The sequence below is a fragment of the Diceros bicornis genome, chromosome 18 (assembly GCF_020826845.1).
Source record: "Diceros bicornis minor isolate mBicDic1 chromosome 18, mDicBic1.mat.cur, whole genome shotgun sequence".
Lineage (NCBI taxonomy): Eukaryota > Metazoa > Chordata > Mammalia > Perissodactyla > Rhinocerotidae > Diceros > Diceros bicornis.
Window position 1 is genome coordinate 13,296,996 of NC_080757.1, and position 67,519 is coordinate 13,364,514.

The 67,519-nt window shown below is 57.8% G+C and overlaps 3 protein-coding genes across 4 annotated transcripts; 2 read left to right on the forward strand and 1 right to left on the reverse strand.

Moving 5' to 3' along the window:
- The first annotated feature begins 4,816 nt into the window (after nt 1–4,816).
- On the forward strand, nt 4,817–7,833 carry GGT6 (gamma-glutamyltransferase 6). Its single transcript, XM_058560023.1, is given in 5 exon segments — nt 4,817–4,979; nt 4,982–5,138; nt 5,690–5,892; nt 5,981–6,094; nt 6,392–7,833. Coding segments are annotated over 5 exon segments (1,659 nt in total). The 3' UTR covers nt 7,414–7,833.
- A 911-nt stretch (nt 7,834–8,744) lies between these two features.
- Nucleotides 8,745–24,446, forward strand: MYBBP1A (MYB binding protein 1a). Of its 2 annotated transcripts, none has more exons than XM_058560021.1 (26): nt 8,745–8,975; nt 9,170–9,265; nt 9,994–10,077; nt 10,176–10,250; nt 10,343–10,450; nt 11,424–11,599; nt 11,753–11,920; nt 12,033–12,150; nt 13,473–13,768; nt 14,058–14,168; nt 14,985–15,110; nt 15,300–15,467; nt 15,559–15,664; nt 17,610–17,706; nt 17,816–17,967; nt 18,343–18,429; nt 18,509–18,658; nt 18,766–18,942; nt 19,046–19,203; nt 20,446–20,698; nt 20,858–20,983; nt 21,066–21,134; nt 21,842–21,955; nt 22,156–22,257; nt 23,206–23,366; nt 23,535–24,446. In XM_058560021.1, exons 1-26 carry the CDS (start codon nt 8,769–8,771, stop codon nt 24,355–24,357), a joined length of 4,308 nt encoding a protein of 1,435 aa, XP_058416004.1. In that variant the 5' UTR covers nt 8,745–8,768; the 3' UTR covers nt 24,358–24,446. The 2 variants fall into 2 exon arrangements, with proteins under 2 accessions (XP_058416004.1, XP_058416005.1); XM_058560022.1 differs by having other exon boundaries at nt 23,230–23,366.
- Nucleotides 24,447–24,961: 515 nt separating this feature from the next.
- On the reverse strand, nt 24,962–60,257 carry SPNS2 (SPNS lysolipid transporter 2, sphingosine-1-phosphate). The gene is made up of 13 exons (XM_058560024.1): nt 59,837–60,257; nt 46,650–46,715; nt 37,087–37,223; nt 32,835–32,986; nt 32,549–32,615; nt 31,032–31,174; nt 30,585–30,737; nt 30,280–30,469; nt 29,849–29,914; nt 27,821–27,919; nt 27,569–27,732; nt 27,020–27,066; nt 24,962–26,428 (listed from the first exon to the last, which is right to left on the reverse strand). The coding sequence occupies exons 1-12, from the start codon at nt 60,204–60,206 to the stop codon at nt 27,024–27,026; spliced, it is 1,650 nt and encodes a 549-aa protein (XP_058416007.1). The 5' UTR covers nt 60,207–60,257; the 3' UTR covers nt 24,962–26,428; nt 27,020–27,023.
- Nucleotides 60,258–67,519: the final 7,262 nt, after the last annotated feature.

Genomic DNA, 67,519 nt, shown 5'->3' on the forward strand with positions numbered 1-67,519 from the left:
TGGATGAGTGGGCGCTGTTTGAGAACTGGCTGAGGGCTATGCAGCCAGGACCAATGCTCAAAATCACGCCACAGGAATGTCTGGGAAGGCGCCACTGTTTCCACCTCATGTGGGCAGCAGATGCCACCGCTTGTGTCCCTGACACTGGACATTAGGTGCTGTGTCGCCATAACTGAGGCAGGATTGTGCAGGTGGACTGTTATCCCTACCAGGTAAAAACAAATGACTTCTCGATTCTCTGCTTATCGGGATAAAGAAGAAAGCCTTTGCCAGGGGCTGTGTTTCCTCAATAAAGAAACACCTGCAACAGCAGCTGCAGTTTGACTCACCTCTTATCACTGAATCCACTGTAATTTTCCAAGACCCATCCGTCTTCTGCCTTACACAATCCACTACATTAAGTTGAAGTCTGACAGGAGTCAGTACCCCTTCGCCTTTCAGGTCTTCAATGGTGGCATTCATCCTTGCAATTCCTCCAAGAATGCAGCGCCGGCTTTGGTTTGCTATTCTGCTAGTAGCGGGGGGCACTCCAGAGGCTTCCACTTGGCGCTTACCACGATAAAGCCTCTTATTCTAAGAACTGAGAAACAATGTGAAGATGACGATAGTTGCAGAGTGTATTTATTCCAACTGCATACTCAGAAGGTGTGGAAATAGCCACAGGAGGAGTTAAGAATTCCACTAGACCAACCATGAAGTATATGTAGGTCAAATTTCCCTTTATCACCTAATCATCATAAGCCCCCATTCTAACTAGCAGACCACAGTGGCATTCAGAAATCATTAGCTTAGAGCCAGCACCCAATAATCCCTGAAATATATGGGTATTTCTCTTCCCTGAATGCAAATTACTCCAGCAAATGGCACGTACTCATTCTAATATTGCCTCCTTTTTCTGTTCAGGCTGTTTCTGATTTGCTCAAAACCCCTTTTCAGGGGCCAGCCTGGTGGCGTAGCAGTTAAGTTAGCGAGCTCTGCTTCGGCGGCCTGGGGTTTGCAGGTTCAGATCCCAGGCATGCACCAACGCACCGCTTGTCAAGCCATGCTGTGATGGCGTGCCATATAAAGTAGGAGAAGATGGGCACGGATGTTAGCCCAGGGCCAGTCTTCCTCACACACACACAAAAAAAAACCCTTTTCAGCGGTTTCTGCAACTGGAATCACTGGGAGTGATTCTTTTTTTAAAAAATACCAATATTCTGGTCACATCACACAGAGAGAGTCACCTTGTGAGGAAAGGCCCATTTTTCTACCCCCACCACACTTCATTGTCTCCAAATCTATAATCAGAGTCAAATCTCAGCGTGTCTCAGGGGGCCAATTAGAAAGTCAGCCTGGAGAAAGGCCTGCGTGTGTGCATGCACACACACACACACACACACACACACACAACAGGTCTGAGCCAGAGAGATGATGAGCGGGGACTAGAGAAAAGCTGACTGTTGGGTCCGTGTCCTCCCTTGCCTCTGGGATCCCTTCTGATTGAAAGGAGAAGCCGGGGCTGGAGGTGGGAGGTTGTACTCTGCGCCCTGGGGGACAGCTGACTTTTAGCTGTTTCCAGGGTCCTCAAGGCCCTCTGCCAGCACACAGGCCTCAGAAGAGGGACTCAGTGAATGTTTGATCAATGCACCTGCAAGGGTCTTATTATAAGCAGCAATTCTCAAACCTGGATACACACTAGAATCCCCTGGGGAGCTTTAAAAACTGTCATGATGCCTGAGGCTCGCTTCCAAAGACACTGACTCCACTGAGGTGGGCCTGAGGGAGGGGGAGGGACCAGCACATTGGTATTTTTTAAAAATCACTCAAAGTGATTCCAGTTGTAGAAATCTCTGGACTAGTGGGCTGGATAAGGCAGTGGTTCTCAACCTTGGCTGCACATTGAAAACAGCTGGGACGTTTTAAAAAAAAATACTGATGAATGTCCAACCTAAAGATTCTGATTTAATTATTTAATTGATCTGCTTGGGTATGAGGATTTTGCACAGCTTACCAGGTGATTCTAATGTGCAGAACTAAATTAGGATAAGGTTGAGAACCACTAAGAGAATGAATGAATGAATGAGGAAATGAATGAAGGCATGAATGAATCTATAGTCCTACACTTCAGACTTGCAGCGACCCTGTGAGTGGTGGGTGTGGGGGTGTGGGGGTGTGTGTCTGTGGTTGCAAGGATGGAGATTATCCATATCATTTAGCACTGTGAGATTGAGGCCCATAGAACTGAGAGGAAGGAACTCAAGCTTTTGGAGGGTCCACTCTGTACTGGGCACCGGCCTAAATGCTTTAAATGAATTTCCTTGTTGAATCCTCACAACAACCCTGGGAGGATAGAGATTATTAGACCCCATTTTACAGAAGTGGAGCCAGGACTCCCAGAGGTTAAATGACTTGCCTGCAGTCACACAGTGACTTCGTGGCAGAGACTGGACCAGATGCAGGTCTCCTGAAGCCATGCCATTCCAACTCCCACCGAAATGACTGGCTCCATCTGCCCCGGAGCCACCGTGGCCTGACCCCCATTCGCCCCCAGAGCCTGTCTGGCCTCTAACTGGAGCTTAGCTAACAGGCATCTCTGGGGGCGTAGGGGCAGCGCTGTCCAGGCCCAGAGCTGCGGGAGTGAGAAGGACCACATGCGGAAAAGTCCCTGGAACCCAGTCAGGAGAGGTCTTGGTCCAAAACAGCTTGTCGGGACACAGCTCTAAGAGCAGAGGAATGTTGTCTGGACAGGGGCCAAAGAATCAAGTCTGCTGGACAAAGGGAGCACTCGCTAGGAGCCCAGAGGCCAGGCTGAGGAGGCGGCAGGAGATGGGGGCAACACAGACACATAAGCTTCCCAACTGCCTTTTCTTAAGAAGGAACGACTGACCTTCATTCTGAGATGATAACCTTCCCACATTGTGTTAAGAGGAAGTTAAATCAAATTATTTTATGAAATGAGAGCAGATGCTAATTGTGATCCCCCCACACACATCTTTGGCAAAATAAAAAGGTGGCAACCCTATGCTGGTATCTCCATTTGGTGTGTTTGTTTATTTTTTATTGGTCCAAGAAATCGGAAAACCTGGAAACCAAAGGTTTCTCTAGGTGTTTGGGGATGGAGGAGACTGAGAGGCCAGGAAGTGGAGACAGCAGGTGCACACGATTTTTTGCAGATCAGGGCTACTCACAGTGTGGTTCCAGGACTGGAGGCAGCAGCACGACCTGGGAGTTGAGAGAGCAGACACCTGGTCCCCACCCCAAACCTACGAAGTCAGAATCTCTGGGAATGGAGCCCTGCAATCTGATTTAACAAGTGATTCCGATGCACATCAAAGTTAGAGAACCACTCCACCGCTTGTGGAAAGGGAAGGGGCTGGAGAGCAGAGTAGGATTAAGGGATGATATTTGTGGTTCTTGTTTTAGTGCAGAAAATACTTGAGCTTTTTCTTTTTTAACTTTTTATTGAAATACAATATACGTCCAGAAAAGCACGTGTCGTAAACGTGGATGCGTTTTCACAATCAGGAACCCATGTCACGGACACCAGATTAAGAAACCAGCTTTACCTGCATCCCAGAAGCCCTCCTGTGCCTCTCTCAGTCACTGTCTGACTTATAATGGCAGAGACTAGTTGTACCTGTTCTTGTGATTTACATAAATGGAAGCAAATCGTATGTGTCTTTCGGGTCTGGCTTCTTTCACTTATCGTTGTGTTCGTAAGATCCACCTATATCACGGCATACGATTGCAGATCCCTCATTCTCCGCTGCAGAGTATTCCACTGTGTGCCTGCCCCACTCATTCTGCTGATGATGGGTGTGTGGGGACTTTCCAATTCCGGACTGCTCCGATAGTGCTGCTATGAACATTCTGGTATGTCTGTTGGGTATATACCTAGGAGAAGAATTTCTGGGGACTCAACCCTGTTTAAATGTTGTTGAGAAGTAACCAATAGAGACAATGTGAAGCTACAGGAGAGGGGGTCAGTGAGAGAGTGAGGTCCCTGGGGAAGCAGGAGGCAAGAGCCGGGAGGGTTGGGGCCAGAAGCAGAGGTGGGGAATGGCTTTTCCATTGCAATGGGTGGGGAGGAGAGAGCAGTGTGGACAGTGGGTCTGTAGCTGGGGGTGGATGTGGGGGGCTCCCTGTGTTGGCCTTGATCTGTCTGTGTGAAGTAGGAGGCAAGGTGTCTGCTGGGAGTGCAAGTCGGAGGGTTTGGGGTTTGAGGCAGGGGAGATGGAGAAGGTTTGAAGTGGTCATAGCAGAGAGTGGTCAGCAGAGAGATGACTAGAGAGCGGATGAGACTGGAGTCCATTAACTTGTCCTGCGGCACTCTCTGGGGTGGTAGAATTTTCCCACAGACCACGTCCTTGATATGAATCCCAGAGGGAAGGAACTTGGAAACTCCTGGTTTCCAGGCTGCCACTCCCTGAGAGGTCTGTGGTGCCACCTGCTGGACAAGAGCCACATGACATGCCCAGGTGGTTAACCTTCATCACCCAAGAAGTTGCTCCCCAGATGGAGAAATCCAGATCCCTGAAGTGACCTCAGATTGAGCCTTGACCTCAGCCAGAGACCAGATGCTCCCACACCAGAACTAGTCACATGCTGAGCCCTGATCCAAGCCACAATGTGACTGTAGTTTTAATCCAAGCTCCACTGTCCCAGATTAGAGTCCCGAACAGGCCAAGGGATCCAGGGCTACATCCCCTAAAGGGAGGGGACCAGTGGGCACCAGGTCTCAGGCCTGTGGCCATGGCCCTAGGACTGGGCTCCTCCTACCTCACTGAGCTTCGGCTCCCGACAGGGTCCCTGCAGTAAGCGGCCCTGTGCCCTAATGGGGCAGGCTCACTCGCAGCCTCCCTGGCCCCGTGCCCTGCCCAGACCTGTTCTAGATTCCACACCACCCTTCCCCCAGGCAGCCTCCACCTCCCACCCACCCGGCTCCGGCCGGGCCTCCGGAGACTCAGCTGAGAAGGCTGACAGGCAGGAGGGCTGGGGCGGCACCGCGGGGCCATGGAACCCACTGCAGGGCCTGTGCACTACCAGAAGCTGCTGCTCTGGGAGCCGCGCTCGGAGTCTGAGGAGGAAGAGGAGGAAGAGGAGGAGACAGCAGAGCCACTCGTTCCCAACCCCTGGCGGCCCCAGGACTCCTCTGGGTGAGTCAGGCAGGGGTCTGGGCACCCGGCAACTCAGGCCTGAGCCCATAAGGGGGGCCAGACAACTTCGTGCTTGGCTCAGCTCCAGGAACTTTCTAGTTGAATGCGGGGAACCTAGGCTGCAGCCCCCGACCTGGCCAGCACCAGTCAATCCAAGGTCTGTGCTTCTGAAGGGACATTTGTACCAAGCCAGCCCTGCCAGCTGCTCTGTCAAAGTTCCCAGCCTCCACCCCCTGGTGCAAAAGGCACCTGCTGGGCAGGCTACACCTGGCTAGGCCCTGCTCCTCAGGCCTCCCTCCTGATTGGCTCAACCCTGCCTCTCCAACCTCCTCTCCAGAGATTCCTTCCCAGCTGTCCCCAGTTTCCCTATGATCTTTCCCATCCCCAGGTCTCCATCCACGATGTGCCCTCTGCCAGGAAGCCCTTCTCCTCAGTGAACTTGTATTCCTCTTGCAAGCAAGACCAAACCTTCTGGGAAATATTCTCTGGGTTCTCTGGGGCTCTTGGGTGTCCCCTGCCCCAGCCCCGGTTCAGGACACCCCCCTCTGCAGGAATAATGTTGGTGGTCTGCCCGGAGCCTGGGCCCGACTGGTTGCCGCCCTGCTGCTGCTGGCTGTTGGCTTCTCCCTGGCTGTGTGGCAACTCCACACCAGGGGTGGCTCTTCAGAACCCCTGGGCTCTGTGGCCCCTCTGCCCAGCGGGCACTCCCACCGCCCCGGCGTATACCACCATGGAGCCATCATCAGCCCTGCAGGTCAGTGCTGGGGGCAGCTCAGGGGAGTGGAGGAGCCGGGGTGACTGGTCCCAGGCCCCTCCCCATGACAGGCCCTTCTTTGCTACAGCCACGTGCTCCCACCTGGGCCGAGAGCTGCTTGTTGCTGGGGGCAATGTCGTGGACGCTGGAGTTGGAGCAGCTTTGTGTCTGGCAGTGGTGCATCCTCATGCCACAGGGCTAGGTCAGTGACCCACGACCCCAGACAGAGACCCCAACCCCAGGCCTGATGGGTGACCTGGAACTCAGACAGTCAGCGGCCCTCACCTCAGGGCTGGTTAGTGAGTAGGACCTAGGACTTGGGCAGTAGCCCCGACCTTGGCTGTGACCCTTGATCCCAAGTTTGTGTGATCTTGACCCCAGGCCTGGTTATTGACCCATCTTCAGGCCTAGTCAGGAACTCCTGACCCCAGGCTAAGTCAGTGACCCTGATCCCAGTCAGTGCCGCTTACCCCGGTGTGACCCCTTTCTCTCCCCTCAGGTGCCATGTTCTGGGGCCTCTTCCACAATAGCTCCTCAGGCAATTCAATTGCCCTGACGTCAGGTCCAGCCCAGATCCTGGCCCCCGGCCTGGGGCTGCCCTCGGCTCTGCCTACCCTGCGCTTGCTGCACACACGCTTCGGCCGCCTGCCCTGGCCACGCCTGCTGGTGGGCCCCTCCACGCTGGCTCAAGAGGGCTTCCTGGTAGACACAACCCTGGCCAGGGCTCTGGCAGCCCAGGGCACGAAGGGCCTCTGTCCACTCCTTTGCCACACTGACGGGACCCCCTTGGGCCCTGGGGCCCGAGCCACCAACCCAAAACTGGCGGCCGTGCTACACAAGGCAGCCCTCGCCCCCACCCCAGACCTTGCTGGGGAGGCCCTACTGAATCTGCTGGCCAGAGACCTGGGGATGGAGGGACCCTCAGCAGGGCCCAGGCCCACCCTGGAGCCAGCACTGCAGCTCCCTGTGCCCCAGGGCATCCTGTTCACCACCCCCAGCCCCTCAGCTGGCCCAGAGCTGCTGGCACTGCTGAAGGCAGCCCTACACTCCGGAGGGCCCAGCCCTGACCCCTGCCCACCACTCCTACAAGCTACTGTGACCCCCGGGAGCAGTGCCCTGGCTACCGTGGACAGCAGCGGCTCTGTGCTCCTTCTCACCTCCTCGCTCAACAGCTCCTTCGGCTCTGGACACCTGTCCCCAAGCACCGGGGTTCTACTCAGCAACCTTGTGGCCAAGTCTGCAACTAGTGCCTGGGCCTGCCCCCTCATCCTTCGTGGCAGCCTGGATGACACAGAGGCCGACGTGTTGGGGCTGGTGGCTTCAGGGACCCCCGCAGTGGCCAGAGTCACGACTCGCACCCTGCTCAGCCACCTGGCCGGGCCCCAAACCCAGGCCCAGCAAGGACAAACAGAGAGCCCCAGCATTTGTGGCCAAGGGACCCTGCTCCAGGTGGCAGCACATGCAGAGCATGCCCACGTCTCCAGTGTCCCCAATGGCTGCTGCCCCTTCCAGGGGTTCTAAGCGGGGAGAGTGTCTGACAGGGAATGGGGGGGTGGGGTCTCAAGCCTGGACGCAGGGGCAGAGCAGGCCCAGCAGCCATGGAGTGCATAAAAGTGTGCATCGATGATGTGTTCATTGCTGGCTCAAGCCCTCAACCTCTGGCCTGGTCAGTTACCTGGACTAGAGTTCTGGCTCTTTTTTCATCTAAGGAACCTGAAGATAATAAGGAAGGGGCAGCAGGGCCTGGGGCCAGCCCCGAGTTCAGATCCAGCTCTGGGAAGGACAGGGGGAAGAAAGCCAAGCCCCGGCTGGGTTCTGGGCCCCACGGACAGGGCAGGCAGAGCCTGGAGTACTGCTGGCATCTCCGTCCTCCCCTTCAGGCCACCCTCTGCTGATCTCCCTCAATGGGCTGGAAAGGAAATAAAGATCACGTCTCCTGGATGCCATGTGCCATTCCTGCTTCTTGTAAAATTTCCCTTCAGCCTTTGAGGTGCCTGGTGTCAGGGCTTCCCCCATGGGCAGCACAGCAGACCCACAGCCAGAGAGGCAGAGCCCGGGCTGGTGTCCTTCAGCTCCCCCCGCTCTGCGCACCTCCTGCCTCCTGGGGCACCATACATACAAGATAAACCTCTTACTCTCACTTTCTAAAACAGACAGCAGAGCAAGGGAGGGGTTGAGAGGGTGTCCCTGGGTACAAAACCGGCTGGAGCTGGGTGTGTGGAATTTACAGGCCGAGTTTAGCCCTGACCTCCCCCCTCTCCCAGAGAGTGGGGGCCTCTCTGGACCACAGCCCTCCAGAGACAGCTTCTCAAGTCAAGAAGCGGGGGTGCACTCCTCCCCCCACTGTAAAAGGCATCTCTCATTTAATGGAACTCTTGATCCCACCACCTCCACCTCCCCCCCACCAAAGAAAGTTCTTCCCCAGCTCAGTAAATGGTACCACGATCTGCGCGGTTATTTTAGCCCCAAACCTGCCATCCCTCTCTTTTCCTCTCCCCCCAACATCCATCACCCCCTACCGGCTCCAAGTTAGCTGGAACCTGGCCTGTTCCTGTGTTACCTTGGCCAATCCACCACTGTCTCTGTCCTTCCTGCTTCTGCCTTTGCACTCCTACAGTCCATCCCCCACACAGCGACAGAATAATCTTTTAAAAATGTAAATGGAATCAAGGCTTGCGCTTGCACAAAACCCTCCAATGACTTCCCATCACGCTCAGAATAAACCCCAAACTCCTGGTCTCCCGGAGTGAGAGCATAAGAACCGCGGCCGGCCCAGCCCCCTCCGGGCCCCGCCTCCCAGCCGACCCAATCCAGTGCGCATGCGCCGCGACCTGACCTGGAAGAGGCTGTCTTCGGAGCCCACGTGTTCGAGGAGCATGGCGGAGATGGAGAGTGAGGACGTCGCAGAGACTATGTCCCCGGGGGGAGCGACGAAGAGCGGCGCCCGGCCTGCCGACCGCCATGGTCTGCTGAAGCACAGCCGCGAGTTCTTGGACTTCTTCTGGGACATTGCGAAGCCGCAGCAGGAGACGCGGCTTGAGGCCACGGAGAAGCTGCTGGAGTATCTGCGCACAAGGCCAGAGGTATGGTGGCGGGGCCTGGGGCAGGGGACTGCGTAGATCCCGGCACAGTTGTGGCGGCGGGCCCCAGGGGTTGGGACGTGGGGCACGTGGTCGCGAACCTGGATGCCCAGCTGAGCGCGATCGGGGTGCGGGGGTGGGCGGGTGCGGGACGATTCTTCTCACTGGTCGACCGGAGGATGCCCTTGGTTCCGCAGGGATCCGAGATGAAGTACGCCCTGAAGCGCCTCATCACTGGCCTCGGGGTCGGGCGAGAAACCGCCCGGCCTTGCTACAGTCTGGCCCTGGCACAGGTGAGGTGGTGGCTCCGGGAAGGAGCCTAGCCGTGCTGGTCAAAACGGTGTGGGGTGAGGAGAGCAGATGTCTCAGCTGCAGAGGAAGAGGCACTGGTCTGAGGGAGAAGTTGGGGGTGGCATCTGAGCTGATGGGAGGCGTCCCCACGTGGAGGTAGAGAACGTGTGTGAGCAGGCCTGTCAGCAGAGAAGCCCAGGCAGATGGAGTGGGAGCTGGAGCAGGTTCTTTCTTGTACACGATTGATCGGCCTCTTAGATACATTTACTGGGAGTGGTAAGCTTTGTGGGGGGTGGGGGGTTCCCTTATCTCTGCAAGGTTCAGGGCCCTCTCCCCCCACAAGGAGCACGAGGCTGAGGAACGTGGACAACTGGAAGGGCGATAAAGATCCAGTGCTTTAGGATCAGCCTGGGAGGACCTCAGAGCAGGCTGTGGGGACAGTGTCTGGGAATCTCAGTGGAGGGATCTAGGGACCAAAGGAGGTACTTTCTGAGCCCAGGGGGGCATGGGGCAAGGAGGCAAGATTCAGCTGCATTCAAGCAGCAGAGTTCATCATCAGCGGTGCTCAGAGGGGAGTGAGCAGCTTCAGAGGCATCCTTGGAGTGGGAGCAGGGGCCCCAGGCCTCTGGGCAGAAGTTGAAGGGAGAAGTGGGAGGGGGTTGAGTCCACTGGAATGTGGCTGGACCACTCCTCTGAATCCCTCTCTCCCTCCTGCCACAACTCCTGGCAGCTGTTGCAGTCTTTCGAAGACATACCCTTGTGCAGCATCCTGCAGCAGATACAAGAGAAGCATGACCTGCAGAAGGTTAAGAAGGTGAGAGTTAGTGGCCCCAGGGGGGTCAGCAGCCCTGCCCTGGCTGGAGTGGGGAATACTCAGGCCCTTCTCACCGGTGTGTGGAATCCTTTTTCTAGGCAATGATGAGACCTGCTCTCTTTGCAAACCTGTTTGGAGTGCTAGCTCTCTTTCAGTCAGGCAGGCTGGTGAAGGTAAGAGCTTTGGGAGTACAGCGGGTAGGGGGACAGGCTTGGGGGGCAGTGGCATGCCCTGCTCATACCCTCTCCCCCTCTGTGAGTACCAGGACTCGGAGGCACTGATGAAGTCGGTGAAGCTGCTCCAGACCCTGGCCCACTACTACAACCACTTGCAGGAGCAGCCCCAGAAGGCCCTGGTGGACATCCTCTCTGAGGTACGTACGGGCTGACCAGCTGTGGGACCTCGGGTAGCGCTACGTGTTATAGAAACATGGAGAAGGCTCAGTTCATGCTCTAGAGCAGCGCTAGCCCATAGAAACATAAAAGTATGTAACTTGACATTTTTAGTAACTACGTTAAAAGGTAAAAATAAACAAGTGTAGTTAGTAACAAATTTCAGTTAACCTAATATCTCTAAGGTATTATTTCAGTATGCAATCAGTATAAAAAAATTGTAGAGATGCGTTACGTTTTTTGTTGTATTAAGTCTCCAAAACCCACTGTGTATTTTATGCATACGGCACATTTCCATTCAGACTTGCACATTCCGAGTGCTCAGTAGGCACATGTGGCCAGTGGCTGCCATATTGGGCAGTGCAGTTCTAGAACAGTGCCTGGCATGTGGCAAGTATATTAAACACGTTTGCTGTTGTCTGGGGCAAAGCTGACCCCTCAGGGGCCCCCACTGCCCTACTTGAGAAATGGAGGTAGGCTGGTACCCAGAATCCTTTGCTACTGAGGAAAAGACGGGGACTGGCACATCCTGGGCCAGGGCTCTCTGCGCAGCCCGGGCTGCAGAAGCCAGAAGAACCTAGATTCAAATCCTAGCTCTCCATTTGGGGTTCCTTGTGTAAGAAATGGGCTAGTCCTGAAAACCCAAAAGAGGAATAATTAAAAGGGTAGCCCTGGGCCAGTTGGCATCAGCGGGGTGTTTGTTGAAAGCCTAGCTTCCTGGGATGGAAACCCAGCTTCCTGGGACTTGGGAATTTGAGCTTTTTAACAAATGCCCTCTGGTGATTCTGATGTCCAGCAAGGTGGATTGTGGCTGTGCCACCTCAGGCTGGCACTGTGCCAGGGGCCTCACAGGAGCCTGGCAGGTAGACCAGGGCCCATAGGGCTCACTCCACAGGGAAAGACAAAAGGTGCCGTGAGGAAGCCACCCTTCATCAATCCGTCTCCCCACCCCAGGTCCCAGAGGCCACGTTGCAGGAGGTCCTGCCGAAGGTCCTCAAGGCCGACTTGAATTCCGTACTTGGCTCCCCTGAGCACCTGCAGCTCTTCCTCCTGGCCCAGCAGAAGGTGCCCGCAGAGCTCGAGAAGCTGATGGGATCGGTCAACCTGTTCTCAGACGAGAATATCCCCAGGTGTGAGGGAGTTGGGCGGATGGGCTCTCCCTGGGGCCGCAGCTGGCCATCAGCAGGTTCGCAGTGTGGCCTGGGGGTGTCCCTGCTGCCCCAGGCGCCCTGGCCGTTCCTCTTTGGTGGCTGCCCCCTGAGTCCCCTCTGCCCCCTCCGCAGACTGGTGAGCGTCCTGAAGACAGCTGCTGCCTCTGTGAAGAGGGAGCGCAGGCTGCCCACCGTGGCTCTGGACCTGCTCCGCCTGGCGCTTCAGGAGGACAAGTTCCCGCGGTTCTGGAAGGAAGTTGTGGAGCAAGGGCTACTGAAGAAGCACTTCTGGCCAGCCAGGTGCGTGTGGCACTGGTCACTCTCCACCCCTCTGGTTGTTTAGCGGGGCTGGGCCGGCAGCACCCCCGGGGGAACCGAGGCCTCTGACCAGGCTCTGTCCTATGCCGCTTAGCTACCTATGTTTCCGCCTGCTGGGCGCGGCCCTGCCTCTGCTGTCCAAGGAGCAGCTGCAGCTGGTGATGCAGGGAGACGTGATCCGACATTATGGGGAGCACCTGGTCACTGCTAAGGTGGGTGCCGCCCCTACAGCCCAACACAGCCAGAAAGGGCCAGGCAACTGGGATTCTTCCTGCCAAGAAGGGGGGCGGGCCGCCTCAGGGGTCTGCCAGCTTCTGGAAAAGAGGATTGCTTTTTACTCCAGCATCAGGGATGGTCCTGCCCCAGTGGTCCTGCCTGGGACGGGCAAGCGCAGCTGCTGTTGGCAGGGGCCTGGGACCTGGGTGTCCCTTCCCTTTGAGGAAAGTGAGCTGCCCCTCATCCCCTCTGAACAGAGTTTTGGCAAGGTCAGCCCCTCTGCCCTCGGGCCCCTCGGCAGAGGCCTGTACAGCCAGCGGTCTGTCAGACCTCCCGCCACCCCCGGGTGGTGTTACCATAAGGATTGTTGTCACCACCGATGTTGTTTTGGGCATTGTCCACACACCCCACACTAAGCTAAGTGCTCGGCGGGAGGATGGGTCGCTGGTTGAGAGCATGGAGTCAGGGGAGCGGGCTGCTGGTCCAGCCCTGACTCCACCGCTCAGTCACCGTGTGGCCTTGCACAGCTTGCTTCCCTTCCCTGGGCCGCCTCTCCTTCTCTGTGAGACAAGGGAAACAGTACTCTCCTCAGAGTTGTGAAGATAAGCAGGTTAATATCCACGGGGCACTGGAGGCAGCGCCCGGTACACGGGACATGCTGCTGGGTTTGCTCATTTCATCTTTACAGCCAGCTCCAGAGAGCTGCCATTCCTGTTTCCCGGGTGAGGGTAAGAGCACGGGCTGGGAGGCCAGACTGACTGGGTCCAAATCCCAGTGGTACCACTTGGAGCCCGTGACCCTGAGAAGTTACTTCCAAGCATGTTTGTGCCTCGTTTTCTTCGTCTGCAAAATGACAAAGGGGCACAGTGTAAAGGGTTGTTTCAGAGATTAAACAAACAAGCCGCCACACGGGAACACGTGGCACGGAGTGAGCACAAGAGAGGTGGAAGGTTTGAGCCCCACGATGACACAGCTAGGAGCTGGCAGAAGTGGGGCTTGAACCCACGTCGGTTTGATGGCCCAGTCTGGACACTGAACCATTGCTCCACCCTGCCTCGAGCCCAGAAAACAGCCTGTCTTGATCCAGTGAGAGGCAAGAAGGAGGGGCCTTCTGGGGCCAGAGGTGTGGAGGCTGGAGCCGTCAGGTGGAGGCAGGCCTTGATGCTAGACAGGAGCGTTAAGGTGACAAGGTGACACAGCCTGGCTGTGTACAAGGGAGGGGTGCTTCTGGGCCCTGGTTTAACCTGTCGCAGAAGAGGCTGGTGGGACTGTTGGACCCCTCCAGGCTGGTGACCCGTGCTATGTCCAACTCTTGCAGTTCCAAAGCCAGTTCAAGTTCGCCCCAGAGATGAACGAGTACGTGGGTGCCTTCCTGGAGGGCTGCCAGGATGACCCCGAGCGGCAGTTGGCTGTGGTGGTGGCCTTCACGTCCATCACCAACCAGGGCCTCCCCGTCGTGCCTACCTTCTGGCGGGTCGTGCGGTTCCTGAGTGCCCCTGCCCTCAAGGGCTACATGGCCTGGCTGCGGGACATGTTTCTCCAGCCCGACCTGGACTCCTTGGTGGACTTCAGCACCAGCAACCAGAAGAAAACCCAGGACGCTTCGCTGCATGTGTGAGTGGGCCTGGTGGGGAGGGGCCCTGGGGACGGCAGTTGGCTTTCTGAGCCTGCTAAGCCCAAAAACCTGGTGTCTCCCTCCGGCGGTGTCCTGTCCAAACCACAAGAGGGAAGGGAAGGAGAGGAGCCTAAGTTCTCAAGGAAGGCCTCAGTTTCCTTGTTTGTGGTCCCATGCTCGTGATTAGGGGTGGGGAGACCTTGATTTTCCTGTCTCCAAGATGAGGCAAAGGAGTACCCTTTTTGCCATCATTAGATAGCTTCTGTGACCTTGCCTCCTGTCCCCTAGGCCTGAGCGAGCTGTGTTCCGGCTACGGAAGTGGATCATCCTTCGCCTGGTCAGCATCGTGGACAACGTGCACGTGGAGAAGGATGAGGCCTTCATTGAGGAGGTGGCCAGGTATGAGACATGCTTGAGCCCCAACTCCTTATGGCTGGGGGGCCAAGAATCGGGCTTCTTGCCTAGTCCTAGTTTGGGTCCCCCTGGAGCCAGAAGCCTTGGGGTCAAGTTGTCCGTGGGAGCAGACAAGCTGGTCTTGTCCCTCAGGCAGAAGAGGGTTTAAAGAAATGCCATGGGGGCTGGCTCCGTGGCTTAGGGGTTAAGTGCATGCACTCCGCTGCTGGCGGCCCGGGTTCGGATCCCGAGTGCACACTGACACACCGCTTCTCCGGCCATGCTGAGGCTGCGTCCCACATACAGCAACTAGAAGGATGTGCAGCTATGACATAGAACTATCTACTGGGGCTTTGGGGGGAAAAATAAATAAAGTTTAAAAAAAAAAAAAAGAAATGCCATGGGAGCCAGCAAGCGTGGGGCTGGGTGGACCTTGAAGGCTAGGGCTGGCTCCGCGTGTGTCACGGGCAGCTTCTGCACATGGACGGTGTCAGGGAAGCCACAGCACCAGCTTCATCAGCCCTGGCCATAGTCCCAAGACGGGGCAGCCCCATGAGTGCAGAAGCGATGGTGTGACTTGGCCAAGACCACACAGCCTCGCGTCTGTGTTGGTTCCAAGGGAGGGACACTGGTTCTCTCCCCACTTCGGGCCGAGCTATGTTCAGCTGGGATCCAGACCTCAGAAATGTCCCCTCCCTCTCATCGCCACAGTGGCTTCTCCTCCTCTGGCACCAGGCCCTCAGTGATGCCATCCAAGGAGGGGCTGCTAAAAACAGATGGCTCTGACTGAGGCAGCACTGGTTGCTCTCCCACCCTCCCCAGGTTTTGTTTTTTCCATGCCTTCTTTGAGACCAAGAAGCCCACGTCTCAGATCCCAGAGACTGAGCAGCGGTTCTCCTTCCCTCTGGAGAGCCGGGCCCGAGAGGTCGTCAGCAGTGCCTTCTTCAGGTGGGCCATGGGCAACTGGGGAGAGGTCTGAGGGTGGGTGAGCAGGGTGGGAAAGTGGCCTTGAGGACACATGCTCTCTCCACTTCTAAGCTGGGAAAAACTGCAGAGTCCCAGTGAGTTCAGTGGGGGTGGACGGAGGTGGCCATGTTCACCAACCCAGCCCCTGACCCTGATCCCGCCCTCACCCAGCCTGCTGCAGACCCTCAGCACACAGTTCAGACAGGCACCGGAGCAGACCCGGGATGGGCAGCCCTGGACCTACCACCTGGTACAGTTCGCAGACATGCTGTTGAGCCACAGCCGCAACGTGGCCGCCCTGACATCGTTCACTCCGCAGCAGCGCCAGGCCTGGGACCGGTGAGGGGGCGGGGTTTCCAAGGGATGGGCGAGACACTCTGGGGTCTGACACCGGCAGCAGTGGCCTGAGGGCATACCCATCTTGCCCCAGGATGCTGCAGACTCTGAAGGAACTGGAGGCCCGCTCCTCAGAGGCCAAGGCCAAGGCCACTGCCTTCCAGCACCTGCTACTCCTGGTGGGCATCCACCTCTTCAAGGTACAGTGGCCTGGAAGGGTGGGGGTTATGGGCCTGGGGTCTGGGACGTGACAGGCTTCCTCCTGAAAGGCTTGAGGGCTATGTGAGCGGCCGGGGAAGGCTCTCAGGAGTTGAAATTGGCAGGTTTCCTAAGAATTCCTGGTAGAATTATAGCCCAAGGAAGAATCTCTCCATCCCCTTACTGGGCACCAGCTATCGTCTCTTATTTGTAATCCCCACCACTGTGAGGTAGGCACTTCTTCCTATTTGACAGATGGGATGACAGACTTGGAGAGGCAAAGTAACTGGCCCCAGGCCACACAGCTGTTGGCTGGTATTCAAACATGGGACCTGACTCCATGATCCCACAGGACCTCCCAAAATGAGCTTTACTGAACAGAGGGGATGGATGTAAAGCAGAAAGTGCTGCCTTTCTGGGAGGGGGCGCTCCTCCGGCAGACCTGTCACCCCCAGGAGTGCTGCTTCTGTGTTAGCAGTCAATTAGAAGTGGGGCCCCAATTTTTCTGTGTAACTCACCCCCCCGGAATCGACAGTGGTGGGTTGAGGTTAGTCATTTTTCCTCTGTCACTCCCCAGCATGGGGTTCTGTGCCCCTCACTATACTGCTCACGTCGTTGTTCATGCTTGCTTTCTTGTTGTTTTTGTTTTTGAGGAAGATCAGCCCTGAGCCAACATCTGTTGCCAATCCTCCTCTTTTTGCTGAGGAAGACTGGCCCTGGGCTAACATCCGTGCCCAGTCTTCCTCTACTTTATATGGGACGCCGCCACAGCTTGGCTTAATAAGCAGTGCGTCAGTCCGCTCCCGGGATCCGAACCTGCGAACCCCGGGCTGGCCCCCTCATGCTTTCTAATGACGGTTCTCTGGAACCAGCTGGGTCTCTCTTTCCGTTCTCCCTTCTAAGAGGCTCTGACCACATTCGGAGCTTAGTGCCAGCAGGTCTTTGGACTCTCGTGGTTCTTGTTGACTCTGAACCCTGGTTTCTTCAGAGGTTTTCCTCTTGCGTTGCACGAGGCTCTTACGGGGCTGCTTTGGGTCTTAAGTAGCCCAAGTAGACGGGGCTCTCAGTCGCTCCCTTCTGGCCTCTTGGCCGTGGCTTTGGCCTCCAGGCCTCGGGCACCCCGAGCCCAGCCCGTGGACGAGCTGTGTGGGTAATGTTGGCCATGATGCCACTTCCCATCCTGGGCATTGAGCCTCTGATAGCAGCAAGTCCTGGTGATTGTGGGACATGTTTGGGCCCTACCCCAGATCTTGGGATCTCTGAGCTTGCCTGGGACCCAGGGTGTGTCAGACACCTGGATAGAAGGTGCCAGGCCCCAGCCAGGGAGCTGGAGACAAAGATGGCCAGGGCTTTGGGCTCCTATTCTGCCCTTCACTCTGCCACCTTTAGCCCAAACATTGAAGCTGTCTACTGCATTATGAGGGAGAAGTCTGCCTTTTTGGTGCCACAGATCACACCGGATGTTTTCAAGAGGCCCCCTAACTCACTGCTTGGTGCTGGAGTCTGGGCTTATCCCCAAATTGGGTTTAAATTGGTTTAAATTTAATTAATGTAGTTAAATTAGTTAAAACTAATGATTTTCAGTTCTTTCTCTGTAATGCCAAGTCAGGTGTGGAGGGAATAATCTAGAATTGCAAATCAGGAGGCTGAGACCTGCTGGCTTCCCACGACTCGGACCCAGCCATCCCTGGCAGGCTCTCCACCTCTCTGGGCCTCGATGGGGATGTTGGGCTCTGTTCCCTGAGGGCTCTCAGATCCTGTGGCTGCATGTTAGGTGTAAAAGGTCATTGGCTCTCGGTTGCCCCTGGGGTCTGGCTGGGTCCTCCATTCTGGATTGTGAGTGTGATTGGCCAGGGCAGGCCAGTGGCTGGAGTGTTCTAGGCCTCTGATGCCAGCTGCTCCCGCTTGGTTCGCCCCCCCACACCCTGATTTCTGTCCTACCCACAGTCCCCCGCAGAGAGCTGCGACCTCCTAGGCGACATTCAGACCTGCATCAAGAAGAGCCTGGGGGAGAAGAGCCGCCGGACCCGCTCCAAGGCCGTCAGTGGGTCGTCACCCCTGGGGCAGGAGGGGTGGGCACGTCCTGGGCACAAGAGGGACCCAGAATGGGGTGGTGGGGCCCTGCTCGGGCTCAGCCCTCTTCCTGCTTGCAGACCCCCAGGAGCCGCCGTGGGTGGAGGTGCTGGTGGAGATCCTGCTGGCCCTCCTGGCCCAGCCCAGTCACCTCATGCGCCAGGTGGCCCGGAGTGTGTTTAGCCACATCTGCTCCCACCTCACTCCCCGTGCCCTGCAGCTAATCCTGGATGTAAGTTGAGGCCTTTGGGGAAATGGGTGCCAAGACGGGGCTCTCCAAGCACCGGGCTGCACCGGGGCTGCCACGTCACCCCTTTTTCCTCGCCATAGTCTGCACAGTGGGTCGGGGCCTCGCTTATACTCTGCTGCTGTGCAGGCCTGATCCGGGTGTGCCTATGGGTCGTCGGGTCTATTGAGAAGGTGCCGGCACTGGCCACTGAAGGGTGTAGCCTTCTCTCCTGGGCTCCATTTTCCTCCCTGAAATGGGGCCTTTTGGGGAAGACTGGACGGGGCATGATCAGGGAAGGCGGTCAGGGGGCCCCAGTGGTCTGAGGAGGGTTAAGGGGCCAGGGCAACAGGTATGTCAGGTGTCTGGGAATCCCCACAGGTTCTGAACCCCGAGAAGAGCCAGGACGAGGATGACAATGTGGTAGTCATGGATGATTCTGAGGAGAAGCAGCTGGAGAGCGTGGAGGTACTTGCCAGCAAGGGGCAGGCAGGGTGGGCAGACGCATGGTGGGAGATGGGAGGTGTGACGCACCTGCCATCCACAGGACAAGAGCGAAGACAGCGAGGACAACAAAAACTCGGAGGATGAGGAGGACAGTGACGAGGAGGAGAGCGACGAGGAAGATCGGGACGGGGACGTGGACCAGGGCTTCCGGGAGCAGCTGATGGCAGTGCTGCAGGCAGGGAAGGCGCTGGTGAGCAGCAGGAGCCAGGGAGGGGCTCCTGTACCTGTCTGTGTCTGTCTGTGTGTCTGCGTCTGCCCGCAGGAGGCCAGGCTGCTCACTGGGCCTCTGTCCCTCAGGGTGGAGCAGACAGCGAGGAGGACGATGAGGAGGAGCTGGGGGACGAGGCCATGATGGCCCTGGACCAGAACCTCGCCAGCCTCTTTGCCGAGCAGAAACTGCGCATCCAGGCGCGGAGAGACGAGAAGAACAAGCTGCAGAAGGAGAAGATGCTCCGGCGGGACTTCCAGATCAGGGTGAGCCTGAGAGCTGGCGGGGCCGCCACTGGTGTCTTCCACTGCCCGCCCCCTCCTCTGCACGTGCCCCCACACTTGGCTGAACGCCCCCTCCCGGCCGCAGGTCCTGGACCTGATCGAGGTGCTGGTGACCAAGCAGCCCGAGAACCCCCTGGTCCTGGAGCTGCTCGAGCCGTTGCTGAACATCATCCGGCGCAGCATGCGCACCAGCAGCACCAAGCAGGAGCAGGACCTGCTACACAAGACGGCCCGCATCTTCACGTGAGCACGGGGTGGGGCGGGGCTGTCAGACAGGCCCAGACCAACGCTCAGAGCAGAGCCAGGCCTTTAGGGATCCCAGATAGAAAGGATAGGAGTCAAGACTCTAAAGTGGGCCTGCCTGACTCTCAAGGCTCGCAGCTCCACCACGGCGGCACGTGGCACTCAGTAATCCACGCTGTCCTTGATCCATCCATCCATTCTCTTGACACTGAGCGCTGGCTCTGCGCCAGACCCATGGTCCTCGGGGCCTCCAGTCCCATCCCTGCCCTCGGGACCGCTGCAGTTGGGAAACCAGACCAGTCGTCCGACAGTGACATCCTGGGGCTGTGGCGGGGGTGGATGGGAGACAGTGGGAGCACGAAGTGGTGGGGACACCTAACGCAGTCTCCTGGGAGGTGACAGCAGTGCTGGAAACTGAGGAGTTCAGGCCTGGAGCCCACAGGTGGGGCAGAAAGGAGGGTCCAAATGGAAGCCAGTCAGATGCAGCTGGAGTGTAACCGGCCTCATGGACCCCACCCTAGCAGTATTGGGGAGCTGTGGGTATGTTTATCAGCAAGAGCATGGGTGAGTGGGGCGGCAGGATGGGCTGTACTAGAGCAGGGAGCCCAGGACGGAGGCGATGGCAGTGAGACCGCAAGGAGACAGTGCAGGTGACAGGCACAGACCTGCCTTCTGGAGCACAGAGGCCGCGGGAGACGGAGGCCAGAGGGCTTGGGGTGCCGAGTGTACAGCGCGGAGGGGGTAGGGGGCGTGATGGATAGTGCACCCCCAGCTCATCTCCTGGGCCAGCCCCAGGCCGCACTTTCTCTTCTCGCTGGCACCTGCTTGGGCAGCACTGGCTGTGTTAGAGTGTCCTGCCTCTCGTCCCCATCCTGTTCCCAGCCCTGTGGGGCCACGCCGGGTTCTGAGCACAGAACCTGGTCTTGCTTTGCAAAGGGCCTGGAAGCCACTGTCCCATAAGAGACAGGTGCAGACGGGAGATATGGACCAGGTCGGGGGTGTTTGGCCTATTGTGCAGCCTCAACCCAGAAGCCAGTCTCCCCCCAATGTGTCCTCAGAGCAGATCTGCAGGCAGCCCTGTGCCTCCCTCTGTGGCCCTGCTCAGGTCCTTTCTCTCCATGTCTGTTTCCCTGCCTGCAAAATGGGACTCTGGGTCCCTCCTCTTGGGGTGAGCTCTGCTTGCCGGGGGGCAGGGGTGGAAAGAGAATGTTGGGACCAGCTCTGCCCCTTCTCACCCCACAGACACCACCTGTGCCGCTCCCGGCACTACTGCCACGATGTAGGCAGCTACGTGGAGACGCTGTATACCCAGGTGGAGCGGCTGGTGCAGCAGGCCAGCCACCAGGCCGACTCCTCCCTCTCCCTCTACTACTTCAATGCCTCTCTCTACCTGCTGCGGGTCTTGAAGGGCAACACTGCTGACAGGTCCATCCCCAAGAGCCAGAAGAAGGAGAGAGCTGGCCCTGACACCAGCACCAAGCCCAAGGGACCAGAGGTGAGCAGACCGGGCCACCCACCCATTTCACGGATGGGGAGCTGAGGCCATGACTTCCCTAGGACCCGCCTTGCAGCCTTCTGAAGGCAGCCAGGCTCTGCCCCCATACCAGGGACCCCTCTCTGTGGCGTCACACCAGCTCTCTCTCACACGGCCCAGGCTCCCAGCTCTTTGGATTTGAGCCTCGTGACCCCAATCTACTCCTCGGCGCTGAGCTCCTTCCTGACCAAGCGCAACAGCCCGCTCACCGTTCCCATGTTCCTCAGCCTCTTCTCCCGGCACCCGGTGAGTGGGGGGACCAGTCCATCCCCTTGGGGTGCCTGCTCAGCCCAGCCCCCACCTCCCAGCCCTGTCATTCCCTCCCTAGGTGCTCTGCAAGAGCCTGCTCCCCGTCGTGGTCCAGCACGTGACAGGCCAAACGCGGCCCCGCCATCAGGTGAGGGGCTTCCCAGATCCCAGCCCAGGACCTGTTGGAATTACCCACTTGACTCCTTGCTGGCTGGGTATTTGTCAGGCCCAGGAGTGCTTCCCTGGGGTAGGAGAAGAGGAGAGAGGCAAGGGAGTGGGGGGGATCCGACCCACCCCACCACACCCCACCTGTGCCCCTTTGACCTGCCAGCCCCTCCCCCTTAGGCACAGAGTAGCTGTGGGGATGGGGGAGGGGCACCTATGCTCCCACAGCTGCCACTGCCCATGTGGCCTGAGCCCTCGGCTCCTTAGAGCTCACACTCTGACCTGCACAGAGGAAGCCCCTAGCTGTTTGCTCAGGTGCCCGGCTGAAAGGGGCAGGCCTGGGGCTAGAGGGACAAGGGGGCTGGGGACGCTGGAGGAAGATGGCACTGAGCTGGTCAGAGGGCCTGGTACTGTCTCAGCCTGAGGTGCTGCCACCTCTGTCCAGCTGGGAGCCCTTGCTGCCCCCCGGTTCCCCCACCAGCCTGAGAAGAGGGGACAGGACCAGATGATTGCTGGGCCAGAGCTTCTGTGGTGACACCCCAGGCAGCAGGCAGCCCCTCACATGTAGCCTGGAGTTGTGGACTTATCAGGGGCCCAGTGGGCTCCCAGAGCTCCTGGGGTCCCCCTGCAGTTCCCTAAGCCTTGGCCGGGCATGCCGAGGCTCCGGTGACCACTTTTCCCCTACCCCAGGCCCAGGCCTGCCTGCTGCTCCAGAAGACCCTGCCCACGCGGGAGCTGCGACTGTGCTTTGAGGACCCCGAGTGGGAGCAGCTGGTCGGCCAGATCCTGGCGAAGGTCACTGAGGTAACGGTCTCGAGAATCCCTTCCCACACCCCTCAGGAACCGCGGAGCGAGGGTTACTGGGACCCTGAGCCTCGGGTGGGTTTGGGGTTGCCCCAGGGAGGGAGACGTTTCCTCCCTCAGGGCTCGAGTCTCTCTTATGGAAAAGGGAAAGGCTTCGGGCAGCTCTCCAGAGGGGTTCAGCCTGGCCTCCTGCTTCCTAGAACCTGCGGACGCTGGGTGAGGCCCAGACCAAGTTGGAGCACCAGAAGGAGCTGTCCTCCTTGGAGCTGCTCAACGTTCTTTTCAAGACTATTAATCATGAGGTGAGCCTAGAGCTCAGGAGGGAGGTCACCAGCAGGCAGAGGAACCAGTCTGGGCAAAGGCTTGGGGGCGAGTGGGCAGCTGTGTGGGGAAAGTGCTAGATGGCAGGGTGAGGTTATCTGGCTCGTTAGAGAGCCATGGCTGAAGGTGACCACCTTGAGAGGGCAGAGTGCCACGGCTGTGCCTGGTGGGCGGGGGCGAGAGAGTGTGCTCCAGTCAGAAAGCTGGGGAGCGCCTGGGGGGGCAGCGGACCGTGAGCGGAGAAGATTCTTGGTGGGTAGCTATTAGGAGGGAGCCCAGGTTTCTAGGCAGGGGGGGAGGGGTGGGTGGAGCATGAGATGCTCGTGGCCGTGAGGTTGGGGGCCAGGAGGCAGCTCTGAGTGTCTGGTTCCCCCAGTCTGACTGAGAGGGAAAGGTCTGGGAGTCCTCAGCGAGACACTGGTCAGGGCGCACATGCAGGGTGAGCTTGCCGAGAGGGGCTGGAGGGAAGAGACGGGGCTGGGCCAGGGCCTTGCAGAACAGCCAGTGGGCCTAAGAAGCAGTACTCAGTGTGGTGGTAAAAAGCCAGGAGAAAGGGGTGTTCTGGAAGCCAGTGGGTTTCAGAAATAACCTATTGTCAGGGAGGGTGAGATGGGAAGAAGGGCTTTGGCAATGCTGAGGTCACTGCATGGTGCCCTCAGAGGTGGGCAAGCCGGAGCCACTGAGGGAGGACAGGTGGGAGGTAAGGAAGCGGAGAGCGGGCCTTCTGACTGTGGGAAGGGGGAACGAAGATGGCATCTGAGGCTCCATTTGCCTCCCGAGACAAGAGAGACTGGTGATTTCCACGCAGAAGGAGTGGCTGAGGGTCCAGAAAAAGGCGTCGGGTCACTAGAGGGGCAGTAACTGGGCAAGGGTGGGAGGACTGGGAACCAAGAGCCGGGGAAAGGCCCCGCCTCCCCTCCCCACTGCAGCAGCAGCCTTCCGCCTCTCTGCAGAAGCTGACTACGGACTTGACCGTCGTCCGGGGTGTGCTGCAGAGCCGACAGCCGGGGCTGCAGCAGGGGGAGCGCTCGACCGGGTCCGGCCGCCTCTACGACCTCTACTGGCAGGCCATGAAGATCCTTGGAGTCCCGTACGTTCCGGGAGTAGGGCCCACACCTTGGGAGAGGCTGGAAAGACCCTCATGCTGCACACGTTCGGATGTGTGAGCTTTGGGCAGCTTGGGTCCCATGGGACCTTGGAGGTGGAGCTCACTCCTGCCCTCACTGGGCGCTTCCTTACTTTGCTCATTTCCTCCCAGGCGCCCCAAGTCAGAGAAGAAGGATGCCAAGGAAGTCCCCAATGCCACGCAGAGCCCCATTAGCATGAAGCGGAAGAAAAAGGGATTCTTGCCAGAGACCAAGAAACGTAAGAAACGGAAGTCGGAGGGCACCACACAAGAGGAGGATGCCAAGCCTGCAGTCACCAGTGGGAGCCAGCCCCCCAGCACCGGCAAGAAGAAGAGGAACAGGATGAAGGCCAAGGTCCCAGCTCAGTCCCACGTGAACGGGACGCCTGCTGCCAAGAGTCCAGCCCCAGACCTCCCTGCCACGAGCCCCAGCACCCCTGCCAAGACCCCAAAGCTGCAGAAAAAAAAGCGGAAGCTGTCCCAGGTGTATGGAGCCACTCCCGTGTCCCCCATGGAGCCTGCCAAGACTCCAGCCCCAGACCCCCCTGCCACGAGCCCCAGCACCCCTGCCAAGACCCCAAAGCTGCAGAAAAAAAAGCGGAAGCTGTCCCAGGTGAATGGAGCCACTCCCGTGCCCGCCACGGAGCCTGCCAGGAATCTGGCCCCAGACGCTCCTGCCACGAGCCCCAGCACCCCTGCCAAGACCCCAAAGCTGCAGAAAAAAAAGCAGAAGCTGTCCCAGGTGAATGGAGCCACTCCCGTGCCCCCCACGGAGCCTGCTGGCATAAAGCAGCATCAGAAAAGTCTGCCCAAAAAGAGCATTTCAGGCAAATCGCCACAGTCTGCGCTGCCCCGGAAAAAGGCGAGATTGTCTTTGGCCAACAGGAGCCCCAGCCTCCTCCAGAGTGGGGCCAAGAAAAAGAAAGTGCAGCTGAGGAAGGGGAGAAAGCCCTGAATGCAGGCCCTGCCCCTCGGCCCCTCCCCCATCAGCCCTGAAGACTCCTATTTTTTCACCATGATTTTAATAAACAAGCCACTGTGTGAGCTACTATCTTCTGGCACTGGGGGGAGTGGGTGCTGCCAGCCTGCCGGGAGGTCCTGCTGCAGGAAGCACAGCCTGAGTCCTTTTCCACTGGTCCCAGGGGGAGCAGAGACCCCTGGCCCTGGGCTGGGCCTTGCCTCTACTCTCTGGCCGGCCTGTTTCTCAGCCCAGAACACACTTGACCTATATGGGGCTGGGACTTGGGCTCCCCGGCAGTGTGGGCCAGGGCCAGGGCTCTGGTGTTCAGACAGGTCGCCCATGCTGGCTGGGCACAGGTGTGACTGCTCCTCCTGTCCCCCCACCCCTGGGCTGCTTTGCTGCAGGAGCCACCAGGGCATGATTTAAATAGGTTTATTTCTTCATTTACAAGAGGAATATATTTGGCTTCTCTCTTAAGACTCTGAGATTCACAATCAGCAGCTCTAAAAAATAAAGGAGCAGTTTGGCTTCCGGAAGGAAGAGGAGGCAACACTTGGACCTGGTTCTTGTACAACAAGAAAACATTGCTGGGGCCCCAGTTGAGGCTGGGGTGGGAGTGGAGGCGAGGCTGGTCTTTGGGGGACACCTCCCCCAGCCCACCCCCTTGTCAGGCCCCCAGGGTGCCCCAGAGCTTGGTGGGGAGTGGGTATTCCACTAGCTTACACACCACTGAAGCCACACCAGCCAGTAACTATGGGGCAAAGCATTGTCTAAGCTGGCTCTTAGGGTTTCCTGCTGCCCACAAGGGGCCCCCAGACCAGAACCACCTTGATTCCAGCAAATGTGCAGGGCAGGAGTGGAGCACGGAGGCTATGACAAGTCCACCAGGGGACAGGTGTAGTGTGAAGTTGGCAGCTGTACTCTGGTGTGTGGCGATGAGGATGGGGTGGACAGAGGTTGGGGGCAATAGTGGGCTTTGTGGAAATGTGCGTGAGAGCAGCAGCAGCCGGCATTTGGGTGGAGGTGGCTCTAGGGTGTTGGCCTCTCCCAGTGGGTTTCAACCTCCACTGGGCTACTCCCTGGGACAGGAACCTTGGTGGATGGCTGCTTCCTCTGGCAGCCAGAGCCCTGGCTACTGCCCCGTGGATTCTGGGAATAGTCCCCTGGGCTCCACTCCTGGAAAGGGCCCAGCCTGGGGGCCAGAGTTGGTTCTGGCTTCTGTTGGGGGTCAGAGAGGAGATGGACAGGAGATGCTGCAGAGGCTGCAAGGAGCCCTGTAGGAGTGGACAACCCCCAAAGATCTCGAGCCTGGGGGCACAGGTGGTATAGAGCTGCCACCAGGGCCTTCACCCCTGGTGATGCCAGCTCCCTGTCTGTGGATGGTCCCCACCTGGAAGACGTCCAGGCTGAGAGCCAGCCCAAGGCAGTGGAGACAAGTGTCCTCCAGAGTGACCAGCCAGGCTGGGATGTGCCCAGCGACTTGGGTGCCTGGCTCTGCCAGGTTGAGTCCAACGTCCTCAAGGTCAGAGGCCCAGTCAGAAAGCCGTGGTCACCACACACCAGGCCTTTCAGGGAGCCTCAGAGCCTGAAGTGCCACTCTGAGGCCTGGGCCACCTCTTCTCCGTGTGGTCCAGGAGCTGGTGGGTCTCCTAAGCTGTAGATAGTGCCGTGCCCGGCAAGCTGCATGGTAAAGTCCAGCCCCCTGGCCCCACGGTCCGGGGAGGGCAGGGACTTGCCCAGGATCACATAAGCCGGTGTCAGGCCAGGCTCTCCCCACACACCCACTAGGGGCTGTCTTCTCCCTGGGCCCCTGGGGCCCTGCAGCCCAAACACAGGACTGGGAGTCTGTCCAACCACGTGGCGCCAGCACACACAGCCTTCCAGGTTAGTTGAGGACATGGCCTCTTCATGGAGCCACAGCCACTCAGCAGTCCCAGACCAGGGAGGGTCGGTGGCCAGCCGTGGGTCACACAGAAAGCTTTGGAACAGCCCAGCAGAGCCAGGATGCCGGAGGACCCCTCCCAGACTAGGTGGGAGCAAGGGTTCGTCATTGTCCCAGTGGCACCTGGAGGGAGGGGGGTTAGAGGTCAGAGGCGGGCCTTTGGGAGGGGCCGTTCCAGCTTCCCTCCTCTCTATTTTCCTTGCTGTTTGGAGAAATAGGCCTCTCTCTGGACTCTGGGGGCATGAAAGGGGTGTGGGTCTGCTGGAGCCAGGCGTGGGGGCAGTGACCTTGGGTCTTGCACTGCTGGGAAGCTGCAGCCCCCAGAGGCCAGGCCTAGAGGAAGGGCAAAGGAGTTGGGCCCCGGCCCCTCTAGGAGGATTTGGGAGGACAGAATCAGGACAGCAGGGAGTTCCTGGCCAGCCCCAGCCCTGACCTATGCCCCCAGCCCTTCTGAGGAAGGAAGGGGGAGCTGATTTACTGGAAGAGGGAGCCTGCCCCCTCCCATGGATCCACCAGTCAACTGGGCAACATTTCAGGAGGAAGAGGACCAAATCCAGGGTTGGTGGGATGTGCTCAGGCAGGAGGTGACTCATGAGATGCCGCTCCTGCTTCCAGAACATTCCCCAAGTGCTGTGCCCAGTGTTCCCTCTCCCCCACCCCCACCCCTTCCCTCCCACAAGGAGTCCCCCCCCCAGCCCTGTGGGCTGCACTCACTGCCTCAGACTTTCACTGATGCGGGCGGCATCACCAGCTGGTTCACCCTGGGGGAGAGACGGGCGGAGGTCAAGGTGGTGGATCAGCGAGGGCCGGGCCCGGGCACTGCTCTGGCACATCGCATCACGGGGGCTGGCTGACCGGACGTGCTGGGCAGGGACCTCGTCAGCCCCAGGGGGAAGTGGGAGAGCCCAGGGGTGGGGAGAGGAGAGAGAGAGAGAGGAGTAAAGAGGAGAGGAGAAAGAAGTCAGAAAATGAGAAGACAAGGAAGGGGAGGGGGTCCCCGCTCTGAAAACCATTAACTGCCGAGAAAAACCCGGGTCTAGAACCACCATGAACAGCCCAGGCCACCGAGGGCTCCCGCAGCACCCAGGCCAATGCTGGGTGTGTGACGGAGACTTGTGAGCTGGAGGCAGCGTCACAAAGATGGGAAGGTTTGGGGGCCGGGCAGGGACCCCTTGGGCCAAGTGACCCACCCACTTCACTCTCCAACCACCCCAGGCGGAGGCTGTCACAGCCGCGGGGCAGGCCCACCCCACCCCCACTCACTGCTGCTCAGCCTTGGCCTGGTCGCTGAGGAAGAAGAGAGCAGTGGCGAGGAAGAACATCCCACCCAGGACCACAACGAAGGGGCAGAGCATGAGGGCGTAGCCCAGACTCAGGAACTCCCAGAGCGGGGAGTCCTTGGTACTCTGGCGGATCAGGTCGGAGATCTGCGAGGATTGGGGGCGGACATCAGGGCAGGGCCAGCTCCTGAAGCCCATCACCCACCTCAGCCCCTCCTGCCCCCAGGCTACTCACAAAGCCGATGAGGTAGGGGCTTCCGGCGTCCCCCAGCAGGTGGGAGGTGAAGCTCTGCAGGGCCACCGCGGTGGCCCGTCTCGTGGGAATGACCACATACTGCCGAAGAGGCGGCAGGTCAGAGGCCACAGAAGCCAGGCGCACCTACCTGGCCTCATCCCTGGGGACATGACCCTCCTGAAGCCCCCACACCCTCGGACTCTCTCCACCCTGGTGTCTTGATCCCTCACCCTCCTGGGTCCTCCCCTCCTCCCACCCCCTCCTCCAGCCAGGCCCTCTGCCCTCCAGCTCATGAGACCAGATGCCATACGTGCTGCACTTGGCTCTTGGTGGGGAGCCAAGCGCAGTGGTCGTGGGAAACTGAGGCCCAGAGGCACACATTCCCCAGGAATCACACAGGGAGTCAGGCAGCGCTGGGACCAGAACCCCGAGGGTCTCTCGCCCTCATCTCACTGCTAAAGACCCATCTCGGTTCCCCCTCCACAAGGACCTGCCTAGGTTGGCCTGGCATGGGGGGCAGGGAGGGTGAAGCAGGACCCTGCCTGGGAGAGCCTCCACTTTACCCAGGGGCACCCCCAGCACCGAATGCCAGGAGCCGCTGGGCCCCCCATCAGACCCAGACGGCCTGACTCACAGGGGCTGCAGCTCCAAAGCGGGGGGGCTAAGGTCAGCAGAGGAGCAGCGGGGCAGGCAGCAGCCAGCTCCATGGGGCCCTGGGCAGCCCATGCCCCCGAGCTCCAGCTGCCTTGTCTAGTCATAGCTCCAGCCTCTGTGGACAGTCTGCGAGAGCAGCCAGTGCCCACTGGGCACCCCATTGTGGGTCGGGGCGGGGAGACCTGGATCCGCTGGGACGGTGTGGCCCCATTTCCAGCAATAATTAGTCACTTGGCTGTGACACTTAATAAAATGGGACATGATTTCCCTGGGACCTAAACCATGTCAGCAGCTGGGGCTGCCCCTGGGGGGAGGCGGAGGAGGGTGTCCTGCCCAGCACCAAGGGCACTCGATTCAGACAGACTCACCCCTCCCTTCAGTCTGGGCCTGTGAAGGGCCCCCCACCCTGCCTCGCTCCATGCTGAAGCACAGAGCTGAGTCAGACCTCCCCCCACCTGCCCCAGCCCGGGGACTGGTGGGGGAGACAGATATGCAGGGAAGCTTGGGTGGGGCAAGGCAGGCTTCCCGAAGGAGAGGAGCCAGCAGAGGCCCCAACACCAGGCAGACTCTGATCTCCTTGGCTGTCCCGTATTGTGGCAGCAAAACCCTCTCGCCCTGAGGACCGACCCATGAGGAGTCCTTCCTCCCCGGCCCCTGGGCCTGCCCTGGCAGCTCCCAGACACTCTCCCCACCGCGGGTCCCCTGCACTCCCTTCTCCCAATCCTCTCCTGCCCCTGACTTTGGAGCATCTCCAAGGACAGGACCTGGTGTTAGCCCCCTACCACCACACCCCTCCTCCGAGACTGCTGAAGTTACCAGGGCCACAGCCCCCTCCCAGTTCCTCCCAGGCTGCACCCATCCCTGCCCAGGGACACAAGCCCCTGCCGCACTCAGATGGCCCTTTGTCCCTGGCAGGCTGGTCTGCAGCCCATTGTTGACCCTGTGAAGACAGCCTCTGTCCGCCCAGCTCCAGCCGCAGGCGCTCAGGCAGGCGCCCTGGGACCCAGGCTGAGCTGAGAGGGCAGAGTCCATGGCAGCTCAGACCCTGGGGGAGGAGCCCTGGCAGGCAGCACCACCTCCGTGCCAGCCTGGCACTGCCAGCCTCCCGGCCACAAACTTGAGCCTCCAGACAGCCCCCTCCCCACCCAGTCCCCACATCCATCCCTTTCCGCCTGCTCAACCCTCTGATTCCAGGCCCTGCCGGATGCAGACCCCAACACCTCAAATCCCATCCCTGCCTCCAGGCTCACCTTCCCGGCATGGCTTCCTTCCCATCCAGCCCCACAAGCCCTGCCAGCTTTTCCACCTCTTCACCCACCCTCCTCAACTGCCCCAAGAGGTCAAGAGGCCTGGGTCAGCCTGGGCCTGACTCACCATGAGGATGTCCGCAGTGATGGCCCAGTTAGAAAATAGCAGCGTCTCCCCGACGAAGATACAGACCTGTCCAGGAGAGACCAGAGCAACCATCAGGGGCCCTCCACCCACCATTGGCTCCAGGCTGCTCCCTGAACCCTGGCTGCTGGCAGGGAGCCCCCACACCCTCCTACTCCTGCCTGGGGCCTGCACCTCCAGGCAGTCAGGCCCATGAGGAATTTGTGGATTATCTACAGACTTCAAGCCAGACCCACAGCCTTGAAGGACACCCAGAGCCCTGGACAGGCCCTGGACAAAGCAGAGCAGGCAGAGGAATGGAGCCTTCCCGCGCGGAAGGAGGGCCCCACAAGTCAGACTGCATTTCCTGTTCCAGAGCCGCCTGGGCCCGGCCCGGCTCCCCCCACCACCCTCGCACCCTCCACTGCACTCACATAGGCCCCCACGATGCTGCTCTTGGCGGCCACGAAGATAAGGCAGATGAAGATGGCAGAGCCCAGCATGCCCACAGCACACACCAGTGGGTCGGCCCGCTGGGTCCGCAGGCGGCACCAGCGCGTGGCTCCTGCCCCCGTGACCACACCCAGAAAGCCCGTAAAGCAGGTGATGGCCCCAAAGATGAGGCTGTGGGGACAGAGGCCGGCAGAGCACGGGTTGGGGGTGCTGAGGCTGGGGCAGAGGGGCTGGCGCTCCCGTCCAGCATCCCTCGCCACCCACCCCACCCCCGGCGGGGCCCCACCTGTCCTTGGCCCCACAGGGCGGGCTGTTGCATGTCTCCGCCATCTTCTGCACAACTTGGGCGCGGTACAGGTAGAGCGGGATCCACATGCCCAGGGCCCCTGTGGCGAAGGACACGGCCGCCGTGGCCAGGGAGGAGAAGACGTAGCTGCGGCTGGGGAGAGGCCGGGGCAGCGACACTGAGCGGGGGCCAGGACCCCTGCAGCGGGCAGGGGCGGGGCCCAGGAGGCAGCCTTTTCTTCCTCACTCCTTCTGGGCTCCGGGAGTGAGGGCTCAGGCCTCAGGAATAATAAACACCAGTGGCCAAAATGTCACTCCCATTGTGACCCATGGCAGCGGAGACAGCACGGAGTCTGGCCAAGGGTGCTGGGTGGGTCACCCTGTGGGAGGGTCCTCTCATCTCAGCACCCCTCCCTCTTCCTACCAGACCCCTCCCCACAGCACTCACTTTCGGATCAGGGCCTTCATGTCTCGGAGCCATGAGGTCCGTGCCTTGAGCTGCCCCCCGAGCTGGTCGGCATGGCCTCTCTTAGTGGCCGGGACCAGGACGAGGATGAGTGTTCCTGTGATCATGCCCAGGATGGGGGACACCTGGCAAGGCAAGGAGCACCAAGTTAGGACACCAGGGCCCAGTCGGCTTTGTCTCTGCTGCACCAGGAGAGGGGCATAGGCAAGCCACACCTTCTCTGGGCTCCGAGTTCCTCCTCTGGGGCAGTATCTGCCCAGCCTGCCTGACTGGGCTGCTGAGCAAAGCTACTGGAGATGAGGTCAGCAAAAAAAGGCTTAGGAACTCAAAATGGACTGTCCAGACCAGGGGCAAGATGGGAGGGGGGACTGTAGACAGAAGGGAGGGATGGATGGTCAGATGGACGGAGGAGGGAGGACAGATGGCTGGATAGATGGACAGAGAGACGGACAGATGGATGTAAGGACGGATGGATGGATGGATGGATGGATGGATGGATGGGTGGGTGGATGGGTGGATGGATGGATAGATGGGTGGGTAGATGGATGGATGGGTGGGTGGATGGATGATGGATGGATGGAAAGACAGATAGATGGACAGACATGGAATGATGACTAGGAGAGGAGGAGAGAGAGTTCCTGGGGACAGGGAGCCAGATATCAGCCCTGCTCACATCCCTAGATCTGGGAAAGTTCCCCAGGTGGGGTCCTCGCCCTGGGGGGTGCTGGGAAGGGACATGAATCTTCCAGCTAATATATTAGATAGGGTATCATTTGGGAGGGGCCAATGTGGGCCCCAGGAGAAGAGAGGCTCGGGCCCCCTTTGGGTCTTCCCTGTGTCCAGCCCCATGTCGAGAACAGACTCTCCAGACGGGAGAAGGACATCTTGGCAGCCTGGATTCTGGTCTACCAGCTCCTCCCCCGGCTCATGAGAACAGGGAGGTCTGTCCCCACCCCCACCAGGCCTGGGAGCCCATGAGCTGGAGAGTTCCTCTCCATTCACCCCCATCAAGAAATTCCACGGAGGCTGCTTCCTTCCTGCTTTTGAGGAAAAAACACTTTGTCTTAAGCTTCCTCTCCTCTGGGAGATGGGGGATCTCTGTTTCCTCTGATTGCACTGTCCTGGGGTCTTGGCAGACTTGCCCCAAATCCTCCCGCGGGACAGGAAGTGGCTCCAGACCCGGGCGCCCGCACACAGAGGTCTGGTCTCAGTCTCACCCGAGCACAGTGCCAGGGCTCGAAGCAGGAAGTGCCATCGTGGACCTGGAATTTCCTGACGTGGTGGGAGAGTCCGTCCTCTCAGACTGGGAGCCCTCAGGGTGGTGGGGCTGAGTCTGGCTCCCCTCACACCTGGGCCCCCGACACCTCAATGTGGACTAATCTAGAAGAGCCCAGGCCCAAAAGGTGGAAACCTAGAGGCTGAGGCCTGCATCCTAGCCTGGGCTCTGTCCCTGAATCTCTGGGTGACCCTGGGCAAGGACTGGTCTGGAGTGTCCTTACCCGCAAGGCCCAGTGCCAGTCTCCAGCCGCCTGCTTCACGCTGGAGCCAGTAATGTAGCCCAGGCCACTGCAGAGAAGATGGCACAGTCAGGGGGGACGGGCCGGGGGTGGAGTATGCCCACCAGTCTATGAGACAGGCTGGCTGCCGCGACCACCACCCAGCCACCCAGGGAACTGATCCAGGCGTTTCTCCAAGGCTGACCGCCACAAGCTTAGGTCACAGAAGGCCGAATCTCAGGGAGAGGGAGTGGTGGGAAGTCCGAGGAGACCTTGCCCAGATCCTCACCTGCCCAGCGGGATGGCAAAGTAGAAGACAGACAGCATGAGCGTGCGCATGTTCTTGGTGAAGAGGTCGCCGATGATGGTGGGTGCGATGGTGGAGTAGCTGGCCTCACCGATGCCCACCAGGCCCCGGGACAGGACCAGCAGCCAGAAGTGCTGTGGGGAGGGGCAGAGAAAGCTGGGGGACCATCCTGCTCTTCTGCCTGCTTGTCCTTGGTCCCCAGTTTGCTCCTCACCCCCTGCAGGGTCCAGGAGCCAGGGGAGAGGATGAAGCCCAACCCCTGCCTCAGCAAAGACTACACCCCCAAGCCACTCTGGGCCTCGGTTTCCCCCTCTGGATAGTGGTTTTGACTGGGTCTGGTTGGCCCAGTGCTGGGATGGGACTGGACTTTCACAGGTTGAGAGTTGTAAGTATGGCCCAGACAGTCCCCCCTCTGTCCCCATGCGCATGTAGGACATAAGCCTGTGTCTCCACTGCCTTCCCCCAATTGAGAGACCTCCTCCCTGAGTTCTGGCCCCAGCTTGGGGGCCTCAAGTCACCCTCCACTCTGTGTCCCACCCCCAGGCGGGGCAGCTGGGCTGACCCTGGTAGCACTGAGGACCCACTGTAAGTGGAGAGTGGGCCGGGCAGCCCGGTGGGCTCAGCGCCCCCTCCCCCACACACACATCAAAGAGCAAAGCCCAGCTGAACCAGGAAGGGTGGGGCCGTGCCAGCTGCCAGTGGTACTACCCCTTTGATGTGGACCCGGCCCCTCCATCCCCCTAGCTGCCAAGGGCCTGAGAACCCAGCCTGGTCATCTTTCCCCGGCCCCACCCTGACCACCCATCCGGCCAGTATCGCCCACATGCAGCCCTCCTCCGGGTCTCCCTGTTTTCCTCTCTCCCTCTGCCCATCTCTTTCCTGGCCCTCTCTCTACATTGCAGGCTCTGCCTGTCCATCTCTGCACCTCCCATTTCTGAGGCTCTTTCCCTCTCTCCCTCTCTCCCTCTCCGGGTCTTCCCCTGGCTCCTTGCCTCTGCTTCTTTTCCTGGGAATCATCTGCCCATAGCCTTTGCCTATTTTGCTGTTGGGTTGTTTGTCTTTCTTGTATTGATTCTGTTAGTTTTTTATGTATCATGGGAATTGACCCTTTATTATAAACATCACAAATATTTTCTGTCATCTTTCTTTCTGCTTTGTTTATGGGGGGGGGGTTCACTATACGGAAGCTTTATTCTATGTTGTTTAATTTGATGCTGTCCAATCTGTTGCTTTTCCCTTAATGGCTTCTGGATTTCATATCTTGCTCAGGAAGGCTACTCCATCCCCAAATGATAAAAATATTCTCTAATATTTTATGGTTGTTATATTTGAGAGAGAGAAAGAGAATGGGAGCGATTTCCTCAATCCTCCTTCTCAGAAGAGCAAGCAGGTAAGAGCTCTTTGATGGGGGTCCTGTTGATCCCTCCTCCTCCCCCAGGAACCCGCCATATCGCGCTTTTGTGTGAATCCATCTCTACCCTTGCATACATGTACCATGTGTGAATATACATACACGTACCAGTGAACAACATTTAGCATCTTCTGTGTGCTGTTAAAAAATAAAATAAAAAAGGACCATTCCATGCATCTGATCCTGCATTCTTCCTGTTTTCCCTCATTCTTAACTTTTGGAAACCCCTTTATGCTGGTTAATATAGATCTAGTTCATTCTTTTGCTGTCAAGAATCTCATAGTGTGAAGACACCCCATTTGGTCTGGGCATCCGGTCATGTTCATTTAGATTGCTTCTCTTTGTTTCTATCACAATTCTGCAACAGACACCCTTGCATGCACATGTCACTTCGTGTCCACGAGTTGGAGTTTCTCTCTTGGGTACATACCTCGAAGCACAAGGCTGGGTTGTGGGATGTGCACAGAGTTTTACAAAATCCTGCCATTTTGCTCTCCAAAGAGGCTCTACCAATTTACACCCCCACCAGCAGCTTTAATAACACTTGGTATTGTCAGCCTTAATTGTTGCCAATCTGATGGGTGTGAAATGGTACCTCATTGTTGTTTTAATTTGCATGTCGCTGATTACTCGAGAGGCGAGCACCGTCTCTCCCCGCGTTTATATCGCCCACTTGGGTATCTTCTCCTGGAATTGCCTGTCACTATAATTTGCCCATTTTTCTACTGGATTATTTGTCTTATTTGTCTTTTTCTTGTTGATGTATAGTTCTAGATTTTCACAGTTTGCTTTTTACTTTCCTTTCACCTATCTGGAATTTATTTTGAAGTATGGTTTGAAGTACAGACTAAACTTTATTTTCAATTCAGATGGATAGTCACTTCTCCCAAAACCATTTATCTGAGATGCAGCTTTCACCCCACACTCGGTTCCCATGGAAAGGAGGACTCTGCTTCATTGATCTCTTGGTTTTAGTTAGAATAGCCAGATTGTGATAACTGATACTGCAAGTTCCCTTTCGCTGTTATTTTTCACAATGTTCTTGGCTGTTCCTGGGCATTTTCTCTGCCAAATTAGCTTCAGAATCACATTGCCAAGGTCCATGAAAAACCCCCATGAGACTCGGATTGTGATTGCAATGAATTTATAAATTAATTGGAGGTGATCTGTCTGTTTCTCTCCCTGCCACCGCTCATCTTCTCTCCCCACCCCCCCTCCCTTCCACGTACCCAGAGCGGGGCCCAGCCCTGGCATCGTGGTCCCGGCCTCACCGGTCAATCCCAGAGGCAGCCGCAGAGGTTGGATGACCAGGGGTCTGGCCAGGGGCAGGACAGGGGCCCTAGAGGCTTCTGGTCCAGGCCCCGTTTTTGACTGTGGCCATCAGACTCTACCTGACACTCTGGGCCTGGAGCTCACCTGGGTCTGACCCTCCTCCGTGAAGCTGCCCCAGGACGCAAAGTCATCCCCCCAAACCTGCCGATTCTCTCTGCCCTCGCCTCCAACCTCCTCTCGATCAGTGTAAATCTGACCCACCATTGCCCTTCTTCAGACTCTTTCAGGGTCCAGCACTGCTCTCAGGAGGAAGCCCAGGCCCCCCAACCCGGCATTCGAGGCTCTCCACGACCTGGTCCCCGCCTTCCTTTCCAGCCAAAACCCTCTCCTCCTCCTTCTCTCGACACACTCCCATGAGTGTGCTCCCTGTGCCCATCCTATCTTCACCAAAAGGCCTAATCTCCCTGCCCTGCCTGCTCAGCTCGAATGCTACCTCCTCCAGGAAGCCTTCCCTGACCACATGAGTTTTGAAACTGCTCTCTTCAGCGAGGACTTTCAGCACTTTGCACATCTTGAAGGCTCTGAGCGTGGGAGCTCCTGTCACATCTTCCCACCCCCAGCCTGGGTGCTCCCAAGGACAGGGCTGGGGTCTCCTCCGCTGTCCCCTAGGCTGAAAGCTCCTTGAGGACAGATCCTAGTCTTCTCTCCTTTTTCCTCTATTTCCCTTTACAGTTGCCATCATGTGATTTTCTTTCCTCTGCTTGAATACCCCTATCGATGGGAAACTCACTACCTCACAAAGCAACATATCTCCTCTTTGGAAGAAAGAACAGAAATAATGATTTGTTGAATACCTCCCAGGTTCCAGGGTCTGGGCTTTCATTAGCTCTGTTATTTCTCACAACAAACCTGCAAGCTGAGAAGCACTAGCCTCATATTAAAGATGAGGAAACTGAGTTTCAGAGAGGTTAAGTAAGTTTCTCCAGATCACAAAGCGAAGTGGGCAACAGAGTTGGGATATTCAAACCCAGAACTGTGGGAGCAGAGTAAGAAATATCTTCCTCATGTGGAACTGATGCTTGCCTCCCTAGGACTCTGACCCAAGGAGTTAGCAGGTCGTCAGACAAAGAGCAAACTGTGTGAGGCCCAGGGAAGAGTAGTGACTTACCTAGGGTCACACAGCAAGATGAAGGCAGAGCCAGGACTAGAACCCAAGGGTCCTGACTCCTTGGCAGACTTGCTCCCCCTGTTCCTTGCATCCTCCCCAAATCAGAGGCAGCTCAGAAACAGTCACGATGCCACATGGGGCTGTGAATCCCTCCGATCAGGCCAGCACAGGGAAGGCCCTGTCTGCAGGGCCAGTTTATAAACGTACGCAAAGACCCCCTCCTCCCACTGCATTTGGAAGACACTGTCTAGGTTTCAGGCAAAGGGGCTGGAACACCCAATCTCAACAGGGGTAGGTCAGTCAGGCTAGCCACCCACTGGAGGAACCAGGCCTCGCAGACGGGACATTTAGGGATGCTGGGCCGGAAACAGGGCAGGCCTCACCTGCTGGGGGATGAAGGAGCTGGAGAACGTGACGGCCGACCAGAAGAAAATGCCACAGCTGAGGATGACTTTCCTGTTGAAGCGGTCGCCCAGGTAGCCGAAGATGGGGGCAGCCACCATGAAGCTGCAGATGAACACTGTGCAGGGAGAGGGGAGCTGAGGGCAGCGCGGGGTCCCTGGGGCCAAGCCTGCCTAACCCCACCACTCAGCTGGCGGCCAAGCGCCCGGGAGAAAAAGCCCGGCCTGGGCCAGGGCCTGAGGAAGCAGCCCCAGAGAGGGCGACCTCGGCCAGCCTGGGCCCAGGGGAGGCTGGGGACAAGCCCTCCGGGGCAGGGTGATTCTACGGCTCCATCCGCTTCAATGCAGGTCCAGTCTGTCCAGTGCCGGGTGAGCACTTTGGGTACTTTAAAACAGTAAACACTTATTCCCTGAACAAACTGTGCCAGCAGCTGTGCTAGGGACTCACCACACAGCATCTCATGTGTCCCTCCAACCCCGTCCCACTTCACAGGGGGAGACAAACTCAAGGAGGTGTGACTTGCCCAAGGCCCCATCGGCAGTAAATGTCCCAGGGGTGATTTGACCCCCTGTCTGTCTGCCTCCAGGGCCAGTGTTCCGTATACTTTGCCACACTGCTCTCCTTATCATACTTGGGAAAGGTTCAGAGAGGGGAAGGGACCTGCCCAAGATCACACAGCAAACCAGGGCAGAACTGGGCCTGGAACCCCAGGTCTTGTACCTGCTGGATCACTCGACCACCCTCACTCCCAGCAGGCTGCAGAGGTTTCTGACATTTGGAAACTGTCATTTGTTCGTTCATTCATTCATTCAACAAAACAGACAAAAATTCCTGCCCTCTTGAGGCTTTCATTCTAGTGAGGAGGAACAGATAATAAAATAAAAAATATAGTACGTCAGATGGTGACAAGTGCTAGCAGAGAGAAAGGGCAGAAACAGAAGAGAGGAAATGTATGTGTGGGAGAGAGAAAGCAGAGGTTACAATTTTAAATAGGAGGGTCAGAGGAGGTGACATTTCAGCGAAGACCTGGAGGAGGTGAGGAGGAAACAAATCATGCAAATATTACACCAAGAACAACAAGTGCAAAGGCCCTGGGGCGGGAGTGTACTTAGCATATTTGAGGAACAATAGAGGCCAGAGTGGCTGGAGCAGAGGGACCGAGGGGGAGAGGCCAGGGCCTTGTGGCCCACTGTGATAACTGTGGCTTCTATGGGCCAGAAAGGAAAACGTCGGAGGATGCTGAGCAGAGGGTGATATGACCTGGTTTTGTTCTTCGAGAACAAGAGCGCAGCAGAGCCTTAGAGGACTCCATGGGGATGCCACTGCCAGTGAAGGGAAGGGCCTTGGAGGTCCCAGGTGGGATGAGGAGGCCAGCAAGGCAGGATAGGCCCTAGGTCATGCAGCGAGGCAGCCCCCCTCCTCGCCCTAAAAGGCAGTCCCACAGCTGACAGGCAGATGGCCAGACAAAGCCCGGGGATGGCAGACAACGTGGCCAGTTGGCTGGCCTCTGACCGCCAGGCCGAATGTGCGCCTAGGCTCTGCTGCTACCTCACAGACCCGAGTCCCTGGAGAGGAGGAACAGGAGAAGAGGAGGAGGGAGGGAGGAAGGAGGGAAGGAAGCGAACAATCGGGTAGAGAGGGCCGGGCGGAGGAACATGACTGTCTCTCTCTCACCCTAGTGATCGGGACAGCGAGTGCCTATGGGTGTGAGGGGAACCTGTTAATCCTGACTCTGTGCCCGGGTCCTCGGGGAGAATCAGTACAGGGGTGCGTGAATCTGGGCGCCAGACACACACTGCCTGGGCTCGAATTCAGCTCTGTTCCTTCCCAGCTGGGCGACCTCAGGCAGGTCAACAACCTCTCTGTGCCTCAGTTCAGTGGAATGCTGATAAATGTTTAATAACTGGCTCTCTGAACAAGGGGTAGGGGAGGAAGCCCCGATGTGTAGTGTTTGCCAATTTTCATGGGTAAATACTCCCACCATGGCTGATTTCCATCTGATGTCACTGATCAGAGTCGGGAAGAGAAGAGCAGTCACACCGCATTGTCTACAGAGTATTCTACCACAAAGATGTGATTGACGTAAATCACCTTAAGAACAGAGATAATAATAAAACATAGTCAAATAATTACAGAGTGATGACTGTTAAGTATTTATCACCTTTGTTTTTAATATAAATTGTTTAATTTTAAGTTTCCATAGTTTAATTTTTAATAATGGTTGTGTTTAACAACCCACTCACACAATTCCTGAAAATTTAACAATTGACTCTCCTGAGCCAGGCTGAGCCAGCTCTGGCGTGCCGACTTCCTCATCTGTAAAATGAAGATAAAAATAGCAACACTCCCCCCCCCCCAGTTGCTCTGAGCACCGGGTAAGATAAAGCTTGTAAGGTACTTAATGCCATACCCTGCCCAGAGTGGACTGGCCTCCGTCCATACTGGGTCCTTGTTTAGATTAGTCAAAGCAGAACTTATTTCCTCATATCTAGAAAAAGAATTTTTCTGCCTGGGCCTGCCTCCCAGGACCTGCCTGAGATCAGATCAGAATACGGACAGGAAAGAGACTTCGGTCTCACCAGGACTTATGCATGTTAGCAGGAGGAGGAAGAATTGTTCCCTCCGTGCGTATCTGTGCTAGGTGGCAAGTGGGCAGAAAGAATCAGAGTAGGAATTGTCCCCTGTCTGGTCAGGGGGCAAACCCCATCCATGGGTTTCCCAGTTCCCTAAAATGCCAGGGAACCAGCAAGGAGGGTCAGCTCCTCCCAGAATAGTGAAGGGAGGCTTCATGGAGGCAGTGATGTCAGAGCTGGGTATTGAAGGATGCATAGGAGTTTACCATGATGATAATACTTAAACTCAAGAATATGTACTAAAATATAAATTACAAATAAGCAATACAGTATAATGGTTAATGAGGTCTAAGTCTTATTGTCAATAATACCTGCAGTTATCATTTGTGGAGGACTTATCATAGGCAACGCCCAGGAATGCACCCTGGACATAAGTACAGATTATCTTCACCTTACAGAGGAGACAACAGAGGCTGAAAGAAGTGATGTCACACAGCTAGCATGTGGTAGAGCCAGAATTTAAACCCCAATTTGTCTGACTCCAGAGCCCTTGCTCTAAATCACACTACAGACTGCCAGGCTGAGAAGACGGAAGGTCCCAGCTGATGTTCCCAAGGTCAGGGAAAGTTCAGGGTTTGTTGATAGCCAGAAGTGGCAGGCTGCAGCCTGGGAAGGCTATGGAGGGAGCAGTGGGAGATGGGCCTCACAGAGAGACTGGGCTCTACACACCAGGACCAGGTTTGGCATTTAGTTAGAGGGCTGTGGAGAACCCCAGCATGTTCTGTTCTCCCTCTTCAAGGAGCAGCACTGGAAAAGCCCCACTGTGTGGGTGGAGAGGGGCTGAAGGAGGTGACCCAGGCCTTAGCCAGACCTTGGCCGTCCTGGTGCATCCCCACCCCCTGCCCGCAGCAGAGCAGGAAGGCGGCCCCTCCTGGCTCCTTCCCCCTGGCGGACTGCCGGCTCGTTTGGGTCGGCAGAGGCATCCAGACTATGGCTGGGCTCCTGTCGAGGTGGTTCACGCCTGTCCCCACCCCCCGGTCCCAGCCTGCTGACAGTTCCCAAGCACCCACCTGCACTTCACTGCGTCTGCCCCTTCACAGCTGGGGCCATGAGCCCGAGAGGACACAGCGAGTCAGGCAGGGACACCAAACCACTGCCTGCCCCTCAGTGCCTTCCCCGTGGGGACAAGGGAGTCCAGGGTCAAGAGGGAGACACATTCACCTTTGCAGCTCTCCCTCTGCTTGGGGCAAACAAGAGAGAGAATTCCTCCTGGCCCTCCAGGACGTCACAGGCCAGGGAGGAGCCTGAACACAATCAGGCAGGGCCAAGAGGGGAAGTGTTCCTGGCAGAAGGAACAGCACAGGCAAAGGCCTGGACGTGTCAACTTTGTCCCAGACGCGGGTGCAGCGGCTTACTCCGCCAGCAGGCAGCTCCGCTGAAAATAAAGACCAGCTAGCTAGAAGCTTCCCGGGCCCACCAGCCCCAACCCCATAGTCTTTGTTTGTTTGAGGAGAGCTTTCTGGGCAGCCCGGCCGCCCCACCCCATCTCAGTAGGGGCGGCTTTCCCAGCAGCTCCCACACGAGGACATCCTGTGGTCGGGGTGTGGGGAAGCCCTCGGGCAGCTCACGTGTGCTGAGCCCACAGGTCTGGGACAATGGAGCCGCAGGCAGGGAGCCAGGGCAGGGGGGGCAGGGCCGGACGGACAGCAGGGCGGGAGGAGCAGAGCCCCTGGCTGTCCACGAGAACCTGGGCCTGAGCCTCAACCTTCTGTAAGACAGGCGATGCTCCCTCCTCCTAGGGCTTGGACAACCTTCCCAAGGTGCTGTCCACTCTCATGGAGGTCCCAGGGCTCAGCGTGCTGCCTGAAGACCTTCTCCACTGGGGCCCACAGAGGGGCCAGCACCCAGAAGCTCAGAACAACCCCCGCTCAGGGCTCTGTGCCTTGGCAGGCGGCCCCAGGGGCCCCCATCTGTGAAGCTGTGGAGCCTAGAGGTGGTCCGGGAGCAGGGGCAGGCGAGGTCGGAGCTGGGGTGCCCTGGGATCCCACACTGTGGCCTTAGAGCCCACGTCCAGCCCCCACCTCGGCCTGGGCTGAACCAGCGCTATTTTTACAGAGTCCAGATCCGGTCGACCTATTATTTGGAGAAGACTTGCCATCCTCCACATCCTGTGGGCAGGGAGGGTGCTCAGGCAGGCATGGGGCAGGCAGGGGTCAGGCTCTGCTGAGTACCCTCCCTGCCCACAGGATGTGGAAGATGGCAGCCCAGCCAGCCAAGACGACGGCGAGGACCCAGGATGGCCTGGCCCCACCGGTGCCTGAAAGCCCACCACACTCAGACTTCCTGCAGGAGGAACAGAAACCGCCCCTCCTTCACACCCCGCACAGGACGTCAGCCCTGGGGTGGCCCATCAGGCCTCAGGGGGAGAGAGGTTCTTGGGCCTCCCTTCTGACAGGAGGGCCCTGCGGGGAGAGCCACAGGGGCTGCCCAGCTTTGCCTTCGGAACCCGAGCCTTTGCCGAAGCGGGAGAACGTCGCTGGGCTGGCCAAAGTGGACAGGGAGCAAGGCCAGAAGGAGACTCAGCCCCAAAGCAAAGGCACTGTCTGGTTTCAGTCTGAGCTGGCTCTTCCTCTGTCCCCACTCTCCTCTCCCACCCCCCAGCCTGGCACTTCCTCACGACCCCACAAACCCCAGCCCTGAGCTGCCTTCCAGCCTCCTCCGCCATCCATTCCCCCACTGAGCCCCAGAGTGAACGCCCTGATGCACATGTCTTATAGGGACCTGCCCTGCTCCAAAACCTGCTGTGGCTCCCCACTGCCCCAAGACAAAATCCAGACGCCTCTCACAGTCAGGTCCTGCCTGCTGTGCAGCCTCCTCTAACTCAATTCTCCCCACACTCTAGCCCACAGCCGATGAACCACGAGTCACCAGAGCCAGGCAGCACCACAAAGAGCCTTCACCCCTACTCGCTGCTTTCCCTAACCTGCGTTTATGCCGATTTCCTCACATCCATCTTCTAATTTGCTCTTTTTCTCTTCAACTGGGTCCAGTCTAATTAACTGATCTAATTATTACATTTTTTAATTTGAATACTTATATTTTTTACTTCTGGAATTTTGAATTTAGGTCTTTTAAACAGCCCCCTGTTCTTTTTTAATAATGTGTTATTCCTGCCTTATAAATTCTACTCTTTCCTGTCAAGCTTTGAAAATTAAGCATACCCAATGTTAAGCCCCTTTAAGACAAGTCTGTTCTCTGTAGTTCTTCAGGAGCTGGTTTTCCTACCTTCTCTGGCCCGGTTGACTCCGTCCCACAAAGGTGGGCTTTCTTGTGTGCTCTGCTCATTTGGAATTTGAGTTTGTCTTCAGTGTCATCCGTGTCCCATGCAGGCCCTGGGCCGTGAAGACATACCTAAGGAGCAGTTTTGGCTTTGCCCCTGCTGGGGTCCCTGCCAACACTGGCCTACATGGAGAAGGGGGTGGCAGTCCCAGGCCTGTGCAAAGCAGGAGCTAGACGAGCTCTCTGCAGAAAGCCAGGAAGGAAAATATCCTTCCAAGAATGGAAAAACTGTCCACCGGCCTGGGGGCACAGCGTGAAATCAGGGAGCTTGCTCTGGGCTCTGGGTGGAAACTGAGTCACCCAGGCAACATTAGAACCCTCACCGGCACTGCCCAATGCTCAGGGCAAAGAAACCCCTGAGCTTGGAAACTGGGCCAGACTGCTGACGCTCTGATAAATCTGGGTGATGGGCATGTGCAGATTCGTTGTACTATTCTCTCTCTACTTTTCATGTGGATTTAAATTCTTTCATAAAAATGTTTACATTAAAAATACTGCAACAAGCTTCTAAGACATATCCTGGTCCCCAAAGACTGTACCACTTGGCTTCAGTACCAGCTCCCGTTCCTGTTTGTGAGTTCAACTCTTTGCTTCTGGCACCTGGAAATTTCCCTGCTAGCTTTAGCTTTCAAGCTCAGCTATATAATTTAAATGTTGGTATATTTTATCCAGCTTGGAGGGGGAAGGAGAGCTTCTCACATCTACTGACAAACTGACTGGAAGTCCTTGCCCCTGAACAAACTCTAACTCATCCTTCAAAACCCCACTCAAATGTCCCCTCCTCAGGGAAGTCTTCTCCACCTGCCACCAGGCAGAGCTAGGTGCCCACTCACTGCCATCCCCCCAGGCTCCCTCCCTGCCTGGGTGGGGACTGGATACGTTTTCTGTTCCCATCGATAGAGGGAGTCTACCTGAGTGCAGAGACTGAGTTCATGGCAGAGCCCAGCACAGGGCCTGCCAAGCAGCAGGTTCAGCGTTAGCCGCCCCTTTGGGTATAGGCCATGGGGGCTCCTGATCTCCCAAAACAGTGAGACCCAAGGGCTGTAACTCTGCTATGGGCTTTCGCTCAGCTATGGCTGCTGCTGGGGACTCAGGGGCCAGCTCTGAGCTGGCAGCAACCTGCAAGAGGGCTGCCGAAAGTAGGCTCTTTCTAAGCCAGCTCTCATGCTCCGGTCCCAAGGGGAGACAGCAGGGGCAGGTGCGGGCCTAACCCTCAGCCACCCCCCACCCTGCCTCCTGGCCCAGCAGCCCCTGGTGCCCACAAATAAGCAGGCAACCCGGCTCTCAGCCCTGGCCCTTTGATCTGGGCAAGCACCAACACCTGGCTGGCGCCCTCCACCTGGCTCCGACCTTATCGGGGCTTGGGGAAGAGACAGGTGCCCGGGGCCCAGGCCAATTAGGTGATTTGCCTGGTTGCCCACTGAGTCACATCCTGGTCTAGCTCGCCTGGTTTCTTGGCTGAGATGGCTGAAGGAGTGAGGACACTCGGGAGCCATCCCAGCTGTGCCAGGGGGAGGTAGCAGGGCGAGGGCCATGGGGTAGGGACCAGAGGGTCTCTGAGAGTGCTGGGGACTCTCAGCATGGCCCAGAGGCACCTACCCTGAGGACACTGAGATGCGAGACTCTCAGACACTGGGGACAAGCCTCACCAGTCCCTTGGCCATCTGTGCCTCCTCCCCAAGCCAAGAGGACAGCAGACAGAACCCCAATTCCAGTCCTGCCACTCTCTCGCCATGGGACCTTAAGCAAGTCATTTCCCCTCTCTGGACCTCTGTCCCTTCATCCAGAAAGTGAAGCTGACAAAAGGGAGCTCGTAGGAGGAAGAATCAAACAAGATGATGCCCGTGGGTAATTTGTCCACCTCCAGCCAGGTCACCAGGGATCAGCAGGGACTGCATGACCCTTAGCCAAGAAGGCAGCCTGGGACATAACTGCAGCAGCGCTGTGACCCTCACAGCCCTCCCACCCTCTCCCTGGGCGGCTGCCCTGGCCCTGACCACACTTAAGGAGGGCTGAATGGAGGAGGCTGGGGCAGAGCCTGGCTCAGATCAGTCAGCAAGGCCAAGACCAGGAGGAGATGAGGCTCGGGCCGGGTCCCCAGTGACTCAGGGGCCATGGAGGGAGGGGCTGGGCAGCTAGGCTCTCCCCCGCCCTTCCCACACTAGCCCAGCAGCCTGCTCCCTCCCACGCTCCCATCTGGCTTGAGCTCTGTCTTCCTGGCTGCGAGTGCTGGTCACTGCATTACGCAGAGCCCAGGAGGCTGGAAGGACCTGTCCCAGGCCCTGGGGCAGGCTGACTTGCTCTGGCCTGGCCAGAAAGGCCCAGCAAGGGTGGAGGGGTCAGGGAGGGACTTGGACTCATGTCCTTGGGGGAGGTAACGTCTGCAGGGGCAGGGACCTGGCCACCCTTAGGAGGTGCTGGACCGCACAGCCTTGCCCCAGTCCTAGCTCGGTCAACCCTCATGTGTTAGGGCTGAGACCTGGGGCTATCACACCCCCTCTCTCTGAGCCCCAAAGACACCATCTAGGACATGAGGACAGGCACCAAGCCTGACCCAGTGGCTGTGGCATTCCCTGAGCTCACGGAAGCTGTGGAGGCCTGGCACTATGCATACTGGAATGCCACCTAGACAGGTCAGGCAGGTTCCTGGACAGAGCCACTTGCTCCATGCCTCCCTCCCCAGAGAGCCGGGCAGGGGAAGGGGTGCACGGACTGGAATGCAGACCACGAACTTTCTCCCACTCATCTGACTGGGCCTCACAGCCAAGTAGACTCCAAGGCCAAGGGAACCAGCCACGCAGCAAGGTTGGGGCCGGGTCAGGACCAGCCCTGGGATGCAGCGCTAGCTCTGAGTCTCTGCCCAGGCCTGAGGGTCCTGCTGAGGCACGGCCAGCATGGCCATAGCCAATGGGAGGGCCAGGGACCCGGGAGCTCAGGTCCTATGGGGCCATGTAGTGGGCAGGGCAGGGACAAGGGAGATGTGGACCCTGGAGAGAGAGGCAGATAGGCTGGGATAGCTGCTTAATGACCTGCCACACTGCCCAGTCCCAGGGGGCCTGGGCCCTGCCTCCCTGCCGGTCAGGGCAGAGAACCTCAGGCCCAGGACTAGCCCAGGATCCAGGTTCTCAGGCTCCTGAGTTTGGGACCGGCTCTGGGGCTGACCAGGGGGAGTGTCCTGCTTTGACATCTAAGAGGTGACTTCCAAGTTGGTGGCAATGGAAGGAATTGGGAGCAGGGGAGGATATGGAAACAGGATCACCAAGGTTCTATTGACATTGCCCAACTTACTGACCTAAGGCGTTCCCTTCACCAACCAGCCTCAGGAGGGACCATGGATCACTGGGTCCCGAGGAGGCCCCCAGACCCAAAAGAAGGGTCATCTCCAAGGACTGGGGCCCTCGGCCTGCACTCATCTATCTCCCACAGCCCCTCGGGGCGGGTGTTATTTGTCTTGTTTGACAAGAGGAGAAGCAGAGGCTGGAAGAAGTGATGGCTTGGTGAGTGGCAACAGTGGCATCTGGACACAAAGCCCAGGCTCTTTCCAGCAAGTCAGGACCGGGGAAGAGCCCAGCTGGGAATGAGCCAGCAGGGTGGAGGCCAGGGCAGGGGCGAGGGCGGGAGGGGGGCCTCACCTGACTGCAGCAAGCCGGCGCCTCGGTCCTTGACCCCGAAGTGCTGCTGAATGTCCAGAAGGACGCCTGGAGGGGCAGACAGAGGGTGCTTACCAGTGACGTCTGATGCCCAGTGCCCACACTCCCCCACCCACCTGGGTGACTCCCAGTCCCAGCTCAGCCCTCTTTTCACCCTGCAGGGCCCTGCCTGGCCCTATCTAGAGAACTCCACCCTCCCCGGTTTAGCCAGGCCACGAGGGACCTTGGAGGCCAGCTTCCATCCTGCCCGCACTGGGCCTCCTGTGCTCACCCTGGGCATAGGATCCCACCCCTCATTCGGCCACTGCAGGGGTCCGAGGCAAGGCCCCTCGGGGGTCACTCAGCCAAGCCTCCTATCTGACTGCCGGGGCCTCTCGCCCACCTGTGGCCCAGCCCCAGACTTGCTGCTGGGACCTGAATAGACATGGGCCCCGCCCTCAGGGGAGACCACAGAGCCCACAGCCCAGAGCGCAGGTGGGCAGCCACTGAAAGCTGCAGGGGCAGCCCTCTGGCCAAGGAGAGGGCAGAGGGGGCTCGCGGGCAACACTCACCCCTGCTCACCTGCATGAGCACCCGTGCACACACACGCAAACACACATGCTCACTCAGCTGTCCTCAGCCTGATAACCAGGACCCTCAGTTTTCCAGTGCAGGAGCTGAGGTGCAGAGGGAATCAGGCGGGGCTCCAGGCCTGCTTTCTTGGGGGAAGGGGATCTCTTGAGGCCATGTCTGCCCTTCTCCCAAGTCCCAGCCCCCTCTGCTCTCCCGTCAGGGCGTTGCATGTCAAGGGGGCAACTAGAACATCTAGAAACCACCGGCAGCTGTGGACAGACAGAGCCAGACTCCTGGACCCCCTTGTAGCATTCAACCAGGGCTCCTAAGTAAACACAAGCCCCAGCCCCGCAGGCCCCAGGGGCCCCGCCTCAGCTTATCTCTAAGGACAGCAGAAGGCTGGGCCACAGGCCAGAGTCCCCCTGACCACCACACACGTGCCTGGAGAGGGGACAGAGGAGAAAGGAGGAGGAGACAGGGCTTGCCTCAGCAGCTCCCCATATAGGGGCCAGACAAAGGGACTGGACCCTGCCTTCGGGGGACTCCCAGGGCTCTTCACGGTGATGATGGTGATGTCAGCATCGAAAATGATGATGGTTCGCATCACTGAACTATAAGTGCTTTCCTAGGTTAATCCTCACACAATCCTAGGAAGCTGACACAACTATCCCACTGGACAGATGAGGAAACTGAGGCACAGGAGGTTAAGCCATGTGTTCAAAGTCATACAACAGGAAAGTGGGGGAAGAGGGAATCTCCAAGCACCGTATGGAGGTCCCGTCTGGTGGCTGGGGGCATGGAAGGGGGCAGAGTGGAGCATCACTGTCCCTCTCGAGACCCAGGGCCAGAACATTGAGCTATGTCCCGGGATGCAGAGTCAGACCGGCTGTGTCCCCGCAGCCTGACAGCCAAGAGAAGCTGGCTGCCTCCTTGTTAATGCCCAAAGTGGATTTACCATAATTACCCATAATGAAGAGGCTGAGTGAGGCCCAGTTAATGACTTAATAACCAAGGCGGGTTATGGTCTTGCCTTGAAGGCGGAAGCCAGGGGCCAGTCCTAGGTCTGCGAATGGCATGGCCACCAAGTGGAACCTCTGAGGTGCCCCGACCTGGCCTCTGAGGCCCAGAGTTCCGTCGGGGCCTATGGGTGGCATGGCTGGGCCCAACCTTGAGGAGCCACCCACACCCCCCTCCCAGCTCCACAGCCCATTCCCACTCCTGAGCCAGGGCCTCTGCTCCCCTCCTGATGCGTGGGTCTGATCACATCCCTCTCTCGAATAGTCACCATCACCTGCAGCTCCCCAGTGCCTCAGGGGAGGACCCAGGCCCTTCACCAGGCCACAGGGCTGCAGGTTCAGCCCTGCCAACCCCACCCTCCAGCCCCAATTCTCAGGACACCACCCCTCCCCCATATTCCAGCCACCCCAAACTACTCATGGCCCCCCAACTGCATATGCTTCCTCTTCTACCCTGGCACAACTCTGCTGGCTGTGCTAATTCCTGCCACTCCTTCAAGACTAATTCAGATGCCTCCTCTTCTGGGATGTCTTCCCTGATTTACCCCCCTCCCACCACCCTCAATAAATTAGTTGCCCCCATTCTTCCCTGGCCACCCTTGTTTTAGCACTTGTCACACCAGGATTAGTTAGTTCTAAGGGGAAGACACATAGGGATGTAGATATGAGCCCCTTGGACCCACTGTGGCCGGGAGCTAAGAGCCACCAGTTACTGGTTCTGCTAAGTTCCAGGTCCTGCGTGAGGCTCTATGATGGCATTTCTATCCCTGCCGCCTATGCCAGTATCTATGATCATCATCCCCATTTTACATATGAGAAAACCGAGGCTCTGAGAAGTGAAATAACTTGTCACACAGCACATAAGATGTCAGAGGTGAGATCTGAAAGCAGGTCTGTCGCCCTGAAACAAAGCTTCTGCTGCAGTGCCTCTGCACAGTCTGCTCTCGGCCCCCAGCCGGGCCCAGCACTCGGCCCCCCAAGGTGACTGTGGAGTGGACACATAAACAGATGGGCAAGTGTCCGCTCCATCCCCCACCAGACCATGAGCCCCTCAAGGGCCGGGGCCTGGCAAGTCATCTCCAGGACCCAGAACAGGGACTGCCATGGTTTAGGAGTTGGGTAAGGACGGGTGGAGTCAGGAGGTAGCAGGAAGGTAAAACTCCCACTGGGCCCCACACAGTGGGTCCCCACCCACAGTTGAGAGGAGGGCGTGGATCTGCAGGAACCGTAGGCTCACTTTCTGGGAGGGAGGCCACATCAAACTGGTCATCGTGAAGATGGCATGTGTCCACAGCAAATCAAAACACTCTTGCTTCTTCCCTGAGGACTCCCAGAGTCCTCTAGCCACCTGAGTGAACTTGGTCCCCCTCCCATACTCCAAGGCCCAACGTTTGCCTCTGCCTCCAGGAAGCCTCCCCTGATCTCCTCTACTGTGCAGAGCTCCTGGTAAGGGGGAGGAACATTTTTCCATGTCCAGAGTGGCATCCGGGGCCCCTGGGAACTCCTGGGCAGTCTAGACCCCAAGGCACAAGAAGCTTTGGATGACCCCACCCCAGCACCCCCTGGGGCCCAGCTTAGGGTCCAAGGCCTGAGCTCCAGGCAGAAGAGCAGGGAGCAGGCCTCATGCAGGCCGTAAGGCCCTAGGTCAGGCCCTGCCTGAGCCTTTCTAGGTTGTTTTCCCTCTTGTAGGCCTGGCAGGGGCCGTGGCCGCAGGCGGGTGAAATCCCACTGGCCGCTGGCACGGGAAGCTTGTGTCACAGCAGCTCGGCCGCTCATCTCAGATTTTCCTCTGGGCTCCAGCCTGGCTTGGGCCCACACACCCCCTCCCTTCTTCACCACAGCCTTATTTTTAGCCTCTTTTCTGGAGGCTGAGGTTTGGTGGGTCATAGGACGGGCCTCACGCCCAGGAGCAGCCTCCTACAGCTCAGGCCAAGCCCACTTTGCCAGCCCCACCAGCCCGTGGCGTGCAAGGTGGGGCTCCCACCCCACACGCAGCCCCCAGGCCTCCCACGGCCACGGCTCCCAACTCAGGCCTCGCCAGTCAGTCACCCAAAATCCACGGCCAGGATCACCCTCTGCCCACAGGGTCCTCCCTTCCGGGCCAAGAAAACATTCTGGAACAGCAGCAGCATCTGAACTTTCTCATCCATTGACCCCAGTTACAGCCTCCCAAGCCCCCAAGGGAGGGCCCCCCTGTCCAAGGCCAGCTGTCCCTCTTGCCTCCCAGGGGTCTTGCCCTGGGTCAGCCCCTGGCACGAGGTCGAACTCCCAGCACCTCCCTCACTTCCGTCTCCTGCACGTCAGCCCACAAACGTGCTCCCCTCTCTCCCATCCTGGTGGTGAAAACAATCCTGATTTGTCCCCTCTGCCAGCCACTCCTTCCCTCTCCACCCTTCACAGTTGAAGTTCTTAAAGAGTTCTCTACCCTCCCCAACTCAATGTCCCCACCTCCATCTCTCCCATGAAACCAACCACCTCGTGGTGGCTCAGCCCCACAGACTCTCTCATCCCTCAGGGTCTTTCCAGCCACTGGGACTCTGATTCCACAGCTCCACCCCCTGGTCCCCATTCCTGAGCAGCACCGTGGCACCACCCAGACACCTGGGAGTCAGCCATGACATCCCCTCGCCTCCCTCGGCCCCATGAATGGGCCCCAGTGATTCTCTCTCTTCTTCACCACCTGGCCTCCTCCCTGGGCTCCCCGCCTCCAGCCTCTCCCGGCCCACCCAGCATCCCTCCTGCAGCCTGATCTCACAAGCACTTATCGATCTCCTACCAAGTCCTGGGCTGGGGCCGTAGAGACCACGGGACGGTGTCTGGACTCCAGGAGCTAATGCCATGGCCCAGTGGTTGTCAACTCTGGCTAGGGCTCAGAGTCACCCAGGAGGTCTTCAGAATCCACTGGCCCAGGCCCCTGGTTCAGGAATAGCTACTAACAATGACAACAACGTGGGTATTAACACGTATTGAGCGCTCACTATGTGCCAGACACTGTTCTGAGAGTGTTGCGGGCATTAGATCATGGAGTGTGGCTGCCCAGTAAAGCTTGTGGCTCCCCATGGCCACTCAAATCGAGCCCAGACTTCTTGCAGCATTCGAGGCCTCCGTGACCCAGATCTGCACAATCACGCTGTCCGGAGGTAAGACCCAGGAATCTATTAACACACTGCCCGGGTGACTGGAAACCACTGGCCTGGCTGGTCGGAGGCCCCTGTGACTCGCACATCACAGCCTGCAGGCCTCCAAGCCTCGACCACAGCTGTGCCCTCTTCCTGGGTGTCCATCTCCACCTGCTGAGATCCACCTCATCCGGGGCCCACATCCAAGGTCACGTCTACCAGGGTGCCCCTGCAACTGTCTCCTCTGCAGCTCTGGTGGAAGAGGTCCTGTAACCTCGAGGGCACCCCCAGAGCTGGATGGAATCTGGCCCAACTCACCCAGCTGGCTGGCCACAGATACTCACGGGGATCCCCTATCGCTGCTGGTCCCTCAGGAGCCCCCAGAGGAGCCAGGACCAGATCCCACCTGCTGACATCAGAGAGTCCTCAAAAAGGCCAAGGCGTAAGAGGAAGCCCACGCTGACCTCAGGACCCCCCAGCTCAGGCCAGCATCAGAGGCAAGGTTGGGCCAACATGATCCTGATATCAGGACAGGCCACCTGGTGCTCAAGCTCACTCCCCCAAGCACAGTCATCATCGCCCCACGTTCACCCTGCCTCTCTCAGAGCAGCAGGCAACTTAGCTGAATTCCCAAGAGCACGAGCTACAGAGCCAGATCATCTAGGTTCAAATCCTGGCTTCTCTACCTTCCCTACTGGGTGACCTTAGGCAAGTTACTTAATCTCTCTGTGCCAGTTTCCTTCTCTCTAAGAAGGCTTAATTTTAAGGTCTGCTTCATCTGATTGTTGTGAGGTTTAAATGGGTTAGTTCATGCAAAGTGCTTAGAATGGCACTTTGCGCATAGTAGGTACTCAATAAATGTTATACATGTTATCACGGATCATTAACTCATGGGGCAGGAGCCCCCGCCATGACCAGAGAACAATGGGAACTCCCATCTCAGTGTTCTTTTCTCCACAATGGGGCAGATGGCTGGAAAGACAGGGCCTAGGGCTCTGAAGGGATGGGCCCTGCCCACCACTGGCTGGTCCCTTTCGGAGGGACCCTGGTCCCCCAGTGGGGGCCTCAGAGCTGGATGACTCTGGAAGTCTCACCCCTGCTCCAAGGCTTGGCGGCAGCCCCCGCCCCAGTAATTATAGGGGCCTGAGGGCTTGGCTCTGCTGACCTGGCTCTGGATGGCTAAGGCTGGGAAACCACAGCCTGGCCCCACCAGCACCCCGCAGCCTAAGGGGACCGGCCAGGCGGTCCCTGAGCCAGGACCCCAGGCTCTCAAGCACACACACTTCTACCTGCCCCAGAGTCTCCACGCACAAGATCCTGCCCTGGTGCCCCAGGGACAAGCTGAGTGACCTCATGAGCATCTGGTCCCTACTCTGAGCCTCAGGGTGCCCATCTGAGAGTGACCCAGGATCCCCATACGTCCCTTCTGGTCCACCCTAAATCTCAGTCACATTTGTTCTACATATGCCGACCCTCCTACCTCCACGTCGCCCTATGAATCTGGGTCATTAATGTCAGGACAGCTTAGTGGTCATCTCTGCAGGGACCATGAGGACGAGGCCCCCAGCCCCAGAGCCTTAGCCACCTAGAGGGACCCCACCCCCTCCCTAGAGAACCTAGATTCTGAACTTGTCCCCCTAAGGAGCTGGAGACTGTAACACCCCTCTCTACCCAAGAGCCCTGCCCACAGAGCCCGCCAGCCCTAGAGAGGAACTCCCTCCCCAGAGCACAGAGAGCCCTCCCTCCTCCCCACCAAGTCTCTAAGCCCAGAGTAGGCGGGGACAGGCAGCCTGGCCTCTGTCCTGTGATTCTAGTCTATCATTTGGGGCCAGCGTTCCTGGAACCAGACTCAGCCTTAGCAATTTGGGGGCTTTGCACAGCTACTCCTTTCCCAGCTCAGCCTCCCTGGCCCTGTCCTGCCTCAGGGCCTCCCAAGACCCCCAGGGGGCCAAAGACAAGGTGGCCAGACTCTTATCAGGACCCGCAGAGGGCGTGGCCTGTGTGGCCACAGACATAGGATAAGCCTGGGGGTACGGGGGGGGGTGGGTGGGGGGAGATAAGAGACCTCAGAAGGCACAGGTCAAGCCCACGAACTCCCAGCCTTCTCCCCATGTACTGCTCCAGTGGCTGAGGAGACCAGCGACTCCTGCTCCCACTTCTCAGATGGAAAACTGAGATTCAGAAGGGGAATGGGACAGGGGCCACAGAACCAGGCAGGAGCTAGGCTGAGCTAGCCTCCAAGCTCCCAGACCCAGCCTGTGTTCCCCACCCTCAACCCAACAACACCCAGAAAAGAGGCTGCAACCAGCCCCCTCTCAACATCCACAACAACTGCCCTCACATGGGTGCTAGAAACAGCGTGTGGCCAAGTAACGCCACCCTCCCCAGGCACGGCCCTTTACAGTTTACAAAGCCTCATCATGCTCTTTGCCTCCTGGGACTCCATTCAGCAAATCCACGCTTGACAGTGAAGGGACCACGAAGATCTCACGGAGCTACCAGGTTGTCGGGGGGAGACCCCAGCAAGGTCTCCACGGTAGCAGAGGACTGAGGGGGAGGTGGGAGGCTGAGACCCCATCCCTAGCCTCCAAGCTCTGGCCAGTGCATTGTTCCTGCTTACTTCTTGTTCTGATGTAAATGCTCTGGCCTGAGCCACATCTTCCCCAGGACTCTTTTCATCAACCTTCCACCTACCCGGAGAGGGCGAGGCCCAGAGCAGCCCAGCGTGCTTCACACCACCTCGCTGAGTGACCTGGGGCCAGCCCTACACCTCGAGTGCCCTCTCTACAGAAGAGACAGAGCAAAGCCACCACAGTGCCCTCCTGCATGTACAGAAGCCACTCTGCCCAGCGTAGGGGCGAGGAGGCCCCATTGTCATGGTTGCGGGCTGGGCAGACAGGGACCGGGCTGACCACTTCCCCCATTTCCTTCCCGGAGACACGACGCCCGCAGCTCATTGTGTGCCCTGCTCAGGACAAAAAGGCAGCATCGGCCACCATGCGAGAAGCCCCAGCCACGGCAACAGGGCCCTGGTCCTTATACAGGGTCATCCAAACCTACCAGCGCCCCTTCAGCCCAGGATGGGCTTTGGGGTCAGGCAGGGCTGGGTCAACCCAACTCTGCCGCTCAGTCAGTCAACAAGGGCCAAGCCCGTGCCAGCGCCCCATGCATACTGGGGCCACAGAGATGACCTGGCTCAGCCCCTCGAGGCTGGAGGGAGATGGCCACCCTACACAGGGGTAGATGCTATCATGGACGCAGAATAGAGCAGAGTTGAAAACCAGGAGTCAGGCAGCCGGCTCAGCCCAGAGAGTTGGGGAAGCCTTCCTGGAAGGAGGGCAGAGGTACCACTAAGACCCACCAGGGGAAACAGGTTGGCTGCTGCAGCAACTAGGAAACAGACCTGGTTATCCTGGGGCAGGCAGGTGCAGGCAGAGCTGGGGGCCAGCAGATAAGAGCTCCTGAGACCAAGTGCCCCACACTACCCTTGAGAGCAAGACCCTGACCACAGAAAGAGAGGAACAAAATCATCTGTTGTGGATTCAGGGCTCAGAGAGGGTCAGTTTCTGCCTCAGGTCACAGAGCAAGTCTGGCAAAGCCAGGAACAGGAAGTTCAGCCCAGGAGACAGTCAGGGCCCAACAGGGAGCCCAGCACCAGGAGCCTGGGGATGGAGCCAGTGTCCTCTTTGCTTCCCTCACTCTCATCCCACTTCTGCCCTCAGGATTTCAGGCCCCACACCCAGGCAGAAACAAAAGCCACTTCCTGTCTGGGGAAGGGACCCGGGGCTCCTCCTCTCGGAGCAGCTCTGACCGGGGCAGCCTCACTCTTGGACCAGGCATAACCTGCAGCCCTGAAGCCTTCTTGTCCTATTCACAGGCTGGGCCGGGCACTGGCCCTGAGTCCCAGACCAAGGTGGTGAGTTTCAAGGCACTTCCTCTGCCAGGTCAACAGCTCAGCCGAGGTGCTGGCAGAAGCAGCCGGAAGGTACCTGAGGAGGAAGAAGAGCAAGAAAGTGGGCAGCTGCTGGTTAGTCATTCCAGGCCAGCGGGCGGTTCCCCTGGGTGCTGACCTGCCAGCAGGTGCTCTGGAATGCGGCCCTGGGACACCCCGCCCTGTAGACCTGAGATAATGCTGACTTGGCGGTGGCCAGGGCGGGTCCACCCAAGGGGACAAGGCCACTTGAGGGGGGCAGGGCGGGGGCAGTGTTGACTATCCTTATCCACAAAGATAGCCACAGAGCTTGGGGCTCAGCCTGGCCTCTACACCCAGGAGACCCTGTAAAAGGCCCTGGGCCTTCATTTCCCCATCTGTCAGCTCTGGACAGACTCGACCAGGGGGACAAAAAGGAGCGAGGAGCCCCAGCCTGGAAGCCCCCTCCTGCACCCAGCTCAGGTGTTTGGGGCAGCCCCCAGTCCCCGCCAGGCCTGTGTTCCCGCCTGGGTCCCTGTGCTCCGCTCTTCTTCTGGGTTTGTGTTAGTGGGCGGTTGCCATGGATACCGGTCTCAGCTTCTTTGGCAGAAAAGGTCTCCCCGAGGGCAGGGCTCCGCCTCTCCTCATCAGGCCCTGCTCCACCCTGTTTCAAGTGCCCAACCTGCCACGGGCTGGATCAAAAGAAAACAGGTCTCAGGAAGGGCCAGGTGCCCCAGAGAAGCTGGGGAAGGATCTCAGCTCTCAAACAGTCCTCCAACCATGAACAGGGCCTGCGCCAGCTCCCTCTTGCTGGGCCTGGTTCCAGGAGCAGAACGCTGCCACCTCCACCCGCAGCTCTGCTTCCATTTTACAGATGGGGGAACGGGCGCCCAGGGGCAGAGGCAGCTCTGGCACCAGCCAGCAGAGCTGAGGGATGAGGAGACCTCGCTCCTCCTGAGGGGCTCCCTCCTCCTCTTGACCTGGTATCCGTGAGTGGGCTCAGACTGGAGAGTGGGGGCCTGCCAGGCTGGTTGGGGCCATGGGGGCAGGAGCCACATGCCCTAGGGGAGCTCAAATTGCCTTTGCTCAACTGAGCTGAAATTCATCTGCCCAGAGGGCTTGTGCCCTAGCCAGCGCAGTCTCCAAGTTTCCAGGCCAGAAGCAGGGGGCACACCCCTGCCTCCACTAGGAGAACACCGTACGAGGGGGTTCTGGTCCTGCTCCGTCCTGCCGTGTGACCTTGGATAACTGCCCGCATTTTCCGGGCGTCAGTGTCCCTGTCCGCACAAGGAGTTGGCGGGAACGGTGTAGAGGCGGTTTCTGGGCTGCCTCAATTTCATCCAACAGAAGCAAGGCTCAGTGAGGGCCAGGCCCTCCGCACCTGCTTCTGAGGCCTGCTGCCCTCAGGGGGTTCTCATAGGGAGGAGGAGAAGCCATAATTAGCAGGATCACGGGTGGCGCTGGGAATGCTAGGGCAGAGGCAGAACCTACTAGAGTTCCCAGGATGGAGACCAGCCATGGTGGAGAAGGAAGGCGTCCTGAAACAGAGAAAAACGGGACGGGAATCGCGGCCGGGGCACAGCTTGAGCAGGGGCCTGGAAGAGAAGGCAGCTGCATTTGCGAGGTCGCCTAGGAGTCTGGCCTTGTCCCGGGTGCTTAAGAGACATTCTCATTTACTCCACACAACCCCAGAGGTGGAGAGGAGGAAACGATCACCCAGAAGGCTGAGGCGACATCCCCAAGGTCACACAGCTCGTAATTTGAAGAGCCTGGACTCGAACCTGGCATCAAAGACTCTAGACCTACAGTATCCACTGCAGGGGCCCCTAGCCCCCGTGGCTGCTGAGCACCTGAGATGCGGCACAACAAACTGACAGGTGCTGTAATGTAAAACACACACTGGCGTTCAAAACTTTGTACGAAAAAGAGGGCAAAATATCCCATTAATAGCTTTTATATTGATTCCATGTTGAAATACGTTGGATATATTGAGTTGAATAAAATACATTAATTCATTTCACTTATTTCTTTTTACTTTTTTAATGTGGCTACTAGAAATTTTTTAATTATATATATGGCTTGCATTATATTCCTTTCGGACAGAGCTGGTCTACACCACGAAGACAGAAATGCCCAGAACAGATTTAAAGGAAGAGAGAGGGCACTACCCTCATTCTTCCATGGGAGAGCCAGGGCCAGATTGTGAGGTTCTCAGGGGTCAGGTGGGTGTGAACATCAAAGGTGACTGAGCAGTGGAGCGTCTGCATCCCCTCCTCTGTCCCAGCTGGGCCAGCCAGCAACAGGTGGACTCAGGCCTGGGATGACCATTCCTCTGCCCCTCCCCTCCAGACACATCAAGCCATAGTAGTTGCCATAGAAACATAAATCTTCCTAAAAAACTGAACTTGGGGGCAGAGGTGGTGGGGGAGTCTACCACAAAGAGAGGGAGAGGGAGCCGGGCTTATCCGGAGAGGAAATTCGTGTATGTTGTGTGTTGGGGGCGGGGCGGTGTATGAGCTCCCGGGACAGGGAGGGATGCACAGCCCAGGCAGCTGTTTGCACAGGGCTTTCCGGGCCTTCCTCCCTACCGCCCCACACCCCTCTTCACCACTGCTCTCCATCCCCCCTTACCAAATACCAGAAATTTCCTATCTCATTCCCCCATTCTGATTCTGAGACCCAAGTAGGAGTGGGGCCAGATAAGCACCAGACCTCCCTGATCCCACCCTCTCACCCTCAGTTCCAGCAGAGTCAGTTTCTCTAAGAATATCAGAGAGGGTGGTCTGGGGCCGGAAAAAACAAGTTGGAAAGTGTTACAGAGCCAGAAGGCTCGCCATGTGCCATTCATCGCCCAGCTGAGAGAGGGTGGGAAAGCTCTTCCCAGGTCAGGGCTTACTGGTAGATCTAACGCCAACCTGGTCATGTTGGATGAGGGTCGTACAGGCGCCTCGGTTTCCCCATCTGTATACAGAAGTCTATTTTGCACTGACTATAGGTCCTCAATGTGCTCTGACTTCTCCCCACTTTAAGGTGGCGCCTAAGCTCCCAAGTTCCAGGCAGCATGGCACATGCATGACAGGGGCTGCTGCACTTGGGCGGCGCTGGGTATTCCTGTTCCACAGATCCAAGTAAGAGCCTCTTGGGGACAGCCCAACCCAGAAACTGGTGCCACTGGTACCCACCTGCAACTCCCCACAGTGGAGGGGCAGAGAGCCAAAGGATTTTGAAAGCAGGAGCGGGGAGCCTCTCCTCTCCCATTAGAGTTCTTCCTTTGCACTTGACACAAAACCCTACTCAACAGAGTGGGAGACTAAGGCCCAGAGAAGGGGACCCAGGTGGCCTATGGTTTACGCCAGGGCTCTCCTCTCTCAATCACCACAAAGTTCTCTTTATAGTCTGTCCAAAATTCCTTCTTTTTTTTTTTTTTTTTCAGTAGTTACAGATTTTAGTAACCTGTGGTTAGGCAGGTTCTGGGTCAGCACACAGGTACACAGTCACTGCTCTCCTCCTGCAGGGAGCCCCCACCTGTGCCAGCCTGACCAGAGTCCTTTTCTCTCAAGGCTGCACCATTCCCACCTAGGGGCAGCTCAATCTAGAGAAGGTCTCTACTCACAGAGCCCTGAGAACCGGGGGAGGGCAGCGAGCAGCCGGGAATCCCAGGACGCTGTCCATCCCCAAAGGGCCCAGGGATCAGCCACCTCACAAACCTAGAAACAGACCTAAATATGAGCTGAGACTGGCCCAAGGTCACACACCAAGCGCTTGAGCGGCAAAGCCCGGACTAAAACCCAGTTGTTCTGTCGACCCCCAGCCCATCCCCAAGCTCGTTCCCAGAGACACTCACAGAAGATGAGGCAGCCCCTCTCTAGCCCCGGCGGCCTGCGCCCTACCCCAGCCCCAAGCGCCATAGAGCAGGGGGAGGCGTCTTCAGGCCTCAAGCCAGAGCCAGCTGCAAACCGCATCCTGGGTCCCCAGGCGCCGCGGACCCGCCCCGCCCCTCCCTCTGCTCCCCGCAGCCCGGAGCCTTTGTCAGCCACGCGCTCACACGCTCACACACACATCCGCGCCGCCCGCGCGCACACATTTGGTCTCCCCTGGCGCACACCCGCAAGGGGCGCGCGCACTGGCCGCACGCACGCAGGGGAGTGGAGGCGACGGAGGAAGGAAGGAACTGACCGGCTACCGACGGACAGACCGCCTGGGCTGGGGGAAGGGGAGGAGAGGCCCGGGAACCTGAGGCTGGGGCGGGAGGGGGCGCAGAGGCAAGAACGCAGAGAGACGCAGAGGAGACTCTAGGAGAAGAGGACAACGGATGGGACGTCAAGGGCTGGCGAGGACGCGCGGGCTACTCCAGGGGTGGGGACTCCCCCAACCCCAGGCTAGGGGAGAGAGCAGGGCGGCCTTTGGCTTGGACCCGTGGATCATGGGGCATCGCTTGCCCAGTTGTGTCTGAGCGGAGGGCCCTTAGGAACCCCACGTAAGGCTTGGATATAGGGGGCCTGGGACCAAAGGCTCCCCGGGTACCTCGAGGAGGGGGTTCTAGTTCTCGGGCTGGGTGGGGCACTAGCTCACCTGCTACGGTGTACCTGTCCAGGTAGTTGAGCACGTTGCCCAAGCTGAGGATGGCGGCTGCTGCCCCCCGCCCGCGGCCCAAGCTGGCCGGCTTGGGCTGCTGCGCGCCGGGGCCCTTTGCAGCGGCTGCGCAGCTGGGGGTGCTGGGGGTGCTGGGGGGTCCGGACGGGGCCCGCCTCACGCTGCCCGACAGCGTCTGCACCTCGTCGGCGGCCGCCGCGACTCCAGCGGCGCCCGCTGCCCGCGCCCCGCAGCAACCGCCACCGCCAGCCCCTCGCTGCGCCCCCCGGCGCCGGCGCCGCCGCTCCGCGTCCGCCTCCTCCTCCTCCGCGCCGCCCGCCGCCGCCGAGGCGCATTCCAGGCACATCATGCCGGCCGGGATCGGGGCGGCGGGGGGCGCGGGGGGCGCGGGGCCCAGCTTGGGCCCGCTCAATGCGTGTGTGCGCCGCGGAGCCGCCGCTGCACCATCCCGGCCGGGTCCCGTCGGCTCCTGCGCTCCGGCCCGGGCTGCGGAGCGGCCACCGTTCAGCTCGATGCGCCGCCGTCGCCGCGGAGGCTCTGACAGCTGCGGCCCGGCCCCTCCCACAGACACATGCCCAATCGAGTACAGGCTCGGGCCACAGCCCCGCCCCGCACGTGCTGCCCCGGGGGGCGGGGGGGGGCGGGCCGCAGAGCCCCTCCCGCCCGACGGGGGCGCAGTCACGCCGGAGCCGCGCGCGGCAGCAGAGGCTGGCAAGGACCGGGAGATTTGTGGGGAGCTGGGGAGCTAGAAGTGGGGTGCAGGAAGCAGGAGGACTCCTCAGCACCCACTCAATGCCCTCCCTGCCCACTCCCTACCATGGGAGTGGGCTCCTGGCGGAGACTCTGGGAGAGAGCTGAGGGCTCGAGCTCAGGGCGTATGGACATCCTGGAGAGAGGGTCTCAGAATGTTAAGTCAGGGGCGCCTGTAGGAGAGCCTGTGGCCGCTCCAGCAGCTACTCACCCCTCCTGATTTAATCAGTTCAGGAAGGGCTGCGTAAGAACCAAGAATGTGACCAGTGGGGGCTTGGCCCAGGACTCAGGCCTCTGCCTGGTGCCGAAGGCTATGTTGCCCACTGCCCCAGGGACACCCATATCCAGCCCCCAACCTCCCCCTGGGCCCAGTCCTGTGTGCACACCGAGACCCTACCCTGCTCCACGGAGAGGCAGCTCCTGGCAGGGAAAGCCTCTACTCTGATGGGGGGCGTGGGGGAGGAGGGGGCACCAGAAACAGAGCATTAAGAAGGGGCCTCCTTTCCCCAAACATCAGCCTTCCAGCTGTGCACTAGGGAAGGGACCAAGCCCTGAATGGAAGACAGGAGGCCAGGTCCTAGCCCAGTGCTGCCTTGGCATGTGGCATGACCCTGGACAAGACCCCTAACTCTCTCTGGATCTTGGTTTCTCTCTCTGGGGGTAATAGGAGGATAGGATTGAGACAGTCTGGAAGTATGAGTAGTCACTCCCCCTTGAGGGAGGGGGAGTCCTGTCTCCCCCGCAGAGTGGTTGGGTAGCTTCTGTGTTCAGGACCACAGTCACCAATGTCACCCAGGTCAGAGGTTCTGTGGTTCTGTGAAGCCTCCCCCCCCATCCATTCATCTGTTTGGGGCTTTGATTGAAAGTAAAATCCTGTACAAACAAAGTGCTGAGGACAGAATGTTAGAACTAGGCAGAGCCTGGGAAACCAGAATTATCCCGTATGTTTCACAGGCAGGTCCCAGGGCCCAGAAATGACCCTATCGTGGACATGCAGCTAGTCGATGGCAGGGTTGGCACTGACCCGGGGCTCTGATACCAACCCCCCTGGACTGGGAGCTCAGTTCCCACTGCAGGCTGCTCTGGACCTCATGTTCACAGGCAGGTGCATCTCGTGAAGGTGCATCTCGTGAAAGCCACAGTGAGTCATGGCATAGCCAACGGGTGACACAGCACGAGGCACCCCCACCCCACCCCACTGTCTCTTGTGAGCAGAGTTAATCCCCAAGCTGGTGTTTCTTGGCACCTTCGAGGTGTGTTTTAAATTCTGCGAAGTGACTAAAAATATGCTTTGGCGTGTTGGGTATGAATGACTGTGACGGGAGGGTTAGGAAACAGATTTCATTCTGAAAGTCGTCTTGCTACATCTTTCCAGCTTGCTGAGCTCAGGCCTGCAAAGCGAATAGGGGAGGTTCCACTGGGTGGCCTGGGGTGACAGGTAATTAACAGGCAAGAACAGACCTAGGAGCTCCATGGGGCTGAGACTGGGCCCTGGCAATGACCCTCACAACTGTGTGATGGTGCCAGCTAGAGGACAGTGTCCTGCTGTGGGATACTGCCCAGCCGTGGGACTGTGTCTAGCTGTGAAGGAGGTACAACCATGGCTCTAAGCCCAATCCCAAATTCCCCTTCCTACTCCCCAAAATTCCTCATCCCCGCCCAGGGAAACAGTTTTAGCCCTTGACCAGAGAGGGGAACATTCGCTTTCCACCACTGAGTAGGCCCTGGAGCGGGGGAAGATGGCAGAGTTTTGAGCCTTTCAAATTTGGGGACCCTCTGAGCTGCCACCAAGCAAGCCAGCTATTCCCACAGTGTGGGTTTTTCTGGGATTTTAACTCAGAGGCACTCTGTAGAGCAGGTCCTTGAGTAGGACAAGGGACTACCAAGAGTAGGGAGATGGGGTGGACAATGAGCCCTTTCTGGCTTTGTGGCTCTGGGCAAGTCACAGTGGCCTTCTGAGAGCTTCTGGCAGTATTATGGAACCATCAGCCATAGGACTTGTAGAGTTCTTATCTCCATCTCACAGATGAAGAAACTGAGGCCCAGGGGTGAGAAGTAATCCACCCAAGGTCACATAGTAAATGATGGGCTTGCACTAACCCCAGGCATGTCTACCTGTAAGCCAGTATTTCCTCTATTGCCCCACATGGTGCTCTTAGCTTCTCCAGGACAGCTTCCTGATCTGCATAATGGGAGGCTGAACCCGATGGCTAAAGGGCCTTCTGATATTCATTCATTAGGTCTAGACCATAGCTTCAAAACCACTGGGGCACAGGACATTAATGGCCAGTGTTCCAAGGGCAAGTACATTTGGGACCAATGGGGTAAACACAGAGAAGTGGGTTTCCTTACTGAGGGACTCTTCAGAGCCTTTAATCTGGGGGTGTACACTGTGAGTCTCCCAGGGGGAGGTATAGGCTGTCATGTCCCCATGTGTACTGACCACAGAACATCTTGTAAGAGCATCTAGTCACAGCTTTGCAGAACACACTCTGAGAAACACTGGCTCCCCCAAGGCTGATAACTGGGAGCTCAGTCCACCTCCCCTAAACAGAAGTGTCTCCAGGGCTCGGCCTCAGTCTCTTCCCTTCTCACTTGGCGCAATCTCCTTTGGCAGCCTCTCACCCCTGCTTGGGCTTTCAACAATCATCCACGTGCCCATGACACCCCAACCTCCATCCCGAGACGTGGCCTCATCTCCAAGCACTAGGTCCGTATGCAGTCTCCTGCACATTCCCCCTAGATATCCTACAGCAGCACCTTAAACTCAACACATCCAAAACCGAACTCATCATCTTTCCCCTAAACCTGCTCCCACCCAGTATCATTTCTCTCTTGAGAAATAGCACCATCATCCACATTGTCACCGAGCAGGAAACCCGGGAGCCATTTGGGACTCCTTCTTCTCCCTCAATTCCCACATTTAGGGCCTGTCCATTTTTTCTCTTTAATATCTCCCAATGTCCCCGTTGCTCACTGACTTAACTCAAACCTCTCTATGTCTCACTTGGACCCCTTTTAAGTTCCACACCACCTGCCCCAACATGCCCCTCCAGTCTTTTCTCTATATTTCTTGCCAGTAATTTTCTAAATCACATATATGTATGACCCCATCCCTACCTCCCACAAAACCTTTCCATGGCTCCCCATTGCCTATAGGATTAAAAATATCTAAGGTCCTTAACATGATCTCCAAACCCTTCATAACCCTTCATGACCCATGCCAATCTCTGGCCTCAGACCCTACTGCCCATCTCTCAAAATTACTCTCTACCACGCTGAAAATGGAGCTCCCTGAACTCACTCACAGTTATTATACTTCCTGGAGCCTAGAGAAGTGGTGGGAATTGGGGGCTTGCCTATAGTCCCTGCTTTCCCCTCAACACAAAAGCCCTCCTCCTGCTAACACAAGGATGGTTCAGGACCACGGAGAGCGTCACATGTGCACCCCCACCTCCCCTGGGCCTTTAGTCATGCTCTGTCTATGCTGTCTACCTACTCACTCACCCGACTTGTCCTTCAGAAACTCAGCACAGACATGACTTCCTCCAGGAAGCCCTCCCTGATCCACCTGAATAATTGTCATTTCCTCCTCTGGGCTACTCAAGTGACCTGTGTATCCTTTCATCACACCAAAGTCATTGTGCTGATTATGTTTGTACATGAGTCCACCCCCCCACCCACCCCACAACAGACAGTGAGCCTCGAGGGCCCATACCCTGTCTGATTCATCTCCGCAGTCCAGTGCAGAGGAGGTGCTCAGAAAATGTTTGTTGATTGAATGAGTAAATGACATTTAGCAGGTGCTCAGGAAGCGTGTGTTGATTTGCATCATGTGTCTGTTGCTCCAAGTGACTCAGAAACCAGCCAGATTCCTCTCCTGGCCCCTCCGGAAAAGGTGTTTTCTCTCTGATTGACTCCACCCTCCATTAGCTTCATGTGCCCTTTGACTTCCTTCTCCACAGGTCATCGCCCACAGGTATGGAGAAGGCGCCTCCTCTCTGCTCCTGCTGGTGCCAAGCCGGGGACTTGTTGGAGCCCCTCCATCCTGCAGCCTGGGCCTGCCTCACGAGTGTTGCTTAGAACGCTTCGTCTCTGCCTCCCTCTCCTGCTCAGAACAGATGGCTGAGTCCCCACTAACACAGGAGTTCCTGTTCTGTCATTTGAACATTTTTAACACTTTCTAAGTTATAGCAGCTTTGTTCTCCTTTGATCATGGACTAAGACTATCAGAAATGAAGACTCCTTAAAGGACAACGAGTCCAGCCTCTTCCCTGTCCCATGGAGAGGCTGCATCTGAGAGAGAGCCAGTGCCTGCCCAAGATCACTATAATGGACACTGTCTTTGTTTTGGGTTTTTTGTTTTTTTGTTTGCCTTTTTTTCTTTCATTGCTGTTTTGTTTTGATGCTCAGAGTCCATCCCCCTTCCTAGCAGCACTTTGATTTCCTAGTCTTAATGGAGCTATAAATCAAGGCATGAGCATAGGATCCAACTGGACTCTCTTGCCTGGGGCTTTAAATCTCGAGTTGGGTGGCAAAAGAATAGGCAAAAATTATCTGGAGTGCTGGTGAAAGCCCCCAGTGAGATGGCCCAGGAGCCCTGGCTCCTGAATCTACAATCTTCCCATCAATTCCGTGAGCAACTGATATGCTTCCAACAAATCCCTTTCTTGCTTAAGATAGTCAGTCAGTTTCTGTTGCTGACAACCCTACAGTCCTAACTGATATGGTCACACGGAAGGAGCACATGCAGTCACATAACCTCCCTGTGTTGGGTAAAGCTTGGCTCCAGCAACTTCTGGCTGCCTCCTGCCAGCTCTGTCTTTAGACGCTGCATTAAACCAAACAACCTCACAGGCCCACCCAGGCATGGAGGGAAGACAGACACTTCAGGGAGTGAAACAGACAGAATGATGATTGATGTTGCAGGGGAACACACCAGGGTTGGGGAGATCATCTCGATGCACGTGCTCAACCCTCCAAGCCTGAGGTCTCAGTGGAAGAAGAACTTTTATCAGTACCCTATAAGCACATCCTCACATGCTCACACACCAGCACAGAAATGAGCACACACCTGCACAACAACAGGACAGCCGCGGACCAGGATGACAACTGGGAGCTGGAATGTAACGTGTGACTGGAAAGAGCAATCAACACATCAGGCTTGAGGGCCCCATCCTGCTGAGCAGCCTGCTCCCCCGTCCACAGTCCCAACAAACAAATCCAGAGTATCAAGGACCGGATTACCCGGGGCCCTGTAGGCCAGGAGGGTGTGTTCTGTTGACCCTTCCTCTGCTCCAGCCTGAGTGGCCGGCTCTCACAGACCTGCACCTGTGACCTCAGCCCAGTGAGGTCTGAGTGACTGCCCCAGTGAGGCAGGGGGAGGGAGGTGAGTAAAGCTGGGGCCTAGGTTGGCTGCAGAGGAGATACTTGTCTCTCACTCCCCAAGTCCACCAGCCCCAGAGCTCCTGCCCCGCCTCAAAACACTCCGGATGATAACATCCTATAAACTCCTGGCTGTGCACTTTGTCTAGCTCAGTCCTAGGAAGCACCACCCTGCCCTGCCCAGCAACCCAAACACCAGAAAGCACTTGAGTCAGAAGAAACTACCCGAATTACAGGGTCCAAGCCCCAGCTCCTCGGCTGGCATCTGAAGCCCCTCTGGTCCTGACCAGTCTCTCCTGCCTCCTCTCCCTACCCCAGAACACACCCCACCTCCTCTCTGGCCACAGCACATACCTCCATGATTCATCACATATCTTCCGCCCCACCCGCCTGCACCTTTGCCTGTCCTGTTCCCTCCACCAGGAATTCCCTTCCCCCACAGCTCCTGCTGTTTACCAGCTCCTACGCCACCTCCTCAAAGGCTTCTGAGGGATGTAATCCCTTCCTCTGCCAGTAGGAGTGTTCCCCTGCCCTGTCTTGGGCTGTGAGGTCCAAGGGCCGGGCTGGAGTCAGAGTCACTGCGCAACACCAAGATGGACACCCGCTGATACCAATACATGTTTCTGGAACTGGCATGAATGAGGTTTCTGATCTTTCTCCCCAGCTGCTAGACTCCAGTGGGGGATGTGGGGGTGGCTGATATTCTGCCTCTTAGGAAGCCCTTGCCCATTTTCTGGGAGCTGAGCCTCACAGGGGTCCTCCCCAGGGCTGTAAGGAGGAAGGTTCAGACTCTGGAGCTGGGCTTTTGTGGACCTAGACCCTGCTTGTGAGAATCGCATGAAGCAAGGCCTGGGCAGGAACGGCCACCTTCAACCTCTTAAACATAGGTGGGAAGTGTGAAGCTCAGAGAGGACAGGAAGCGGCTCAGGTCACACAGCCAGTGAGTGCCAAGAGGGACCATGACATCCTGGCTTCTGCAGAGACTGGCTGCCTCCTTCTCAGGAGAAACCAAGCGCTAGTACAGAGCTCCTAAACCCTTGGAATTTCCTAAGTGATGAGCACCATAAAGGTGTCTTTGTTTGTTAAGGAGACGACTTTTGGACCACACCTAAGGATGGGAGCTGGTTGCCAGGAGAGCCAACCATATGACTAGAGAGTTGGAACTTTCAGTCCCACTCCCACCTCCTGGGAGGGGAGAGGGACTGGAGGTTGAGATCAATGCCAATGGCCAATGGTTTAATCAATCGTGCCTATGTAATGAAGCCTCCATAAATACCCCAGAGGCCAAGGTTCGGAGAGTTTTCGGGTTGGGGAGCACGTGGAGATCTCCGGAGGGTGGCATGCCTGGAGAGAGCATGGAAGCTCAACTCCTTTCTCTTCCATCCGGCTGTTCCTGAGTTATATGCTTTTATAATAAACCGGTAATCTAGTAAGTAAACAGGTTTCCTGAGTTCTGTGAGCCGCTCTAGCAAATTAATCGAGCCCAAAGAGGGGGTCATGGGAACCTCTGATTTATAGCCAACCAGT

Bases quoted from the DNA above. Each gene is read 5' to 3' on its own strand.
- MYBBP1A (XM_058560021.1), top strand. From the start codon at position 8,769: ATGGCGGAGATGGAGAGTGAGGACGTCGCAGAGACTATGTCCCCGGGG. The intron at 18,430-18,508 runs GTACTTGCCAGC...TGCCATCCACAG, and splicing joins AGCAGCTGGAGAGCGTGGAG to GACAAGAGCGAAGACAGCGA. The intron at 18,659-18,765 runs GTGAGCAGCAGG...TCTGTCCCTCAG, and splicing joins TGCAGGCAGGGAAGGCGCTG to GGTGGAGCAGACAGCGAGGA.
- SPNS2 (XM_058560024.1), bottom strand. From the start codon at position 60,206: ATGATGTGCCTGGAATGCGCCTCGGCGGCGGCGGGCGGCGCGGAGGAG. The intron at 30,738-31,031 runs GTGAGTGCTGTG...GCCTCTCCCCAG, and splicing joins ATGAAGGCCCTGATCCGAAA to CCGCAGCTACGTCTTCTCCT. The intron at 30,470-30,584 runs GTGGGGCCCCGC...CTGTCCCCACAG, and splicing joins CCCTGTGGGGCCAAGGACAG to CCTCATCTTTGGGGCCATCA.